This window comes from Physeter macrocephalus, chromosome 4 (assembly GCF_002837175.3).
Source record: "Physeter macrocephalus isolate SW-GA chromosome 4, ASM283717v5, whole genome shotgun sequence".
In the NCBI taxonomy this organism is placed as follows: Eukaryota; Metazoa; Chordata; class Mammalia; order Artiodactyla; family Physeteridae; genus Physeter; species Physeter macrocephalus.
Window position 1 is genome coordinate 110241013 of NC_041217.1, and position 72089 is coordinate 110313101.

A 72089-nucleotide genomic window follows, 5' to 3' on the forward strand; every position below is an offset into this window, starting at 1 on the left:
TAGAGGCTCCTGAGGCCTTGTTCCAGTTCCTTGCCCTAAGGCTACTGGTACTATGGAGAGGCTGGCAAGAAGAAAATTAGCATTTCCCTTGACATTTAGTGATGAGTCTCTCATCCTTTGTAATAGGCAGAAGTATGAAACTAATGGAGCACCTGTAGATGGAGTCTTCATTAGGTGACAGGTTGCCCTTTCTGCAATAATTATGCATATGAGTCGTTATATTGTGCTTGAAACATCTGCTTGACAAATCCCTTTGGAGCCACACTTTGAACATAACTCAAGGCATATCCCCCTTTGATAGTAAAAATAAGCCACTCTACAGCCTAAAGCAACATGACATTTGCTAGCATATATCAATATTTTTCCATCTGAGATTTAGTTGATCCTAAGCAGCCAAAAAATACCAGATGCCTCTAAGATTATTATTCATCATTATTGTTCTTATCTTTATGTATTATTAAGATCCAACAAAGTGATTAAAGATGGCTCATATGAGTGCCCCTTTTTCTCATATTAGTTCAGCGTTTTTCTCAGAAGTCTTCTTGTTCACAAATACCCAAGAAAATAGCTAGGCAAAGGAAAAATCTAGGTGGAAAATTGAAAGAACTTCTCTAGCACATTCCAAAGATAAGAGAGGGAGGCATGTCTCCACGCATAGTTCTTCCATCTATCACTGCACACTGCAACTGAATTGATATTTAAATATGTATGATGGGTCCAAAATAGCTAGCACTTCTGTATTTCCCTCTGTTATGGAGGGTAGAGATATGCTTACAAAAGCTCTTCTAATACTGGAGAGAAAATTCTAGTCATTGTAAAATTAAAATTTATAAAAGTTTTCCCTTATCTTTCCTAATATTTTTTCCACCTCAAATCCATCCACTGGGCCTTATAGAGCTTAACAGACTCCAGGCTAAGAACTCCTAGACCTGTAGTGACAACCTACATCACTTTCAATATGACGTGGAAATAAGAGAACACTCAGTATCTAAGTGAAAATGCATAAGATTCGTTTAAAATCTCTGAGAGTTCTCTCCAACATTACTTGCAGGCAATCAATGATTCTCTATCCCTTTATATTTTAAGACATGTCTAATAAAAGGGAATTTTTCTTGTGTAGAGCCAAATATAGATTTACTCCTACTGACATTTTGTCCAGCGTATTACTCTAGGAAATTGTTTCCTTTTATGACTTTGTTCCCTCAAGCCACACAAGCCTGAGGAAAGACAACCAAAGTATGAAGGCAGAAGTAGGCCATATCATAGCAGCAGTCTTTGATTTTAGCCACCCTAGCTCTGGATTGGTGTACAGTCTGACTATTGCTCTCTAACAGTAACTGGAAGGACCCTTTGATGCAAAATATGACATATAATTATTATTTATCAATGATAATCATAGCTACATTTATTGAACATTTCTTATTTGCCAGGCACTTTTCTAAGTGCTTTATGTTTTTTTGTCCTGTAATCCTCACAGCAATCCTGCTAGATGGGCACTACTCTTATTAATTTTATAAATGAAGAAATTTGCCTCCATTCACAGAGCTAATAGGTGGTGGAACAGAGTCTCACACTTGGCCTGTCTGACTCCATCCTCTCAGCAACCCGCCCACCCTCCAGATGAGAGCAACCTTGGGATTTTACTGTACGGTTATCTTGGACATGGATCCCTGCCCTACACTGTGCGTTATACACAATAGGATTCTGGCACCTACTTCTGGTTTTTCAGACTGCAGAACTGGGGAGGTCTTATTGATGAGAACAGCCTCAGTCTGGCTTGGGCCATTATCTGTTCTGTCAGGTCCTGCTGAGGGACTCTTGGGTGTCCCACAGCGTTCTTGTTCCATCCTGCTCCAGTCTCAGATGGTTATGTCCTCTTTATTCTGGCTCTTTTCTCAGTACACATGATTACTCAGCCTTTGCCAGAGCGTCACAGTCCAGGCGGGAGCTTGCTAAAGAGTGCTGACCTCTCCCGCGTGTGTCATGCATGAACCCCAGGATAGCTGCATGGTGCTAGAATGCTCTGTCTTAGTAGCAATGTGAACACTTTGTGCTGTGTCACTAACTTCGTCTACCTGCAATTCTTCCCTTCCTGGCCCTTTATTCTCCAGCCAGCTCTGCCTGTGATCTCCAGGCTGTGGTGACCAGAGGGCAGAAGTTGCTTTCCTCACTTTCCCAGGAAGAGGAACTTCCTGATTGGGGTCTGAGCTGAAGCAGCTTTTTCTGTATTGCAATCTTTGGGGGATTTTCATGAACTATTCCATGTCACTACACAAGAGGTGCAGGTGGTGGGGCAGCATTCGGTCATTCATGATACATTTATTAAGCACCAATTGTGTTCCAAGCATTCTGCTGAGCACTGGGGTTGCCATGGCGACCAAGATAGAAATTGTTTCTGCTTTCATAGTTTACTGTTTTTGAACAAATCAGACCCATGAAGAGGCTATTGTAATGTGATTTGATAAAGACTCTGATAAGGCAATAACAGAGCATTTTGAGAGCACATAGAAGGGGCACCTACTCCAGACTTGAAGGGCTGGGGCAAATTACCTAGTGGAAGTGACATCTGAGACTTTAAAAAGTTGAGTCAGAAGAAGTTAGGCAAGTAAAGAGATTGGTAGTTGGGTAGCAAGGAAGAGAAAGATTGTTCAAGAAAGAGGTAATAGCAAATTCAAAGGCCTACAGGCAAAGAAGAACACATGCAGGACCTGGGTGACCACAATTAGCTCAGGATAGCTGAAGTGGAGTTTGAAATAGGGTGTGGCAAGATATGAAGCTGAACTGATGAGCAGGGGTAGGGAAATGAAGGGTAGCTATCATTTAATCTTACTCTGTATCTCAGGGGTACCACTTGCTTTCAACAGACTAACCTACTTGGGTATTTAATGGCAGGGGATGGGACTGAGGAGTAACATTTGTTAAGTCCTGCTGTGTGCCGAGGATGATGGAAGGTCTCAGAGACCTTTGGTCCTGGACCTCAGCCCATACCATCCAGGGGCCCCTAGCCAACCAAGTGCCTCCCTGGCCCGGGTAGAATCCCTTGTGGTTCGAGACATGCCAGAGTCTTCCTTCTGCTGTTTCCAGCAGTGCTCCCCACTCTAAAAACTAGTGCCCTTAATCAGGTTCCCCTCTGTTATCTCTTCTGCTGCTACATCCACAGCCAGGCCTGACATGGCTACTCTTACTGGGGTTGACCTCACTGCACCACCAGGTACCAGGGACTGAGCCAGCCCTTTCACATTCACCAGCAACTCTACTTGTAGGGGCAGTTATCTCCATTTGTGCAAGGCTCAGGGACATCAAATTATTTGTCACAAGCCACAAAGCTATAAGTGGTAAGGCAGAATTTGGACTTGGTCTGATTTCAAAGCCACTACAATCACACAACTGTGCCTCTTTCCCTATCAGCATTATAGTTCTTATTAGGATCCTTTAAGTCTGCTCTTTAGGTTTTCTTATTGATACTTTTCTGGAAGATGAGTCCCCCAAAGATTGGGTCAGATGCATCCAAGGGGCCTCTCCAAGAGTTGTCCCTTACATGTTTCCCTCCTACAGAGGAAGCACTGAATTCAGACACCACAGACCGTCAGGGTATGTTCAATAACCAACAGCAGCATGCCCTACCAGGCTCTATCCCCACGATTTAAGACAACCTTCACTACCCCACTTTGATTAAGAATATGACAATAATTTCTGATGTTGGCTAGCATTTTTAAATTCCTCCCAAGGGATTTGGTGATTTTTTTATGTGGGTAGATATTTAGGCAGCTCTTGGCCTATCTGAGCATATCGCCTACGTGGGATTCGCAGACGAGGTTTCTTCTTTGCGACCCTCCCCAGATTCTCACTGCATGTTGTTTATGGTTTACTTTTATTTTTGTCACCTTTTCTCATTACCATTTTAATGTTAATTTTCATGCTAAATAAAATAGGTTTTCCTGTCCCTCTGCTCCTGCCTCTTCTCTCAAACACCAATAAAGCCCAGGGACAAGTCTTATAGAGTCTAGCAGTGGAGATGGACGTATTCACTAGCGAGGGCTCCAGCTTCAGACGGGGATACTAATGAATCAGTCACAGGCTTTTATTAAGTGTTTCTTTGCTAAAAGCATAGCTTTCCTTGCAACCATTTGGCTCTGGCTCTGTACTGCTGAAGGTAGTCTAGACCCTGTCACTATTTACTCTTCTTTCTGGTAGCAAGTAGAAGAAGCAATTTTCAAATTGTTTTTATTGATCACAGGGCAGTTTCTCCAGAATACTACTCTCTATAAAAAAGGGGATATAATTATTTCCAGTTAACATAGTCAAAAGATTTTATAGAGGAAGGCAGTTTATGTAGTAGTTAGAAGTACACAATTTGGAGTCAACAAACCTGAGGGTGAATTCTTGGCTCTATCCTTTGCTAACTGGGGTAAGTCACTTAAATTCTTTGAACCTCAGTTTCTCCCTCTGCAAAATGGGAATAATATTAGTTCATAGGGCTGATATAAGGATTAAGTTAGTAGAGATTAAATAAGAGTAAATAGTTTGGCTCAGGAGGTATGGTTATTATTGTTGTTGCTTATTATTATCAAGAAAGCCATCTACCTGTCTCTCTTCAGGCCAGTCTGATATATTTTCATCTTTTCCTTGTGATTCTCTTTTCTCCAGACAAATTCTCATTCTCCTTCAAAGGTAGGGCATGATCTTTCTTTCAGGAATACTCTGACTCTTACCTTTCATGATTACATGACAAAATTAAGGTTTAAAGAAATTGCAGTTGACTTCTTGTTTTCATTTAGCCTTCTTCATTAAGATGACTGTTTTCATTGCAGAATGATGATGTGGAGCTTGTCCGAACTGGCTATGGGAAGGATATGGTAAAAATTCTCCATATTCAGCGAGATGGAAAATATCACAACATTAAAGAAGTGGCAACTTCAGTGCAACTTACTCTGAGCTGCAAAAAAGATTACCTGCATGGAGACAATTCAGACCTTATCCCTACAGACACCATCAAGAACACAGTTCAGGTCCTGGCAAAGTTCAAAGGCGTATGTGTCATTCTACTTCTTAGCTGCTGCCCATCTGGATGCAGAAATCACTGTACTATATTATGAGGATACTATTTGCTTATTTCAAGTTCCCTGTACTTTTTAACCCTATTTTTACATTTAAACCATTGAGAAAAATTCCTTTTCTATTCTAAAAGTCTCAGCTTTACAGAAAATCTTGCTTTTTTTTTTAAAAAACTCACCTCTTTATTCTCTTTTCTTTCCTCTTTTTTTCCCATTTGTTCTCTTTTCTTGGTTCTCAACTCACTACAACATCTTTTAGGCAGAGAATCCTACTTGACAAATTTACATGTTATCTCTTAATTAGGATCATTGGCAAATCAAGGCCCTGAGAAGATTTCCGAATAGAATTTTACACATTTTTGTCATGCAATTATTTGAGTCCTATTATTTTTTTCTTTTAGAATGGTGTGCATTTACAGAAGAAAGTACAATTTCTCTTCTTGGTGTTACTCTAGAAGAAAATCAAGTATAAGATACATTTCGAGATCTGTCCAACTTTTAATACCTTCCTGATTTTCCCAACTCCGTGACCACTTAGTGTCCACGTTTCGTGGTAGTTGTACTTTTCAGAAGGGTCTTGGAACTGATAGACTCTAATCTCTTAGCGCTTTTACCTCAGGTTTCTCTAAGTGTGAGTGAAACTGTGCTGGATGACCAGCAGATTTCTGGGCAATTCAAGATAATTTTTTTATTTGCTAAGAAGTCTAGAAAGGCAAGAAATATAGACTGGAAAGCTTCTTTTCTCATGCTTTTGCATGAAATTCTCACCCATAATGCACGAAATGAACAAACTAATTTTTTTTTAGAAATGTATTTATTTATGGCTGCATTGCGTCTTCGTTGCTGCATGCAGGCTTTCTCTAGTTGCGAGCGGGGTCTACTCTTCGATTTGGTGCGTGGGCTTCTCATTGTGATGGCTTCTCTTGTTGCGGAGCATGAGCTGTAGGCATGCGGGCTTCAGTAGTTGTGGCTCGCGGGCTCTAGAGCACAGGCTCAGTAGTTGTGGCACACAGGCTTAGTTGTTCCGCAGCATATGGGATCTTCCCAGACCAGGGCTCGAACCCATGTCCCCTAAATTGGCAGGCGGATTCTTAACCACTGTGCCACCAGGGAAGCCCGAACAAACTAATTGAAATATTATTTCTGCAAAGTCTGTCTACACCCTGAACCTTTCTCTTGCTAATCACAATGGCCCAGCAAGTATAGGCAGGGCTATGGAAAAAGACATTGCTTTCTTTAAAAATGAATTGAAAATAAGCTCTGTACTGTGTTAGAGAAGACGGTCTCCATATAACACAAATTCTTATATTTCCTGTATTATGTGAGAAGTACAGAAAAGGGAAAGAATGGACCTGGATGTTAAAAACAATTTAAATTTATTCATTGTAGATAGAGTGACTGTATAATTTCTTATCTAAACCAGGATACTTTTCAGAGTGAAATAGGATGCTTATTAATAATTATTCTGAGGGATTCCCTGGTGGCGCAGTGGTTGAGAGTCCGCCTGCCGATGCAGGGTACACGGGTTCGTGCCCCGGTCTGGGAGGATCCCGCATGCCGCGGAGTGGCTGTGCCCGTGAGCCATGGCCGCTGAGCCTGCGCGTCTGGAGCCTGTGCTCCGCAACGGGAGAGGCCACAACAGTGAGAGGCCCGCGTACTGCAAAAAAATAAATAAATAAAAATAATTATTCTGAGACAACAGGTATAAAACAAAACTGTCCTTGGGAAACCTATACAGTCTACCTTAATTATAGGCAAAGTCATAAATAATCTGTAGACTGTGCTAGGACCATAAAACATTGCCTAGAGATTAACCTGAAGAATTTGGATGGAAGTAGGGAGCTGCTTTATGGGGGTGGAGAGCTGGGGATGGTCAATAGAAGGGCTGTTTGCAAGGCAAGGAAGCTGAAGTGACCCTTCATTAACATTTTTCTTTGGGAAACTGGGAGGTCTGTTTCCCAGCCTCATGAAGAGAGCAGAGTGTTTTGAAGTATCCTGCAGTACTTTAGCTGGCATGGGTGATGACTGAGCTCACCGTGAGGAGAATCTGAACGTTAAGTTCCTTTTTGCTCATCCACTGATGGATAGACACATCCTCTCCTGCACACAGTTTTCTTTTAAAAACAGGGTAGTCTCACCTGGTGATGGTGATCCATTAACTACACTTAGGAGCCCTTGTGAAAAATTGGTATTAGGACCAATTCATCTCTAATTCTTTCTAATTTGTTTCTCTGATTCTAAAAAACACTTTATCAGGAAAGAGAGTCCCATGGATATTTAAAAATGACTTTTAAGTGGGGCAAGTATTTCTGATCATTCACATTTATTTCTTTTTATAGATCAAAAGCATAGAAACTTTTGCTGTGAATATCTGTGAGCATTTCCTTTCTTCTTTTAACCATGTTATTCGAGTTCAAGTCTATGTGGAAGAAGTCCCTTGGAAGCGTTTTGAAAAGGTTACCTCACTTATTCGTGCTCTCAGTTTAATTAAAGAAATTGGCTTTATGACATATGTTGAAATTTTACTGGAAATAATTCTTTTTTCTAATTTTCAGAATGGAGTTAAGCATGTCCATGCATTTATTCATACTCCCACTGGAACGCACTTCTGTGAGGTTGAACAGTTGAGGAGTGGTGAGAAAATGTTTTTCATGTTTTGATTCTGCAATAGCAATTTCAGTTTTTTTTTTCTTCTAAACCACTCTGTTTATTAACACCAAGGAAAACTGTAGAGAATTTTGAAGTCTTTTAAATCTGAGATGGGAATGAACAGTGTGACCTTGGATTACATTAAAGAACCATCTGCTTTTTATCTTAAAAATATAAAAATGAAATAATACCCTTTGCAACAAATCTGTGGGTTGAGTGGAGTAGATCATTTTTATTGCATGATTTTGAAGTGAGGGGAAAAAAGGCACAGGCTGACAAAAGCTCAAATCTCTGAATTTTCTAACCAGTAATTTTTGTACCATACCATGCTATGATTATAATAACCTTTATAGGAAATACCTAGAAAATAACAATCGCATTTCCTTGAAATTTTGTCATAATAATAAAACCACTGATATTATTATAGTTACCATAAAATAAACCTCATTTAAAAATAGCGGTGACAATTATATAATTCTTTCTATTTACCAAGAAATCTAAAAATTAACTGTGGAACATAATTACAATATAGACCTTATTAGTACCGATTATTGAACTTAGCAAAGTGTGTTTTCCACTGATTTGTTGAGGTTGTCAGAGCAGAGTTCAATAATTGACTAAGACTTAGACTAGAAGACCTCTAAGAACCATAGAACCACCATGGTAGAAATGTCTCTATTCTAATAAAAAAGAAACTTTAATGGTCATTATAAATATAGAGTGTGGACTCTGAAATTTTTTCTTTTCTATTTTCCTTTTCTCTTTTTTCTTCTCCTTTCTTTCACTTTCCTGCTTGTTTCTTTCATTTCATTTCTTTTCCTTTCTCTATCTCTTTTTCTTTCTTCTCTAGCTCTCTTCAGTAAGAATTTGAGGTGATGTCTCATAAATGTCAGAAATATTAAAAGGTTAATAAATTATAAGTTCCTCTCAGTCTAAGTTCTATTGGATAATGCCTTCCCTTAGGAAGTCCTAGTGTTTTAGCTATCATTTAATATTTTTCCCTATCTGTATTAAATTCTAGACACAGCCAGGGCCTTCTCAGTGTTTGATTAACAGTTATGAAATTATTATTATATAAAGAAGACTGAATAACTAGTTAAGTTGAAAAGATAATGATTTTTTTAATCCTCCAAATATGTAGTCATGTGATATATTAACTTGTTTACTGAGCTGTTTGTTAGTTAAAATGTAACTTCCTTTCTTTCCTTCCTTCTTTCTTGCTTTATGTATGTGACTTTGGAGGAGAGAGAGAGGTTCCTGATTCCCCAGGCCAGTGTTTTCCTATGCAAATCACAGTGAATACTTCTGTAAAATTATAAACTCTAAACTGGCACTTCCCAGCAGAAATATAATGCAAGCCACATATCTAATTTAAAAATTTCCTAGTAGTCACATTTGAAAAGTAGAAACAAATTAATTTTAATAATACTTTTTATTTAACCTAATATATCCAAAATGCCACTTACATATGTAATAAATATGAAAATTATTAATGAAATATTTAATATTTGAATTTCTGTGTGTATTTTATATTTACAGGGAGTCTCATTTCCCATTTACCATATTCCAAGGGCTTCATAGCCACATGTGGCTAGTGGCTGCCATATTGGTTAGCTCTAAACCATTTTGAGTGATTTTTGCAATACTTAACATGTTTCTCATTCCACTTTTAATTATGTAAAATAATAGCAGGGGCTAGAATTAGATTTCAGGAGAGCTAACTAAAAAGATAAGAGCCTGTATAAAATATATTTATGTCATTGATTGAAATACTATTCATTCAATAATGATTTTGAGGACTTGTTAGGTATACTAGTGGTGGTAGATTCAGATGTGAATAAGACATTTTCTGACCCTAGTGAGTTCACAGTAGATGAATAGTAGGAGATAGACTTATAAATAGATTTATTGCAATATGAGGGGCTAAAGACCACTATGAAGGAATTAAAGGTATGCTATGGGAGTAAAGAGGTGCAGAAAACTAACTCTTCCTAGGGCAGTCTGGAAGGCTTGATGGGGGAAGAGGAAATATTCCAACTGACTTTTGAAAAATGATTCAGAATGTGCTGGACATAGAAAGGGGAAAGGATATTACAGGCAGAAGAAACAGAATGTACATGGGTAGGAGTCATGAAGAGTGGAAGAGGGAAACAAATATTTTGAGCATCTGCCTTATGTAGATCACCATACTAGGCAAATGATGTTAGTGTTGAAAGGGCAAAGAATTTGAGCAACGGTAGCAGGGTTGAAGGGTCCAGTTTTTAGAATGTAAGGAACGGAGATGAGGATGAAGAGCTTGGTTTGGGCCTAATGTACCATACTAGCAAGATTGGCCTAACTAGGAAATTCCTGGCGGTCCAGTGGTTAGGACTCTGCACTTTCACTGTTGAGGGCCCGGGTTTGATCTCTGGTCAGGGGACTAAGATCCTGCAAGCCGTGCAGCATGGCTAAAAAAAAAAAAATTGGTGTAACTAGGAGGCAGTTTTTGCATGGTAGTTAAGTCCATAGGTCTTTTCAGACTAAAATGTTTTCTTTTGTTTGTTTTTTGTTTTACTGCTTTGCTATTTTTTTTTTTTTTTTTTTTTTTTTTTGTGGTACATGGACCTCTCACTGTTGTGGCCTCTCCCATTGCGCTGCATCGGCAGGCAGACTCTCAACCACTGCGCCACCAGGGAAGCCCTGCTATTTTTATTAACAGATTTTTTTAAACCATTTTTAAAATTGAAGTATAGTTAATTTACAATGTTGTGTTAGTTTCAGGTGTACAGTAAAGTGATTCAGTTATACACACACACATACATACATGTATATGTATATATATATATTATTTTTCAGATTCTTTTCCATTAGAGATTATTACAAGATACTGAATATGGTTCCATGTACTATACAGTAGGTCCTTGTTGTTTATCTATTTTATATATAGTAGTGTGTATATGTTAATCCCCAATTCCCAATTTATCTCCCCCCCACTCCTTCTATCCCCTTTGATAACCATAAGTTTGTTTTCTATTTCTGTGGGTCTATTTCTATTTTGTAAATAAGTCCATTTGTAACATTTTTTTTAGATTCCACATGTAAATGATATCATATGATATTTGTCTTTCTCTGTCTGAGTTACTTCACTTAATATGATAATCTCTAGGTCCATCCATATTGCTGCAGATGTCATTATTTCACACTTTTTTTATGGCTGAGTAATATTCTTTATCCATTTATCTGTTGATGGACATTTAGGTTGCTTCCATGTCTTGGCTACTGTAAACAGTGCGGCTGTGAACATTGGGATGCATGTATCTTTTCAAATCAGAATTTTCTCTGGATATATGCCCAGGAGTGGGATTACAGGATCATATGATTAACTCTACTTTTAGTTTTTTAAGGAACCTCCATACTGTTCTCCATAGTGGCTGCACCAAATTACATTCCCACCAACGGTGCAGGAGGGTTCCTTTTTCTCCACACCCTCTCCATCTTTTAGTATTAATAGACATTTTAATAATGGCCATTCTGACCTGTGAGAGTGATACCTCATTGTAGTTTTGATTTGCATTTCTCTAATAATTAGCAATACTGAGCATCTGTTCAAGTGCCTGTTGGCCCTTGACATTTGTATGTCTTCTTTGGAGATATGTCTATTTAGGTCTTCTGACCATTTTTTTTATTGGGTTCTTTGTTTTTTTGATATTAAGCTGTATGAGCTGTTTGTATATTTTGGAAATTAATCCCTTGTCAGTAGCATTGTTTGCAAATATTTTCTCCCAGTCCGTAGGTTGTCTATTCATTTTGTTTATGGTTTCTTTTGCTATGCAAAACTTTTAAGTTTAATTAGGTCCCATTTGTTTATTTCTGTTTTTATTTCTATTACTCTAGGAGATGAATCCAAAAAAGTATTTCTGCGATTTATGTCAAACAGTGTTCTGCCAATGTTTTCCTCTAGGAGTTTTATACTATCCAGTCTTACATTTAGGTCTTTAATCCATTTTGAGTTTATTTTTGTATATGGTATTAGAGAATGTTCTATGTTCATTCTTTTACATGTAGCTGTCCTCTTTTCCCAGCACCACTTATTGAAGAGACTGTCTTTTCTCCGTTGTAAATTCTTGCCTCTTTGTCATAGATTAATTGATCATAAGTGCATGGGTTTATATCTGGGCTTTCTATCCTGTAACATTGATCTATATGTCTGTTTTTGTGCCAGTACCATACAGTTTTGATTACTGTAGCTTTGTAGTATAGTCTGAAGTCAGGGAGCATGATCTCTCCAGCTCTGTTCTTCTTTCTCAAGATTGCTTTTACTATTCAGGGTCTTTTGTGTTTCCATATGAATTAAAAATTTTTTTGTTCTATTTCTGTGAAAAATGCCATTGGTAATTTGATAGGGATTGTAATGAATCTGTAGATTGCCTTGGGTAGTATGGTCATTTTAACAATATTGATTCTTCCAATCCAAGAACATGGTATATGTTTCCATCTGTTTGTGTCATCTTGAAGTTCTTTCATCAGTGTCTTACAGTTTTTGGAGTACAGGTCTTTTGCCTCCTTAGGTAGGTTTATTTCTAGGTATTTTATTACTTTTGATGCGATGGTAAATGGGAGTGTTCCTTAATTTCTCTTTCCGATCTTTCATTGTTAGTGTATAGAAATGCAACAGATTTCTGTGTATTAATTTTGTATCCAGGAACTTTACCGAACTCATTGATGAGCTTAGTAGTTTTCTGGTAGCATCTTTAGGATGTTCTATGTATAGCATCATGTCATCGGCAAACAGTGACAGTTTTACTTCTTTTCCAGTTTGGATTCCTTTTATTTCTTTTGCTTCTCTGATTTATGTGGCTAGAACTTCCAGAACTATGTTGAATAAAAGTGGCTAGAGTGAGCATCCTTGTCTCATTCCTGATCTTAGAGGAAATGCTTTCAGCTTCTCACCATTGAGTATGATGTTAGCTGTGGGTTTGTCATATATGGGCTTTATTATGTTGAGGTATGTTCTCTCTATGCTCACTTTCTGGAGAGTTTTTATCATAAATGGATGTTGAATTTTATCAAAAGCTTTTCTGCATCAATTGAGATGATCATATGGTTTTTATTCTTCAATTTGTTAATGTGGTGTATCACACTGATGGATTTGTGGATTTTGAAAAATCCTTGCATCCCTGGGACAAATCCCACTTGATTATGTTATATGAGCCTTTTAATGTACTGTTGGATTCAGTTTGCTAGTATTTGGTTGAAGATTTTTGCGTTTATGTTCATCAGTGTTATTGACCTATAATTTTCTTTTTTTGTGCTATCTTTGTCTGGTTTTGGTATCAGGGTGATGGTGGCCTTATAGAACGAGTTTGGAAGTGTTCCTTCCTCTGCAATTTTTTGGAATCGTTTCAGAAGGGTAGGTGTTAACTTTTCTCTAAATGTTTCATAGAATTCACCTGTGATGCCATCTGGTCCAGCAATTTTATTCATTGGGAGTTTTTAAATTACTGATTCCATTTCACTACTGTTAATTGTTCTGTGCATAATTTCTATTTCTCCCTGGTTCGGTCTTGGGAGATTGTACCTTTCTAAGAATTTGTCCATTTTTCTAGGTTGTCCAATTTATTGGCATATTGTATTTCTGTGGTGTCAGTTGTAACTTCTCCTTCTTCATTTATGATTTTGATTTGGGCCCTCTATCTTTTTTTCTTCATGAGTCTGGCTAAAGGTTTATCAATTTTGTTTATCTTTTCAAGGAACCAGTTTTAGTTTCATTGATCTTTTCTATTGTTTTTTTTAGTCTCTATTTCATTTATTTCTGCTCTGATCTTTTTTCTCTAAATGTTTCATAGAATTCACCTGTGATGCCATCTGGTCCAGCAATTTTATTCATTGGGAGTTTTTAAATTACTGATTCCATTTCACTACTGTTAATTGTTCTGTGCATAATTTCTATTTCTCCCTGGTTCGGTCTTGGGAGATTGTACCTTTCTAAGAATTTGTCCATTTTTCTAGGTTGTCCAATTTATTGGCATATTGTATTTCTGTGGTGTCAGTTGTAACTTCTCCTTCTTCATTTATGATTTTGATTTGGGCCCTCTATCTTTTTTTCTTCATGAGTCTGGCTAAAGGTTTATCAATTTTGTTTATCTTTTCAAGGAACCAGTTTTAGTTTCATTGATCTTTTCTATTGTTTTTTTTAGTCTCTATTTCATTTATTTCTGCTCTGATCTTTATGATTTCTTTCCTTCTACTAACTTTGGGTTTTGTTTATTCTTCTTTCTCTATTTGCTTTATGTGTAGGATTAGGTTGTTTATTTGAGATTTTTCTTGTTTCCTGAGGTAAGCGTGTATTGCTATAAACGTCCCTCTTAGAACGGCTTTTTCTGTGTCCCATAGGTTTTGGATCATTGTGTTTTCATTTTCATTTGTCTCGAGGTATTTTTTGATTTCCTCTTTGACTTCTTCAGTGATCCATTGGTTGTTTAGCAACATATTGTTTAGCCTCCACGTGTTTGTGTTTTTTTGCAGTTTTTTTTCTTGTAGTTGATTTCTAGCCTCATAGTGTTGCGGTTGGAAAAGGTCTTCATATGATTTCAATTTTATTAAATTTACCGAGGCTTGCTTTGTTGCTCAGTGTGTGATCTATCCTGGAGAATGTTCCATGTGCACTTGAAAAGAATGTGTATTCTGCTGCTTTCAGATGGAATGTTCTATAAATATCAAGTAAGACCAGCTGATCTAATGTATCATTTAAGGTCTGTGTTTCCTTATTGATTTTCTGTCTGGATGATCTGTCCATTGATGTAATGGAGAGCTGATGTCCCCCACTATTATTATGTTACTCTCACTTTCTCCTTTTATGTCTGTTAACATTTGCCTTATATATTAAGGTGCTCCTATGTTGGGTGCATATATATTTACAATTGTTATATCTTCTTTTCGGATTGATCCTTTGATTATTATGTAGTGTCCTTTGTCTCTTGTGACAGTCTTTATTTTTAAGTCTATTTTGTCTGATATAAGTATTGCTACTTCATCTTTCTTTTGATTTCCATTTGCATGGAATACCTTTTTCTATCCCCTCACTTTCAGTCTGGTGTGTCTCTAGGTCTGAAGTGAGTCTCTTGTAGGCAGCACATATATGGTTGCTGCTTTTTTATCCATTAACCGGTCTATGTCTTTTGGTCGAACCATTTAGTCCATTTATGTTTAGGATAATTATCAATATGTATGTTTCTATTGTCATTTTGTTAATGTTTTGGATTTGTTTTGGTAGGTCGTCTTTTTTCCCCTTTCTTCTTTTGTTCCCTTCTCTTGTGATTTGATGACTATCTTTAGTATTATGTTTGGATTTCTTTTTCTTTTTTGTGGGTATTTTTGTTTTGTGTTTACCATGAGGTTTTTGTATAGCAATCTCTCTATATATAGATACCTTGCATTTGTACTCTGCTCCCTTCATGATTACTGTTTTTGATATTATATTTTACATCTAATTGTTTTGTATATCCCTTAACTGCTTATCATGGATACAAATGAACTGACTACTTTTGTCTTTTAACCTCCCTACTAGCATTGCATGTAGATGATTTCCTACCTTTATTGTATGAAGACTGAACTGTTTTTGAATTTGAGCTTCTCTACTTAATAACTTTGTGACTGTGAGCACATTAAATATACTACTTCAGTGTTTTTTTTTATTTTTAACATGAGAATAACAGTGTCTAACTCAGCAATTACCCAGAGAATGAAAGGAGATAAATGTTAATTTAACATTTAGCACAGTACCTGGCACATAAGAAGCACTCCTTGAAAGAAAGCTGTTATTATTATTATTTTGAATGATAATAGAGATCCAGGAAAGGTCTTTATGTGTATGTGTGTGCTGTTTAGTAATTCTGACCAAGGTTATGGTAAACTGGCTGGAGAAACAGGCAGTAGTGAGACATTTGGAGACTTGTTGCAGAGATGAAGAAATGATGAAGTCTGAACTAAGGCAGAAGAGGTAGAGATGAAAAGACTACAGAGGTTGGGGAGAGACATTATGTCAGGCATTTCTGACATGTGCTTATAAGTCTGAGTATTTGCGTAAGGATGGAAGGTTAGAGAGAAGGAGAGGTTAAAGTTATCCTAAAGTCAGGGGCCTGTGGGTGTTGACTAAGAATAATACATATAATGAGAAAGTTTCCAGAGGAAGCTGGTAAGTTTGGGAATAAGGGATGGATTTGGAGACTATCTATTTCCAAATTGGTTGATGAAGCCATGGGGAAGAAGGAACAATCCAGAAAAACATATAAAGTGAGAAGAGGAAAGATGAGAAGGCCTGGGGGAAAATTCCCCAGTTTAAGGGTTGGACAGTTTAAAAAGTGAGAGAGAAGAATGGTCAGAGGGACAGGAGGAGGCTTGGAGACAGTGGTGTCATGGAAGCAAAGGGAAAATACGTTTCAAGAAATGAGGGATAGTTACTGGGATAATAGAATGCATAGTAAGTAGACTTATATGTAGTGGCTTCGCACATGAAGTTTACAGCTTTTTGTAAAAGTCAAGTTCAGTGTGTGTGTGTGCGCGCACGCGGGTGTGTGTGTGTGTGTGTGTGTGTGTGTGTGTGTGTGTGTGTGTGTGTTGGGAGGATGCTCCACTCCAGGAAGTTATTCAGGAATCCAGGTTGATGCAGCCAGACAGTTTTGATCCTCACTTTCTGGGATCACCTTGAGAGTAGATTCCCCATACCAGACAACGAGGAGAAGAAAAGAGCTTGAAGAAAAAAAGGAGGAGGAGAAACTGCTCAAGGCCTGAAGTAGCACAGAATACATCAAATGAAGAGAACCCAATCACACAGCCACACCTAACTGCAAGGAAGGCCAGGAAATGTGGTCTAGCCGGGGACGCAGGAGGAAGAGGACCTGCCAGTGGTCTCCGCCACAGGAAGGTTAAGAAGTTTGGTTTAAAAGAAGACTGAAGGGAGTGTGCAGTTTGGCAAGTAGGCATCATTGGTGACCTCCTTCTGCAAGAATATTTAGCAGACCCCTGGAGGTGGAAGTGGAGGGGCCAAGTATAGGGCTCAGCTGATCATAGGAAGAAAACAGGCTGCTCTTCACACCCTTGTTCTTTCCAGGAATTACCAGGAGCTATCATCAGCCTGAATTCTAGTCACCTGGCTGCTACAGGGTGGAAACTAATCAACAGAATCAGGCCAAAGCTTTTTCTTTCTGCAGAAAACTTCAGGGTGTTGCAATCACTGTGGCAGTGTTCCCAGAGCTCCAGCTTGACTTGTCTGGAGTCCAGCACCTTCCCCCTCCCATAGCATGCGGGGGCTGGCAGGGGTCAGCAGGGAAGGAGGCATCTGCTGCCTTGGGTGTGTGCAGTATGTGTGCACACGTTCCTGAGTGTGTGTATCTTCCTGTGTTGTCTATTTGAAGATGACATTTGTACTCTGTCCCTCTTTGGAGAGTAGGGGTCTATGCCGTTTTTTTTTGGTAACAAAGTTTAATTCTTAATTTGCTTATTTTCCAGGAGCTAAAACTGCAGATATCATGAGGTGATTCAGTGTACAATCACTGTCATAAGAAATGCCCTTGCATAGGCTTAACTAAAGAAAATAATCATTTTACACAACACACACACACCCCAATTCACATGCTGAAGGCTGTGAATTACAAACCTCTAAGTAGGGCTTTTTGTGGGGGGCTGGCTAGGATAGTGAGAATTCTGCCCCCTCAAACACATGTACTTAATCACCCATTCAGCCTGCAAATTTTCCCAGCAGGATATGTAACTGGGTTTCTCCTGGTGGACTGGATTCATTCTTATTAATTGAACAAACATTTATAGAAAGCCTACTGAATCTGAAGCACCCACTTTAGGCCCTGAGAATTGCTATAAAACTCCCATTACACTATTTTTTCCTAGGGTATCTTTTTAAGCTACATCATTAAGTGTTCTTTTAGCTGTTTCAAAGTCTGCTAGTTCCATGGGAGAATCTGGAAGAGAGAGAGAAATTTTTTCACCAAAGGGATGAGGGCTGGTGTTATTTTTGTGACTTCCCCAGCTCCAAGAGGATAGCTAGGCTCTGCATGTGTGGTACAGGCTGTTGATGTAGGTGTTATATGGAACCTCGATCTTCCAAACTGTTTCTCTGTGAGTGTCTGTGAACTACAAGCTTAGCCAAGCCTTGAAGTCGCTGGGATGGTTGAGTCACTAATTTAAACTAGTTGAACTAAGCAGAGCATCTCCCCAACACCCCCCCCCACACAATTTGAATTATAATTCATAATTCTTTAAGCATCAAATTTCTCCCAATCTGATACTAATTATAAAAATTCAACTAAAGCATAACCAAATAGAGGAATGGAAGATAGGGAAGAGGTTTCAAATAAGAGATACTGTCTTGTAGGGGTGAAAAAAAAAATCTATTGACATGGACACTAGTAGGGGTAGGAGGAAGATTTTAGGAATGGGGTTGAGAAAACTAAAGTCCTGGAGGAGAAGAGATTTAAGAGGTGTCAAGCAGGGCAGATGGAAGAAATGAGATGGGGAAAGTGGGAGACTCAGGACAGAGATGGCCACTGCCAAGAAGGCTGCTTGTGTCATTTTGATATCAAGACTAAGACACTCTTCAGTTATTCCAGAAGAAAAGTTCTTGGCAAGCACAAGATCTTTTAAAAATCATCTTGATCGGGCTTCCCGATGGTGGCGCAGTGGTTGAGAATCCGCCTGCCGATGCAGGGGACACGGGTTCGTGCCCCGGTCCGGGAGGATCCCACATAATGTGAAGCAACTAAGCCCGTGCACCGCAACTACAGAGCCTGCATTCTAGGGCCCATGGCCACTGAGCCTGCGCGTCCGGAGCCTGTGCTCCGCAACGGGAGAGGCCACAACTGTGAGAGGCCTGCGTACCGCAAAAAAAAAAAAAAAATCATCTTGATCATCACCTGATCGTACAAAAACCCAGTTAACTTCCTTCCATCTGGGTGACGTCATCTCTCCCCATCCAGAATTGCACACAGGGAGCTTTCATCCTACCTCCATGAGCTAAATGGACTCTCAAAGGCAAATGATATTTAATTGATCTTCACTTTTTCTAGCACTTTACAAATTTGAGGTTTTCTACTAGAATGATTTAATATAGTTTTAAAATATCCTCCTTTTAGCTATTTGTGTCCTTTTTGGAGGTGTTAAATGTGGAAGCAATTATCCCCTTCATGACAGGATTTTTTTTTCTTGGCTCAGTAAAGCTTTGTGCTTTGTGACACCTGATGCGTAGGTAAGGAATCAGGCTTAGTTTCTATTAATTTGCAGTTTCTTTCCCTTAGAGACCTGAAGGGGTAGGATGTATGCTTCTCTGAGAGATAAACCACAATCTGTTAAGTGTGTAGGAGGACACTGAAAGTTAGAAAAGATTATGTTCTAGCAAAGTAAAATGTGAAAATCTTCCTTTTGCGTTACTCCATAACCATGGCAGAAAGGCAAAAAAGAGCTGATTAAGTGGTTTCAGAGGAAGTAACCTAGAAAAGGACAGTCTTTTGGGTTGAATTACTTCTTGTTAGTCTAAACTGGAATCTTTTTAAGAGTGTGTGAAGCATCATATTTTTAGTTGATGGGCCCATGAATTTGAAAGGCTCAGGTTCCTACCAGTGTTCAGAAAGCTGGGGCACCGCCAACAGAAAAGATAAAATAAGCTCCCAGATTTCATCCAGGGTGTCTGATGCATGCCAAGAAAATGTATTTTTTCAAATTCAAAGAGAATAGGTTTTTGTCGTTGTTCATAGAATGATGAGCACACCAGAGTAGATGTTTTGCGTTCTGCCTAAACTGTGGCAGTAGTGAACTGTCTTTGAGAACGTGAGATGTTTTATTCCATGTGAAACTGAGGTCAAAACACATTAGAAAATGCAACTGCTTTCTCCATTTTCAGATTCTAGCAAGAAAGTAGATCATTTCAAAGTTGCCTAGCAGACTGACACTCCCCAAAGATCAATAAATCTCATCACAGGGCTGGAGGTGGATAGGGATGGCATGTCAGAAGGAGTTTTCAGAACCCAATGAGCCTTTGTGAAACATGGGAAGTATTTACAGGGGGTTGACGTCAATAAGAAAAGGTCAATTAGGGCAAAATCATCATAATAATTTTATAGAGCATTTCCTCCTGGGCAGCCATTTTACTAAGTCCTTTATGTGTATCATCTTAGACATCTATCATCTCTAGGAAATAGTTATGGTTATCATCTCCTGCAGATGAGAAAATTAAGGTAGAGAGAGGTTAAGTAATTCTATCAAGGAAATACTGCCCATAAATAGGGGAGGAAAGGCATGGAGAGTACTGAGGCTGAATTCAAGGAAACTGAGTCCCAAGACTGTGGACTCAAACATATGTAACCGTGCATCTGGAAATCCTTTTATGATTGAGACAACTGAGGATTCAAAGTCTGGTTGGCTCACATAGATGCTGGCGATCAAGGCCAGCTGTATAGGAAAAGTAGAAATAGATAAAGTTTGCCTTTGTTTTCCCTTAACTTCTCTTTATCCCCCTTCAAGGATTCCCACTACTTGTTCTAACCCCACTTCTGATTGCAAATTCAAGTTTCATTTCTATAGGATTTTTTTTTCTAGAAGGGATTACTTTTGGAAGTAAATTATGATATTAGTTTATAAAGTCTTAAGGAGTCACTCCTCTAAGGGGTCTTGGTATTTCAACAGGAAATTTTTTAATGATAAAATGTTTGCAAGACACATGGGGTCATTTCTAAAAGTGATGCTTCAATCTTCATTTCAAACCAACGGGGATGGTATTTTTCAACTGGGGGCTCTGTCTGAGCCCTGAATGCACATTGTGGAATGACGGTGGCAACTTTCTTATCTCTTGGAAAGTCCTCTTTTATTACAGAAATGGGAAGAGAGAGTTAAGGGAAGGAAGAAACATTTTGAGGATGAGGAGTGATCCAAAAAGGGGGAAGAAAAGCATGAAATCTCGCAATGGGGTGCTGAGTTCAAACTCCACCTCTGCCAGTGTCTAGCCATACTACTAGAACGCGTGCTGGCAGTCAGGACCTTCTCAATCAGTGTTGATGCCCTCCCCTTCTCCCCCTTTCACACTGTCTGTGTGTGAGGGTTGAGGGGAGGGGGCAGATCAGGAAGGGAAATGGTAAAGATTGATGGAGGAGAACTGTCTAGAAGAAAAAGACACTAAGTTGAAAGGCTAAGTTGTTAAGGTGAGTCACTTTTACTGCACTCATTCATTCATTTAACGGATGCTTATTGATTGCTTCTGCAATTCTCTTGGGTCTGAGACTTAAGACTCACTTGGGTCAGCTGTACACTGTTAGAAATGCTGATTTTGCAGAATCGTGTCTTGATAACACTTAGAATCTGATAAACCCAGCCAACCTAAGGCAAGAAATCATTGCTGGTATCTTTCTCTTGATCCTGATTCAGATATAGCTTCCAATGAGAACTTCAGTATTTTCCAATTGAGAAAACACCATTTTCTCTCTTACCACATTATCCTAGAACACTGTGACCAGGACACCTTATTTAATCAGCACATATTTAATCAGCAAATCTACCACTAACTATGACCACTGCTCTCTCTGGTAGGCACACACATGTGGTTGGGAAAATATCAAAATATGGTCATTATTTACCTACTTCTGAAAGTCCACAGCTCCTGAGTTAACCACAGCAATAGAAATCACACAGGATGATGTAAACCATTGGATTATTAAGAGCTGCCCTGGATTTTAATTGAGGATTGTGGGTTACATTCTTATTCTTCAACTAAGACCATGTACAACATAGTGATGCCCGATACCTCCAGCTCTTGGCTTAAGACTCAACAGGTCAAAAAGCATAGATATTAGTCTGGACTAATTTCAAGACTGAAAAGAGGTGATCTAAGTCATTCTGCCTTGACTATGCTTTTGGGAGTTTGTACCCAAGTGACCCCTGAGTGTCCTGGCCTCACCAGCCTGCACATACAAATAAGGCCATGGTGAAGTTAATTCCTGAATTTCCCTGACCTTGTTGCTCTCTCATTACAAAACTGCTGTACCTCTCCAGCCAAACGTTCCTACCTTCTCCCAGCCTGGAGGGCTGTCTCACACATGCTCAGGGAGAAGTTTGCATCCACTGAGTACGACTGCTGCCTCACTGGCTCTGCCCAGCATTTGCTGTGCCAGTTGCCACTCCTCCTTGGGAAGAAGGCTGCCTTCCACAGACACTGTACCCTGGGGCTTCCCAGCGTGTCACCTGGTGCCATGTGTTCTTCAGGCTTCACCAAACTGCTGGAACTACAGTGTGTTCCACATAGAAAAAGAAAGAGAGAATCTTCCCCTCACTAACTCGGTACCCTACCTGTCATCTGGGCCCTGACCTAGAACTGCCAGGCATAAGTAAACAGCTTTTTCAGATTATGCCTCTCTCCCCTCCACCTCCCTGATGCAACTCATGAGGTAATGTAGGGACTGCCGGAGAGCCATGTCATCTCCTCCATTGTTTTCAACTCTGCCCACCCCGCCCAGGTCCCCACAGGCCAACTTTGCGCCTTCTCAGTTCAGCCAAAAAACAAAGGCCTTTATGAGCATCCACATAGGCAATCTATACCTCATGGGTCACTGACCTCATCTTCCCAGTCTCTGTTTAGGCTCATCCAGGCCCATGATGCTACCTAGTCATGAAATTTTCTGGTGTTGCTGAGTTCATAAACGCAAGGGAACTGAGGGGTCTGGTGGTGATTGGAGCCATCAGCAGTGTAGACAATCCACATGAGGACCATCCCCAGTAAAGGGCGTCACAATAGCAGACAGAGGAGCTGCTTTTGAGGAGTTTATTAACTCATTCCAGCATGACTGCCTGCTGAATGAGATGGAGCTCAAAATGTGGAAGGTAATTGGCCTAGAAGATACCTCTGCACATAGCTGAGAAAAAGGTATTTGTTCCTGTGGGCTTCAACACAGCATGGACGTTTAGTCTCTGACCTTCAGTTCTCCTAGGGCATGAGAAGGCAGGGAGTTGTGGAATTCAGAGAGAGGGAAAGGCACACCGTCTTCATCATGTGGACTTCAGAGGAGACAGGGAGAGAGAAAACACAGGCAGTGATGTAGCTCTTTGTACAAATGTAGTGTGCCATGTTTTAATGACCAGGATCCTCAAGGCTAGGCAGTAAGAAAGAAGGCACTGTTTTCTTTATAACCGCATCCCCTCTTACCTTTTGACGTAAAACAGGACCTCCAGTCTTTAATTCTGGAATCAAAGACCTCAAAGTCTTGAAAACAACCCAGTCCGGATTTGAAGGATTCATCAGGGACCGGTTCACCACCCTCCCTGAGGTGAAGGACCGGTGCTTTGCCACCCAAGTGTACTGCAAGTGGCGCTACCACCAGGGCAGAGACGTGGACTTTGAAGCCACCTGGTATGAACGAGTGCTAGGGCCTGGCGCTGGTGGAGGTAGTGTCCTCCCTCTTTTCCAGGGGCCCAGAGTTCATGGAGTCTTCCATCTGAAACGGAAACTTGGAAGCCATTCAATTCCGCCTCCCCATTGTAAGACATCCCTTCTGATGGATAACAGGAAGAATACTGGTCTTACTTTGAGTTAGTGAATCTGCACTAATAGCTAAGATGCTATTAGCTATAATGACCTTGAGCGGACCACCTGATTTCCCTGATCCTGTGTTTTTTTAATTGACTAAATCAGTAGTACTCAAACATGATTGTGTATCAGAATCACCTGGAGGGCTTATTAAACTGCAGATCACTGAGCCCAACCTCAAAGGGTCTGATGGGGCCTGAGAACGTGCATTTCTAACAAACTCCCAGGTGATGCTCATGCTGCTGGACCAAAGGCCACACTTTAAGAAACACGGGATCAAATGAGGATACTGGCCTTGTTACTTCATGGCAGATGCAGAGAGGGCTAAACCAGGTTGACCAACTTGTCCCAGTTTGTCAAGGACTTTCCTGATTTTAACACTGAAAGTCCTGTGTCCTAGGAAACCCCTTGGTCCCAGGCAAACTGGGACAAGTGGCCACCCTAGGCTCAACTCAAAATGAGATGACAGTTATAGAAGCATTTTATAAATGATAAATGCTTTAGTATTGTAAAGTACGACTCTTATTTTAACATCCTCAACAAGCAGTGATTAGGTCTCTGAATCCCAGTTTGCTTTTTGAGCAGGTATCTCATTCCTTTGCTGAAGCTCTAATTGTTAGAAACTTCTACCCTGTGATAAGCCGGAATCTGCCCGCTGGTAGCTTCCTCCCACTGGCAGAGTGTTACTCTGCTCCTTTTATTATGTGATAGGTTGGAAATGCTTGAAGAGAACCTCACCTCAATCTTTTTTTCTCCTTTTTTCAGGTGTTCCCCATGGGCAGCAGTCTGATGTATTTATGTTGAAAAGAGCACGAAATTGAGCCAGTCGGGGTACAAGCTGGGCCTCCCACTAAGGAGGGGGACTGAGCAGATCATTTAACTTTTAGCTCAGATTCCTCATCTCTATAAATTGGAGATAATAATAGTACCTGCCTCAGGTATATTGAGAGAATTTAATGAAGTAATTACAAAAAATACTTAGCACACAGCCTGACATGGTAAGACCCCTGAAAATGCAGCAATTCAAGCAACGGGCCAAGCCAAGCAGATTAGAATACTAGGAAGTCCTCTTCAAAAATTCTTCAAGCATGGAGGGAAACTTACCCTGGAAGGCCCACTGGGCCCTGGTGCCAGATTATGAAGATAACCTAGTTATGCTCAATATGTTTATTGACTTGTGTGCATGTGTGTGTGTGTGTGTGTGTGTAGGGAAATGAGAAGTTAGGTTTTTTTTTTTCTTTTTGGCATTACAGGATATTAATCCTCTCTAAAACCAGCAATAAAATTGTTTTCGGGGAGATAGAGAGGGTACCGCTTCTTAGCTTCATAATACGTTCCCCAAAGACCACCCTGTGAGAGCCCTCAGTTCTCTTTTCTGTGTTTTAGGGACACTCTTAGGGACGTTGTCCTGAAGAAATTTGCTGGGCCCTATGACAAAGGCGAGTACTCGCCCTCTATCCAGAAGACCCTCTATGACACCCAGGTGCTCTCCCTGAGCCAGGTTCCTGAGGTAGGTTTTGTCACTTGCCATTCCGAGGACTGAGAGAACTTGTGTCTCCTGTCAGCTCTGAGAAAGAGAGTTAAAATAAGAAAGTGGAAGACACATGAAAAATGACATCTGTTGTTGCTCAAAAGCTTGTTATAGCAAGTGAGAAGAGAATAAAAAAATGTAAAAATCTGTCTGACCTGAAAACACAGGCCACTGCTTTAGTTCTGTAGTTTTGTTGAAAATTCTGAGTCTCTTCAACCTGCTACAATTTAGGACATTCAGATGCCCTGAAGGAGGGGTAATTATCCTAAGGGTCTATGTTTCAGGAGAGCCAGAGAATGAAGGATAAATGCAGAGAGATTTCATCCATCCATCCATTCGATATTATTGAATGGTTATTATGTCTCTGTCAGCACATGAGGAAATCAGAGATAAATTAGACATCGTCCCTACCCTCAAAAGAGTTCATCATTAAGTGAAAGAAGAAAATTAGTAAACTAACAGTTCACTAGAGAATAGAATATTATGGAAATTCAGAGGAAATCACCTAACTCCTGTGTAGGGGATAGTGCAAGCCAGGCTTTCTGGAGGAAGAGGTATTTGAGCTGAGTCTTAAGGGACAGGTAGGGGTTATCTGAGTTCATACTCAAGGGTGAGGGAGGGGGTAGGGGTGGAGACAGGAGGCAGCATGGAACAGTCATTTACTGCTGAGGCTCTGCCACAAGTGAAGCTCCAGGAGCGAAAGTCTTTCCATGTGCCTAGAGATTAGTTGGGAAGCAGATTGGGAAGCCCTTTGTGGGCTTCTCTGTAGAGTGTATTTTATCCTGAAAACTCTTAGGAGCCACTGAGGGGTCTAAGCAAGGTGTGGCGCTACCAGATTTGCACTCTGGAAAGACCACTCTGAAAGACATGTGATAGATTAAAGGGACGATGGGCCATAGACAAGGAGACCTGTTGGGAGGCTGTTGCAGAAAACTGGCAACGAGGATGTGAACTAAGGCCATGATGGGATGGAGAGGAACAGTGCCATCCTTAGACCTGGGCACAAGGGACTCCTGCCATGGCCCACACACCCCCTCCAAGCCCTCCTCTAGCTATGCCTTTCTCCGCTGGGTGAGGAGTCGGTGGGACCAAGGCAACAAACACTTCAGGAGCCTGTGCTTCCCCTTCTAGACCATTCTCTGGATGTTTACATCCCAGAATGTCCTGCCCAAATAACCCCGAGACTACTTCCAGAACCTGTGCAAGCCTGTTCCCCAGATCTATCCCCTAGAGTGCAGGTCATGCCATCAGTGTACCCTTAAGCCCGAGAGTGAGAAAAGGGGCAGATGTTTGCTAGAGGTATGAATGGGACTTGACATGCAAGCTGGGGTAACCACCCACATGAGTCCAAGAGAGAAGATGGGATGGCCAGGGCTGAGGGCTGGCTCTTCCCAGGATGCCAGGTCCTGGCACGATACTGCAAGGAATCAGAGAATTTTAAATTCGATCCTGCCTTTCCAGATTGTGATGAAGGAATATTTGTCAAGTTAGAGGGATAGAATATATTTCACTTGAAAGTATTTTACCTTGATTCATAACTTTTAAATCTTTAAACATCTGGTATGGGGATGTCCAATTATACTCTTACTCCAGGGCCTGCAAATGTTAGGGACAAGCCTGGAGAGGAGGGAATGGATGGAGGGGGACCTTAAGAGGTTGAGGAGCCAGCACCAGGAGGCCAGTTGGATGCTGCAGATGTCCCAGGTTTCTGACCCAAGGAGATTTTACTTTTCTGAGAAATGGATTTCATACACAGAGAGAAGGGTGGGTCCATCATTTAATAATAGTACTAGCAGGAGAGAACAGTGTCAAGCAGTAGGGGAACATCTCAGAGACAGGTAGAATCTGAGTAATGAGCTAGTGGGTAGTTGGGGGTTGGGGGGAAGGAGTAACAGAGACAGATTCACAGTTTCCCCACGTAATGCATATTGTTGTGGATTTCAGATAGAAGCTATGGAAATCAGCCTGACAAACATTCACTACTTTAACATAGACATGTCCCAAATGGGACTGATCAACAGGGAAGAGGTAAGAGAACTTCAAACGTATTTAAAGCACATTTCCCCCCACCCACTCTTTACCCCTCTTTATAAACTTGGGATGATACTATCCCCTGTCACAACTCCTAACAGCTGTTGCTTTTGGAATATTTATGGTTGCCACTGTTTAGAGCCCTCTTAGATTCTGACCTTTCACTATCTGAGGCTGGAGCATGCTAGAAGTGGATGAATACTTATAAAGGAAGGTTGGAAGCTGCAGAGAGTAAAAGACAGAGAAAGAACAGAGTGTGCCCAAGGAAATAGCTTTGAGATCTACTTCTCCGAAAATTGCCACAGAAGGTCACAGCTCCATTATTCTATCATGAAGCGATGAGGAGGAAAAGAAAGATTCTATTTTCATTTTCTTCTATCATCTCTAACTTTTAAGTAGTCAATTTAAGTGGAATACAATATACACACACACACAAAAATGAAGATATTTGTGTTTCTAGTTGCAATTACAGCAGGCAAGATGAGGAAGTTCATTTTTTGAAAGGAAACCTTGCCTTGAAAAAAGCACTTACCCTGACTTGTTTTTAGCCATGCAAAATGTTAAGCCAAGTCAGTGTGTCTGACTAGCCATCCTGAAGTCCCAACAGGGAGCCTGCTGTGGTCAGTCATGGGAGATCAGAACTGTCCCTTCCCCACTTGGACCACTCTCAGAATGGCAGGTTTTCTCTATTTGATCCATCTTCCCATGGGCTTCTAGAATGCTAAAAAACATGCTTCTATTGGCTGCTTTTAGTGTGGAGGGGGAGTGAGATAGGAAGGGACTATCTGTTACCATGGCCCTGCTGCTCATATGCTTTGGTGGATAGAGGCCAATGAAGGGAGTCCAAAAGGTCCTACATTCTGGGCCTGCTGATCCAGGAGCCTTATTAGTCACAGCCCCTCTGGCCAGGTACCTTGTTTCTGTTCTGCAAATTATGTTGATGGCTCCATCGGGCTCTGTAGCACTAGAGCTGTAGCTGGAGGCTGGGGAGCAGTGCTGGGTAACTAAGGCCATGCTCAGGTGCCAGGTGTAGCTGGCGTAGGGCCCTGAGTTAAAGAGGAGTCCAATCTTCATCCCACTCACTGTCCGTTCAGCTGGAAGGAGAGGCAGCACTATTTACTTCAGAGGAAGGAGAGGATGTAGATTCCCAGAATGCCGTTAATTAGAATGTAAAGACTTTTTTGACTGATTGCTTTTTTTTTTTTTTACCACTATACATTTCCAGAACTTTTTTTTTGTTTCCTGCGTTGGGTCTTCATTGCTGCACGCGGGCTTTCCCTAGTTGCGGTGAGCGGGCTTCTCGTTGCAGTGGCTTCTCTTGTTGCTGAGCACGGGCTCTAGGCACGCCGGCTTCAGTAGTTGTGGCACGGGGCCCTAGAGCACGTGGGCTTCAGTAGTTGTGGTGCACGGGCTCAGTAGTTGTGACTCGCGGGCTCTAGAGAGCAGGCTCAGTAGTTGTGGCGCACGGGCTTCGTCGCTCCGTAGCATGTGGGATCTTCCCGGACCAGGGCTCGAACCCGTGTCCCCTGCTTTGGCAGGTGGATTCTTAACCACTGCGCCACCAGGGAAGTCCCGACTGATTACTTTCTAAAGGGCAGGAAAGGGACCTGGCCATGTTCAACAAAGGTGAAACCAATGGGCCCCAAACAGAGAAGGGGTCAGGCATCTTGACTAGAGCAGTGCTTAGCTCAGGAGTCCCGATGGAGAGAAGAGGGTCTCCCAGGGCCCCCTGATGCCTCGGGCCTGCAGTGATCCTAGCTCGATGGTGTGCCAGCAGACTGAGGCCACAGTGTCTTTTGCTCAAGAAGTAAGACACGAAGCTTCCTCTGGAGACCTGGAGGCAGGAAGGCCCGAGTCCCTTTGGGCCAGGGCTCCGCATAAAGGCACCCGAGTGGCTGAACAAGCTGTCCCCACGTCTGGGTCTGCTCTCTGGGGACGGCCGGAGCCACTCTCGGGCCCTCGCTCAGCAGGTGTGTACATAGTGAGGGCAACATATGAGAAGCCCTCAGTGAGTCAGGACACACTGAGAACAGCAGAGAAGTGACAAATGACAGGGTGGGAAGACAGAAGAACTGTAAATGCACAGCTGTCTGGAGCCATTTAGCATTGGGCTAAGAGCCCTGAGGACCTCAAATGTTCCTGAGGGCATGGCAGTATTTAGCATTGACAATGATTGGCGTTCAGAGCGAGTCATCAAGCAAAGGCCAAATTATGTTCACCACACTCTGTTTAAAAGGCAGGGATATGTAATGCATTTGAGAAACATTTATATCCTGATGATTAAAATTTTTCAAAAAACTCTTTAATTTTCTGGAAAATTGCCTCATGTCTCAACTATTGCCAGAAAAGTAAGGTATTACCTTGCTTGAAGTAACTACTGTAGGGCCTATACATTTTCCTGTTTAGCAAGTTGTTTTTTGTTGTTGATTTCATATTGATTTGTAGAATAAAGGGTAGGTCTGTTTTAATGCCTCTGAATTTACCATGTGGTTTTTCTACACGTCTTGCTACCATTAGACAATCCATATGGCAGAATTACTGGTACAGTCAAGAGGAAGCTGACTTCAAAGCTGTAACATTGTGGCCACCAGTGGGAGTCCATTCTCAGTTGAGGCATTCCTTAAGCCACTTGTGATGCTGGAAATCATGGTGTGTAGCCATGCAAAATTTCAACCTAGTATGTTGATTTATAGTGTTCATTTTGCGCCTACATGAAAGAATTCTTCTACACCTAGCTCAGCAAAGTGTTTCAGAATTAGTATTTATAACATGCTTTGTGGACACAGTTTACTTCACAAATGCTGAGCAGTATTAGAATAATCATAAATCAATATTTCATTTCAGTGGTCTTGTTCCTTCCTATCTTAGAGAAGCTTTAGAATCCATTCATTAAGAAGATAATCATGAATCAATGGAGGTGTGATACCAGTTAATTTTGTGCACAAATTTAAGAAGTCAGCATTGTTTTCATCCTACTGATGCTAAAACTTGCTCCTTGGTAATGCATAAAATGTAATGATAATATCATATTTTGAAAAATATCACCATTGTGACTTCAATTAGACTAAATACTCGAGTTCTTAAGAATGCTCTAGCATATGTATCATTGGGAGTATATTTCCACTTTAAAAGTACTTTTGTAATCTTAATGTATTGGTTTTATGACTTTTACAACCCTTAAAGAATATTTAGTATACACTGAGGCACTGAAAAAAGTGTAAATGGTTTTTCTTTGAATAATGCATCACTTTGGCACAAAGAGCCACATTTAATAAGTGGTAAGTCAATACCCAGGTGGTTGAATATACATCTAGAAAGACTAGAGACTATATTTATGAAAATATCAGCAATGATGATTTCTGGATGGTGGGATTATGCGTGATTTTTATTTTTTTTGTCATGTGATTTTCTGAATCTTCCAGATATGAACATTTATTACTTTTATAATCAGGGAAATAAATATAACTGATGATTTAAAGATGTATGCAGATTTGACTGGTGGTTATCTTTGTATCAGTTAACTAACACTACTGTTGTATATATACCATAAAGCTTCATAAACTATAATTTTAGCAATCCATGACAGAAACTTGTGTACATGAACATTCTAGATAACCTTCCTCCATTTAAAAATCTCTATTTATTTAAACTTTTTGTCTCCATTTTTAATAAATACTTACCTAAGAGTACTTAGTATTATTTGATAATTCTGCATTCACCTTTATGATACTACTACTTAAGGCAGTATGGTGCCGTGTTTGACTGCACAAACTCATTTAAATCCTGGCCCCATCTCTTACTAGCTCTATGACAAGATTCCTCATCTGTAAAATGGATATGAAAATAGAACCTACCTCATAGGTTTTTTTGAGGATTAAATGAATTAATGTTTGTAAAGGGCAATGGTAGTATTTATGCCTGACACAGAAATTTCTGTGTTTGTTAAATGAAAAATCCTGCCTTCTTTTCATTTGTTGTTAGACCTACATGGAAAGTCATCACTGGACTTTATGGGTGAGATGAAAGATGGGAGGTCTGAGAGCAGCAAACCGTAGAAGGTGCCACAGGCCATTCTCGAGCTGCTGCCTACTTGCAAAGAACATGAGATAAGAAGGATGAAGTAATGTGATAAGGAATGTTTTGTGCTATGTTGACTACTCATGTTACAAAATGTGCTTCTACATCATGTAACTTGCATGGCCAAATGGCTAGTACATTTTATTCCTCTGCTGATTTGATAATTCTCTGCAAAGAGGAATTTAGACTCTAACATGATTTTTCCTAAAAGAAAAACAAAAAACCAAAAAACTTAATAAAGCCCTCTTTACTCGATATTTTTTGGTCATATAAATTTTAGAAACACTGTATTTGTTTCAGAGAAGAAAAGCAGAATTCTTAGAAACTGTGGCTCATTTTATACATATATGCATTTTGCTTCTCCTGAGTTCTTAAAACATGTATTGTAATGAGTTGCAAATGAGCTATTGGAAATTATATCCTAGGTGTGTGGCAGGAAAGCCTGTAGTCTGTGAAAATTTCAAGGACCAGGTTACTGTTTTGTGAAGGATGTTGTATGGTTAGGCCGCTCAAGATGGCTGTTCTCTTGTTCTCTGTGCGTCCCCTGCTCTACCAGTCCCTGCTTCACTCACATGACTTTCCAATCCTCTGAATCATAAGGCTTAATCAGTAACTGCCTATGTGCTTGCCCCCTGCCCCAGCTGCTGGTTTCCCTGGTAACTGATGAGCCAACCTGACGTCAATTCCCCCTATAAATGGTAGCCTTCTCCTCCCCCAAGTAGTGAGGATTGTTGCCATGTCCTGTCTGCCATCTGCCAGACACGGTAGGGTGTTGCTCCAGGACCCTTTGTTTTGGACGTGTAAGATCTCCTGTCCAATAAGCCATTGATGTCTCGCTATCTCTGTCACTGGGCTCTTTCTTTGGTCTCAAGCCTGGGCAACTACAAGGCTTGCAGTCCTGCTCGTGCAGCCCAACAATTGGCGAGTCAGCCAAGAGGCCAAGGAGACTCCTGTGAGCACCAAGATGTCAGGAACTAAGGACTGGGAATGGAAAGTTGAGGGGGTACCCCGGAGGTGGCTGTCCACTAGCATGTGGGGTCCTGTGGCAGCTGAGCACCATGTCTTTCTCTCCGATTATATTGATGATATTCCATTAACCTTAGAGTCTTTTTCCAGTTTAAAAGTAGCAGCCCTGTGCCTGTGGCTCATCTGACTGCATGGGGGTGGCTGGTGAATACAGACAAAACACAAGGACCTGGATTATCTGTTAAATACTTGGGTGTTATCTGGTCGGGTAAGACAAACATAGCCCCAGTCCACCACCCCTAAACAATAAGCCATTGACACAGGCTTTAGAGATACTAACTCAGGGACAGGCTTGTGAAATGGACGTGGCCGGTTACCTGGAAGGGTTTGGTTGGGGCTTGTGGCAATGGCAAAATAATAGGTGCCCTTCGACTTCTGGCCCCAACTCTGGAAGGGGGCAGAGCCAGGATACAGTGTGATGGAACAGCAGCCATATGCAGCCTACAGTGCCTTACAACAGGTGGGAGACGTTACAAAAGGCCTACCCTAGTCATCAACAAGAAAAACCACTTTTTGTGGTCTAGAACAGCTATGCATGCTATACAGGATGCCCATGGACATTGAGAGTGACCAAGGAACCCACTTTACTGGCCAGGAAGTTCAGAAATGGGCTGATAAAAACACCATACACTGGCGTTTCCACCTGCCTTAAGACCCCACCACTGCCGGGCTAATCGAAAGGAGGAATGGACGACTTCAACAACAACTGAGGCTCCCAACACATGGACACACCCCAGGAGCGATTGCCCCAGTGCCTACGCCACGTTAACCCAGAGGCAACTAGTCCACATCATCCAAGTTCAACTGTTGACCATGGAAGGCCCACCGCCAGCTATTGGTCAGGACCATAAGTCGCTTCTGCCCTGGCCACAGGATCTACGCCCAGGGGAACCCACTACGGAAAGGCCCTGGGACTGGCAGGTAAGCCCCCGGTGGTTTGAGTTTGCCGCCCTGAGGGAAACAGGATTAGGAAGGGACTTGCGGGTTTCACCTGTCTTCTGCCTGGCCCCAGCCAAGACTACCGAGGTGACTAATCCGGCCCTACCGAGAGAGGCACCGCTGCGTTAACCCTGTGGTCTGTTGTTACGCCGCCACTCCCGGCCTCGGCACCGGCTGTGGGCACTGAGGGCGGACAGGCAGGATGGTGCTGCCGGCCAGGACAAGACCATGGGCGATGGTGCTGCCGGCCAGGACAAGACCACGGGCGGGGGTGGTGTCATCTAGACCGCCGTTACTGCTTGTAGTTCGCTTAACGGCCATGATCTTCCCGGTATCGTGCCTGTTAAACATCTCACATTTCGTCCCTAGTCTGAGCAGGGGCAATCTGTTCCTACTGGGCAGCAGTGGTGGCCTCACTGAAACCGAGTCTGACTTCTGGGTCGACAGTGAGATGCTGTTGTTGTCCTCCTCTGGACTTCATGGACAGCTGACACAAGCGCCGGGCTTCCTGTGGATACTCCTTAGCTGCTGGTGTGTGTGCTGCATTTGCGGCATCCGGTTGCAGTGCACCTCTACACACCTGGCCCCAGGGGTACTGCGGAAGAGGGGCAGACCCAGATGGTTAGGGCCGTGCAGGGTGCTTGGGGATGGAGCATGTGGTCAGCCCCTCCAGATGGCTGTTCTCTCGCTCTCCGTGCGTCCCCTGCTCAGCCAGTCCCTGCTTCACTCCCGTGACCATCCAATCCTCTGAATCATAGGGCTTAAGCAGTAACTGCTTACATGCTTGATCCCTGCCCCAGCTGCTGGTTTCCCAGGTAAGTGATGAGCCAACCTGACGTCAATTCCCCCTATAAATGGTAGCCTCCTTCTCCCCCAAGAAGCGAAGATCGCCGCCATGTCCTGCCTGCCGTCTGCCGGACGCGGTAGACCCTTTGTTTTGGACGTGTAAGACCCCCTATCCAATAAGCCACTGACGCCTCTGTCACTGTCTGCGTGCGGGCTCTTTCCTCAGTCTCAAGGCCGGGCAATTACAAGGCCTGCAGGGTGCAGCCCAATAGATGTCTTCTTGTAGTTAGAATTGTAAATTATATGCAGAAAAGCAGGCTTCCTGTTTCACCTGCTTCTCTCAGCACTGGCAGAGGAGCAGGCTGTCCTGAACTGCAAACACCTGTGAGGTAATTTGTATCAAAACACTTTGTAATTTCGTTATGGAGGGTCACATGGACTCTATTCCAATTTTCTGGGAAGCAGAGCTGCTCTCACAGCACTTTTCCCTCTCATCTCCCCATGTTTAGCCCAACCCCTCAAGTACTTTCATAGAGGAATAAAGCAGGTGATTCTAGCCCATTCACTACCTGGGAGGCAGTCTGCATGGTCTCGGTGGAACAGCTGTCACATGGGGCTTGGGGTTTTGGCAGCCAAGATTCTGGCTAAGACTTATTCCAAATCCTCTAAATCTCATCTCATAGGTTTTCATAGAGACAGGCTCAGCAAATGTCCCTTCCCTTTCTTTTTACAGTTAGACTTAAGTTCATACCATTCTTTACTCTTAGTAACCTGATTTTTCTCCCTTTTGCCCCCCAATATAATAGAAATAACTCTTGAGACAACATTTTACTTTGTCATTGAAATGGAATATACCCTTTTCAATCACCTGCAAGATTCAACTACAGAAATCTGAATTTCTCTAACCTCCTAACCCTCTATTCAGAGAAAGCACTCTCTTTCCTTTGGACTTGGGGCTGTCTGGACTTCTCATTTTGTAGACTCCTTTATAAAACCTTTGTAATTCCTGCTTCCTCACCTGCGTGTATGAGGAAACCAAAGCTTATTTCTAAAGACATCGATTTCCAGTCTTCTAACCAGACGCACTGGGTTATTCCTGCTTCCAAATACTGGAATCTTCATCTTTTATTTTTTATAGTCTTTATTCTTGCTTCTCCCAGAGCTCAGATGCCTCTCATTCTTCCATTTGCCCAACTCTTTCTCAGAAATTCTTAATGTTCTTTGGATCCTATGGAGACCCTATTGTACATATAATGGCTATGGACCTTCTTCTCAGCAAAACATTCATTCACATCCCTACAGATGCTCAACATCTGCTAAGGAAAAAGTTTACACTCTGTCTTTAAAGTATAAAGGATTCCATTAGAAATTTACCACATAAGGAATATATTCAATCAAATGTAGAAGAAAGGCATACTGATTACCTTTATATGAGAAAGGATATAAGTGTGTTTAGAATAAAAGAATGGTTGCAGATGTATTAATTTACTGAGCCTACTGTAACAAAGTAACACAAACTTGGTGGTGTGCATAACAATAGAAATTTATTCCCTTATTGTTCCGGAGGCCTGAAGTCCAAAATCAAGGTGTTGGCAGGGTTGTGCTCTCTAAAGGTGCTAAGAGGAGATGGTCCTTACTCTTTGGGTACCTTTAGGGATTCCTTGGTTGAGGCTGCATCACTCCAAGCTCTGCCTTCATAATCACATCACCTCTTCTGTCAGTCTCCACTGTTTGACCTTTATAAGGGCACTTGTCATTGGATTTAGGGCTCACACAGACAACCCAACGTGTTCTCATCATCTCAAGATCCTTAACTTAATAACCACTACAAATACCTTTTTTCCACATAAGGTCACACTTATAGGTTCTGGCAATTAGGATGTAGACATAGGATTTTGGAGCCACCACTCAGGGAACAGTAAGCTTCCTGAGGGCAGCTCTTCTGGGAAATATTGAATCTTTAGCTACACACAGGCTACTGTTGCTTTCAGATCTGGGGATGTCACATCCCCTTCCCAGTTTGATCACATAGATGTTTTTAAAATGGAAAAGAGCATGGACTTTGGATTTAGATAGTGTTACATTTTAGACTAGGCTCCACCAATTTCTAAGCTGTGTGACCTTGGAGAAGTTACCCTAAACTTTAATTCTGTAATTTTGAAATGGGAGTAATAATACTTACTTCAGAGTAACTGAGGATTAACTGAGATAATGCATGCATGGGTTAGAATGCTTTTGGTTGCCAGCAACTGAATACCTTACAGTGTCTTAAACGGAAAGGACTTCTTATTAAGTTTAGAGATAAGCTATCCAGGATTGATTTGGCAACTCGGGCTCATGCCATCTTTTGCTCTGCTGTCTCCAGTGTGTGGTAATGCTTCCCCCATGGACACAAAGTGGGTGAGAAAGCTCCTATTAAAGATGCTGTGGTATATTACCCACGCAGGTCTCCCTTGGGACCAAAGCACTCAGATGGCAGAAGTGTTGGTCCCTGATGGCCTATAGTTGGTTCCCTCTGCAGGAATTGCCCTTGGCTGAAGGAGGTTGTCTCACCCAAGTTTACAGCCACTCCCCGGGAGCCGCTCATATCCAGTGCTGGTCAATGTGGGAGATACAAAATCTTGATCCTCTTGCTTCAATTGGGACAACCATCAGGGGCATTCCAGCTCCATAGCTCCTGATTGGCTGAGGCTTCAGCAACTGCATCACAGCTCAAATTCTCGCTCTGCCCAGTCCTGCTTCCCTGTCTGCTCACAGGCATTGTTCTGGAGAGCACTCCTCACTAAACGTCCTGCATGAAAATCTCAGGGTCTCACTATGTGTTTCATGGGCAAGACTATCTGTGATACCAGGGTATAGGAAGGGGTCTGTAAAATGGGATTTTAGGAGCTGGGCCACCCATTGGCCAGCTGGCAATGAGCCCCTGGAATGTTGTAGTCATGCCATTGTTACAACTTTTACCAGAGTTGAACTGGGATATGATACTAGAGGCCAGGAATATACTGGCAGGGGCAATATCTCAGATGTTGCTGATACAGCCAGATGGCAGAAAAACTTAGGATTGGGCCCAGGACTTAACTAAGAAAAGCAGAGCTCCAAGAAATATTGAGTTTTCAACCCTGACAGGTCTGCCACCCCAACGTTAGGGTCCTGACTGATGCATCTGAAATCTTGAATCCTTAGATCTCCCTCAACTCTCTGGACCTGCAGAAATGACATAATCCTCGCTGTTAAAAGCTAGCACTGCACTCCTTGCCTGAAGACAATGCAGAGGCTTCTGCCTGGCAAGGAAACACATGCCCCCTTGAGATGTATCCCCACCTCCCCTCCTGGCTACCAGACCTATAAATAGGATCAATTCATATTGTACACTACCCAGAGACATGCTGGGCCTGCTACAGGAGGAAAGGGACTATAGGCCAAAAGAGTGGCAAAGACTCAATCAATATACACAGGAGCTGGAGGATTATACATGGGACTTGATACTGAGGGTGCTGATGGGATAAAACCTATCAGACTTTCAATCAAGGAAGAAAAGAAGTGGTTTCCATTTGCATGGGATGGATCTTTGTATACATTTATGGTTTTGCCCTAGGACTACATTAACTCTCTTGCTATTTGTATATGTGACCTGGACCATCTGGATATTCCTCAGAACATCACATTTGTCCATTGTATCCATAATATCATGTTAATGGGACTGGAAGAGCAAAAGTGACATTTGTTCTCTGGAGAATGGTAGAGAAACCCATCACAGGCCTACCATATTAGTGAAGTTTTTAGGAGTCCAGTGGTCTAGGGCAAATCTGTCCCACCACCTATTTTTGTAAGTTTTAATTGGAACACAGTCATGCCCATTTGCTTATATATTGTCGTGGTGGCTTTTGTGCTACAATGGCAGAGTTGGGTAGTTATAACAGGCTGTTTGGCCCACAAAGCCTGAAATATTTACTCTGGCCCTATATAGAAAATGTTTTTGATCCCTAGTCTTGGGCATTCCAGGACATCCTTTCCAAAATAAAGGACACATTACTGCATTTCAAATTTTCTGCCACGAAGAAGAAAACACTGTGCATAGTAGTCTCTTCAGGTTTCAGAGGCGTCATGTTCCACTGTGATATCCCAGTGAGAATATTCATCCAACCCATTTACTGAGTGACAAAGAGGGCTTCCAGTTTTGTGTGGGCCCAGAGCAGTAAAAGACTCTGCAGCGGGTCCAGGCTGGGTACAAATATTCCTGCTACTTGGGCCATATGAATCAGCAGAGCCTATGCTATTAGAGGTGTCTCTGATTGTGGAAGATATGGGATTTATGGTAAGTCCCAGTAGGAAAATTACAAGATAGACTCCTAGGATTCTAGAGAAAGTCTATACTATCTGTAGCAGAGAATTATTGACCATTTGAAAAATAGCTCCCAGTGTGTTATGGGGTCTTGGTAAAGACAAATGTCTGACTAAGGGAAAGCAAGGGATTCTGTGGTGGAGCTGGTTTCTATCAAACCTATCAAGTATTACAGTCTGGCAGCCTAGCAGCAATCCATTGTAAGATGGAGGTGATAGATCCAGGATTAGGCACAAGTAGGGCTACAGGACACAAGAAGGGCGTATGGCCCCAACCTCCATGTCATACACTACTGCTTCAGCACCTCTCGTGGCTGTAAGAGCCACACTCTTCTTATGACAGTGGTGATGGGAAATCCTTCTAACGAATAAAGCTTCAGGAAATGCCCCAAAGGGGCATCTACTTTGGGGGAAGAAAGTGGTTTTAGATAATATATATAAACTCATGGGCAGTGGCAAATGCCCTGATTGGTTGGTAAGGATTCTGAAAAGAGAAAGATTGGAAGACTGGGGAGAAAAAAAAGAGGCTTGTGAATGGATCTGTGTATATTAATCATGTTTTAAATTATCTGTATTTTATGTTTTGACATCTTGGGGGCCTTAAAGACCCAGGGAGAGATTGCTCCTCCCACAGGTAGCTAGTACCTAAAGAGAGAAAACAACTTACTTGACAGCATGCCTCTCATATGCAAGTCAACCACCTCCTTATTGAACAATCAAACACCAAGCCAATACTTCCCCTGCCCTATGTCAACCCAAGGCCAGGAACCAGAGAGCTAGAGCTAGAGCTAGAACCAGAACCCTATGCCCCAAAAGCCTGCTGGAATTATTCAAACCAGCCAACCTTAAACAATTTACTCTGCCCTGCCTGGTCTTTACAGCGGTTACCCCAACAAAACCTAGGCTTTCCCCTAGCTTCTGCTTCTGCCTCCTAACCAAAACATGTTTCCATTGTGGCCCTGCATGGCATGGCATGCCCCCTTTTCTCAGGAAATGTAGGTAATAAATTCTTTTTTAAGTTAAAACCTGGGCATAAGTCTCTGTGGGAGTGGTCATTAAATGTGAATATTTTTGTATTGCATAATATTTGCCAAAGGGCATCAACCATTGAAGAGGCACTGGCCAATCAAGTAGACAGAATGACTTGGCCAGTTGATGTCAGTCGGCCTCTGTCATTGGCAATCCCAGTGCTGGCACAATGTAGCTCATGAATAGAGTAGTCATGGTGGCAGGGACGGAGGCTATGCACGGACCCAAAAGCATGGAATCCTGCTTTCCATTACTGATCATAACTGTTGCTAACAGATATCCAACTTTCTAGTGGTAGAGACCAATATCAAGTGAGATCTTTATGGCACAAATCCTTGAGAAGACTAATCAGCTACTTGGCAGCAAATTGAATACATAGTTTCTTTTCACTCTGAAAGGAGCAGTGACTCATCTTAACTAGAATTGATATATATTTTGGATATAAGTTTCCCTCTCCTGCCAGTGGGGACTCAAGCCAGCAGCACTGTCCGAGGGCTTACACATTAATCTTGCATAACATTACTCAGACTAAGGGACCAAAATGCCTATTTTAAAGGAGATGTGGCAGTTTGTAAATGACCATATGATCCCCTTGTCCTAGCACATACTGTACCATCCAGAAGCTGCTGGCCTGATAGTGATGGAGTGGTTTTTTAAAGGCATAACTGGGGCTCCAGGTTGGGGATGATACTATGTGATGATGGGGTATCATCTCCCAGGATGTAGTACATTCCCTAAACACTTGATTCTTATTTGGTGCTATGTCTCCCAAAAGTAGAACACGTGGATCTGGTAAACAAAGTGTAAAAATAGAAATGGCCCCACTTACCATCATCCTAGTGACCCGCTTGGGAAGTTTGTGCTTTCCCATCCCCTCAACTCTAGGCTCTGTTTGTGTAGAGGTCCTATTCATAGAGAGGAGATACTTCCACCATGGGTTTAAAGTGAGAGTAGTTTAAAGTGAAAGCTACGGGGTTGTACAATAAGCAAATTTGACGATTCTCAAGAAAGGCAAAAAAAAAAAAAAAAAAAAAAAGATAGGCAGCTGTTTCCAGCCCACTACACAGCCAAGAGAGAATCATAATCAGACCGAAACCATAGGACATTTATGAAGGGGAAATGACATTGTAAAACGTGACAATGCTGTGAGTTTTAATCGAATGGTGGAGAGAAGCAGTGACACATATAAATCAAATAATTGAATTCTTAGAAAATCAAAGACATTGAGTGCTGAAATAAACTTCTAATTGAACCTTTTATTTTAGATGGGAGGCAGTTGAAGCAAGAGAGGTTAAGAGGCTTGTACAAGGTCTTATATAGATAAGTCAGCAGTGGATCCAGGACTAGAACCCAGGTCTCCTGACCCCTAGTCCAGTGTTTCCTTCCTCTTCTGTGGATTCAAAGCTCCAGTTTTCCCTTTTAACTATGTGTGGATTAGGCCAATGGTAACTTACTCTGCATTCTACATGCACACCATACAGAAGGCTGACGAATAGCCTACGGACATTCTGGTGGCTGGGAGAAGTCACGTTAGCATTAAAAATTCATTATAAAATCAGCCCAAATAGACAATTAGACAAACTGATGTCAACCTAATTGGCTCAAATTAATGCAGATCTACTAAGATTTTTAAAATTTTTATTAAAAAATTTTTTTTGCTGTTTATTATTGACCCACACGCCTTCATTAAAATCACAAAGGTATCAGAGGTCTCCCTTTCCTTTGTCTCACAAAACCATTTTGAATGTCATTGAATGTTCATTTTGGATTAGGAAGAGGATGTATTTAGAATGCACCAAATGCCTCAAACTAACTTCTCTACGTCTTTGGGGACCAATAAAAGCTTATATGCATTTTGCTGAGCACATTTCCCTTAACTCAGCATAACAATTTTTCATGGAGCTTAAGTTATGCAAGTTTTTTCCTTTTATGTGCCTTTATGAAGATAAAGCATCTAGAACCACCCAATATCCAAGGACCTAAGAAAGTAATTATTTTATATTTCAGTAATATTAGGGTGCACCAGATGAACAGTATTGGAGTTTAGCATGTGTTTGTTAATTCCGGGACTGGGCTGGGTTTAAAATGAAGTGAGATCATAGTAATAAAACCACACTTTAAAGTACTCGTCATGTAATACTAATGACTGTAAAATGTACTCTCAATCAGTCCTCCATCAACCTTATGAGCTTTGTACTATGGAAGGATTGCTAGCTTCCCCCCACTATGCATCCTTCTGTCCTTGTTTAGCTGAATACTTGGCTGCCTGAAAGAAAGACTAGATTTCCCAGCCTTCCTGGCAGCTAGGTATGGCCAAATGACTAAGTTCTGGTTAAAGAGATGCAAGTGGAAATGCTGTATGCAACTTCTCATAACAGGTATCTTTCTCTCCTCCTCCTCCTCCTTCTTGGCTAGAATACAGTTGTGATACTGAAGCTTAAGCAGCCATCATGGACCACATAGGAAGCTATGTGTTGAGGATGGTAGAGCAAAATTCTAGAAGACTGGGACCTAACGATTATGGAGTAGCCATACCAACTCTTATCTGCTTACCTTGAGACCTCATATATACTGTAGATAAATTCTGTCTTGTCTAAGTCACTGTTATTTGGGTTGTCAACTGAAACTAATCCTAACTGATACACTGGAGCTGTCTGTCCTGAGATGTACTGTAAGTGTAAAATACGCAGTGGATTTTGAAGACCTGAAGAAACTATTGTAAAGTACATCATTAATAATTTTTATATTGATTACATATGGAAAATGGTAATATTTTGGATATACTAGGTTAAATATAGTCTTCTATTTCCTTTCACTTTTTAAAATGTGACTACTAGAAAAATTTAAATTGCATATGTGGCTCATGTTTATATTTTTATTGGACAGTGCCAGGCTAGTGCTGCTTTGCCCTCTGTATCTGCACTAGAGAATAGATGAGGTACCTGAGGCTAAGAGGAGCCGTACAACTTACCCAAGTTCCCATGTCAAGTCAATGATGGGGCTGGATTCACTCTCAGAACTATCTGGAGCAGCCCCAGTGCTTCCACCATTGTACCACAGTGCTTTTCAACTGGTGTCACTGGGTTCTGGCACAGCAGGGAGGATACTGGCCCAAACATTCTTTTTTTTTTATTTTATAAATTTATTTATTTTATTTATTTATTTTTGGCTGTGTTGGGTCTTCATTGCTGCATGCGGGGTTTCTCTAGTTGCCGCGAGCGCGGGCTACTCTTCGTTGCAGTGTGCGGGCTTCTCATTGTGATGGCTTCTCTTGTTGTGGAGCACGGGCTCTAGGCACGCGGGCTCAGTAGTTGTGGCTCGCGGGTCTAGAGCACAGGCTCAGTAGTTGTAGTGCACGGGGCTTGGTTGCTCCGCGGCATGTGGGATCTTCCCAGACCAGGGATCGAACCCGTCCCCTGCATTGGCAGGCGGATTCTCAACCACTGCACCACCAAACATTCTGAAGCCCCAAACACTCATTCTTAAAGGCAGGAACTGCTGGTTGCTTGAAGAGTTTTACTGAGTTTTCCTCAAAATACATTTATATTCTGATAAATTTTATAGTCTTATTTTCAAATTGTCTATTTCCCAGTATATAAAAATAGAGTATAATCCACTTTACTTATTCTTTGGAAGAAGGACATATTTTTTAGTTGGAGATTGCCTGGCATCCCCAGCTTTTGTGATTTCTCCCTAAAGACAACTGTAAACAGGTACACCCGGTCCAACTAAGGTAAAGAGACATCAACCTAGCTACCTATTGTGGGTAGCCAAAAACTGCTCTTGCTTTACTCTCAGGGTCCTCCATTATTTCTCCCCTGTGTTAGACTAGACACTATTTTCTTGAGGTTCACAAAGACACGGCAGCCACAGTCACCAAATGAGCCTGGATGTGATCATTTTAATCTCTTTCTCTCTCTATAGAACTGCCAGTACTGGCCAGAAATGGTACACAAAATACTTAATTGCCTACAGAGCTACAGCATGAAGCTAACAAGCTGCTCATTAATGCACCCATTGCACACTCTCTCCTTCCTGTAGACTCTGTTCCTGGTTTAGAAGCAGAATTAACAAGTTTTTTTCTAAGAGGCATATCAGTCCTATAGCAGTCAGGTATTTGAACATTTAACTTCATCTTGCAAATCATTACAGAAAACACTAATGGCTCTGTGCCCAGACCTGACCCCTGCAGATCCCATTTGTAATGACCGTCAAAGACAGATGGATCACCATCAGCCAGTACTTTTTGCATTCTGCTTCTAAATATGGGAGTGGTTGGGCAACTCTAGGTCATTAGACTTTTTCAAATTAAATTCCTTCAAAGATATATTTCACTAATGCAATAGAAGGACATTGTGTGCCTCTGACAGTGGATGCTAAGCTCAGAGGGACAAATTCCTGCTCACATAGGATATTTGTTGAGGACAAAATGAAGAGACTGCTACCAACCAGTCTCTTTTTCATTGTCATCCTGTCCACTAGGTATCAAAAAATGATGCTTAAGCCTGCTGCACATTCCAATGCAATATGCCAGCATGTTTTCTTTTCAGCTAAATCTACATGCAATTTCTAGTTCCTGAATTAACTTACTCTAAGGAGGCTCTTTGTGTGTGTGTTCTTTGTTTTAGATCAGAGTCCAGTTAGTGTAAAAGGGCGCAGCTGCTGGTTGCAAGATATTAGGGAGTAAAGAGACTGTAATAAATTGGAGCTTTCGGCCTCACCTAGAAGAACACAGATGTAGTTGTGAAAACATACACATACTGCACTGGCCAAAGGAAAACACGTCAGCTTAGATTCTACTGAAAAGCAACCAGTTTGTGACCTTGCCTATAAATCAATTCATTAAATGTCCTTTGTAGAGTCTGGATCTGAGGTTCAAATGTGGGGAGGGGAAGTGGAGTGGCAATTACTTTTAAAAATCCCTCGTGATTCCGATATCCTGTCTGCCCCCTGGTTGAGAATAATCAAATTCATCATTAAACAGTTCTCACATAAAATATATTGGCATCAAGGCAAGCTCATTCCCACTTATACTCATGAATTGCTTCCTTATGTAGCATGCGTTTTTGCTGTTTGTTGCAGACCCAGATCACATTAATAGAAATCCAGTGTGATCTGAAAAGAAATCAGACATCTCTGGTTTTACAGCTGTCTGGAGACAAAGGCTGCCTACCTGCTGAATTTCAAGTACTTCCAGCCTCTCTATATGGCCTATTTTGATCACACTGCTTTTCCCTGGATGGGGTGGGGGGAAGGAGGGAGGGAGGAAAGCACCTTCAGTTATTGCCAAGGCACTCAGGCCTGCCTGTCATAGGCCTTTATTCTGGGTATAAGAAAGGCAGACTATCTTTAATTTGCTAATTTTGCCTGAAAGCTGTCAACAGAGACTGAGGAATGATTTTATTTTTTTTTCAGTTTGCTTTTCAATTAAGATATTTTCCTCTCTTTTTTTTTTTTTTTTTTTTTTTTCTGACAAGCATTTATAGAGTAGTCCAGGTCTAAAGCTTAGTTGAGTTAGGTTGGGGGTAGTGAACAAGGCTTCCAACAGCTGTGAAAGGTGACTCTGATAAAAAATATCCAGAGACTGAAGGGAATGTGAGCCCAAGTTCAAATCCAGAGAAAAATACAATACATAGAGAAGATACATAGAGAAAAATACACACTTTCAGTGTCATTTTCTCCAAGTGTTCAACAGCCGGCTGACAGTGGTAACAGGAAATTGACCCCTAATACCCCTTTTCCTTTGTCTACAGAATAATGGGACTTTTGAATTTTAGTTGGGCCCATCGGCTCTAAGAAACGAGCCTTCCTTGCAGCTTAGGTATGGGAATGTGACTGAATTTTGCATAGAAAAATATAAGAGGAAGTAATACTACTTCTTACTACAATTTCTTGGAAGTGTTCTTAAAGGAAGGAGGTATGTTCCTTTTCTCTTTTCTTCTCCCCACTAGTTGGAATTCAAGTGGTGATGGTGAGAGCTGAAGCAGCCATCTTGAGCTGTGAAATGATTCTGGGAATGAAGAGCTGCATGATGGAGCAAAAAGATAGGAGGAACTTATTTCCCTAACATCATGGAGGGCCTTACCATCCTTAGCCCCTCTACCTGGACATTTACATAAAGAAAAGCAAGCTTCTGTTTTGTTTACATTACCTGGCGGGGTAGTGAGGGAGGCAATTTTTTTTTATCATTCACAGCCAAATCTTTTCCAAACTAATACAGAAGGAATCAGGTAGATGCACAGACGCAGGGCTCGGACATTCCTCATGCTATCCTTTTGAAGTAGAGAGGGCTCAAACATCATCACTATTTCACTTGTGGGAAACTCCTTCAGAGAGGTTAAGTTCTTCCTCCCATCTTCTTTCTGTCTGATCTTCTGTCCCTTCTTTCCAACCCAGGTCTCCAGCAGGTGTAGTCCTCATGTTTTAACCACTATCACACCTCACAGTACTTTACTACATTCTGCCTTTTGGTCTTATGTGTTTTGTAGACTGTGAAAAGTTGGGGATGGAGAATGTCTCTTTTGTAAATCCTTCTCCCACTTATGCAAAACAAAGTATTACTTAAGTTTCAGGGAATTCCCTGGCAGTCCAGGGGTTAGGACGCTGCACTTTCACTTTCACTTTCACCAGGATCAATCCCTCGTTGGGGAAAAATGTGAATTAATTTGGAATACATTTCTGAACCCCACTCACTATACCATTTCCTCTGTTTCTTTTCACTCTCATCTTTTTAGACTTTCTTTTCTTTAGAGAAAATATCTCCACAGGGGACTGAATTGTAACACTCTCTAAAATAAGGACTATTAACTTGAGGAGGGGAAAGAGGGAACTCTGGGGAGTCCATCAACTCTGCAAAGTTTTGTATGTGGGAATATGAGCTTTCATCTGGAGGGAGGGTCCAAAGCTTTCATCAGAATTTCAAAAAAAAACCCCACAACACCCCTTCCCTCACTGGCCTACAGCAAAAAAAAAAAAAAACTTTGGCTAAAATGACACCTAAACTTGGTTGTTGGATGGGGGTAAGGAATAAGGCCTAATAGACAATTCAGTTCATAAAGAAGATAAATCTACATATAGATCTATATGTTTTTGATATCTAAAGTTTATTTTTTAAAGAAGGCTTAACTTTCTCTCCATGGTTTCAAGGAGTTACCTTAATCCTTAAGCCCAACCCAAGAGGCAACCAAACTGAAAAGATCAAAAATAAATACACTGGGAATAAACTGAAGCAATGCTTTATTGTGACCACAAAGCACCAATTCAACAAGGTATTGACACACAGAGATTGAACAAATGTCTCTTTGAACAGAGATGTAGCAAGCCCACTTTTTCAAGTTCTTAAAAACAAGTACTCAAATTGGAAATCAAACAAAGCATCAGAGCAATTAAAAAAATATTACACCATCATGAAGGAATATATGTATAAAAATATTCTGTACTAGTAACAAGGCTTTTCAATCTATAACTCTTGGCAAATTTCTTCAGAAACAAATTATTATAAATACAAGCCATAAAGTGAAAAAAAAAATGCTTTCTTCAGAAACAAAGAACCAATTTTAAAGCAGATCTATGCAGAAAAGACCATTACCCCCATGAAAGCTAGCTGAAGATGGATGGATGTCCCCAAAATACAACAGAGTTTCTCTTTTCAGAGCTACAGTCTGCTCCTGAAGGGGCCATGATGCATGTCCATTTCAAACATCGCAGCATATCCCAGTGAAACCTTAATAAGGTCAAGTGGAGGACCCTCTACAAAAAAGGGTGTCGGCAATTCCATCCAAATAACACAAGCTCTAAGGAGCAGAGGAATTTAAGGGAGGCACAATCCCTTTCTCTTTCTCCCCCTCCCCAAGTTCTTGCTTTTGATCTTCCCACATCTGTAACTGAAAGATGCTCATACCATTTGATTCTTTTTCAGGAATTTGGGAAAGCAAACTATGAAGAAAATCCTCTTTGTGGGGAGGGCTGTCTAATCTCATCAAAGATCATTCTATTTGACAAACTCCACAAGGTAAACCATCCTGTCCACATGTCCTCGCTCCTCCTGGCTGAGTTCAGGCCAGCCGATGGATTGCCTAGTCTATCCAATAGGATAACGTTTCATTTGATTGAAATTCTTTACATATACACATGTATGTATTCTGTTTACAAAGTTTCATCACATGAAACTAAATTATGTCATTATGTATTTTTTGAGGTCCAAGACCCCAATTTGACTATACTATGAAGAGTTGTTCTTTAAATGCTTTGTCTGCAGAGGTTTTACATGATACTCATAGATTTTCAGAGCAGGCCCCAATTTTAACTGAAGTCCTGTCAACACATCATTTCTTGTCATCAGTAGCAGGGATTTTCCATCAATTTCCTATAATGGAAGCAGAGGGTAAAGCTCAAGGATAATGAAGAAATAAAGGAAGGTCAAAGGAAGAAGTCATATTGCTTGTCTCCATGCTAAAAACATTATTTTTTTAATAGTGCCAAAAATGGAATCTTCTATTTTATCTTCCACCTTTTACATTTATTTTGGAGTTAAATATAATCTATAGCTGATCTTGTTTTCAAGATCACATCACAAATGTCACATCTTAAGAAACTGACAGCAAGCTTGGAGTATGTACCCTGAAGGATCAAAGATGCTGCTTCTGAAAGGAATAATGGCACTTTCCACTTGTAAAATCTATTGAAGTTTATGCAGAATTTTTGTCTAATTCCAAAACAAACCCTATAAATTAGGACAGGCAGGGATTGCCATCTTAATTTTATAGGCAAACCAAGGATCAAGGCAAGAAGTTAGCCTGCCCAAGAAGTTAGAAAAGGGTGGCACAGAATTTGAACTCCCATCTGCCTATGGCCAAAGCCGATGTTCTTTTCATAACTCACTTCTGTTTCTCTTGACACTTAGAAGTAAATATGTGTTGTCTAGATGGACCAATGGGGACCAGAGCCTTGGGTTTTCTGAAACCTTTTCAATCGTATGGGCACTGGAAAAATGACTTACTCTCTGTGAACTTTCCTGTCCTTTAAAAGAACCATCCTGCCTCAACCTGAATATCAACTCTCATGCTACCCCACTTCCTCTCGGTGGAGCCTCAAGATTCCAAAGAAGGTAGCGAGGGGCAGAGCTGTGCCCACCACAGATTCCCTCCCCTATTCTCCTCGCAGTCCACTCCCCACTCCTCTCAAGTACCCAACCAGGCAGACTTCACTCCAGGTACCCTGGAGACTACAAACCTTTGGAATGAAATAAAAATGGACTTCTCGTGAAAGAGATAAGGACCCCAAATATAGAAAGTCTACAGTTTGAAAACCTTTGGAAAGGATGCACTGAGAATAGTGCCAAAAACCACCTTCTTTTTGCTATTGTTTGTTGTGGGGAGAATCTGAGCTGGTTCTTAGGAAACCTGGGTTCAAGAGATGGACCAGCTGTGCATGCTCAGTAAGCCTCGACACAGCCGTTCATGATTTTACCCACCTCCCCCACGGATGGACAGACAAGGAGGCACTGTGTGCAACTGCAGCTACATAAAACGGTGACTCCCTCCTAAACTGTCCCCAAGAGGGCCATTCCTCCAAAGTCTCTCGTGTATTTTGCCAGGCTGTGAGGAAGATGTGCTCTGAATGTCTGAGTATGTGGGAGATACAGCGCCAGGCTAGGGGCTGAAGAAACACCCACTTTGTGACCTTAGGCAAGTCCCTTCCTCCTCTGTCTCCTCGGTTGATAGTATAGGATATTGGGTTTTGACAGGATTTCATGAGAGACCACCCTTGCAAGTGCTCCCTGAGCTTTGTGTTACACAATCACACGTCAGTATTCCTGGACAGACTGCAGCCCTCATTTTACAGTTATTTAAGGACAAAGGAATTGACTTTTCAATCCTAAAGTATCTTTTTCTATTTAGGCAGCTAGTAATCCCAAAGACTGTCCATTAGTAAAACCTGCAAGTATGAGAGTTGGAGAGGAGCCCTGACACCTGGAAACCACCGCAGCAGCTCTGAAGGCATTGTGAGGTCACAGGAATCTGAATCGCAGGTTGCATCAAAGCTCATGCTGTATCTTACACACTGAGATGAATAGTGATTCACTCGGGCTGCTTCAGAAAACAGCAAAGCCCTTCCTGCTTTCCATCTTTCCTTTGCTGTTGTTTGCTCATATTTAACTTACCACATATTTTAAACGGGAACCAGGAGGAGATGCCACTGCTTTCATTTCTATACAAGAAAACTTCCTTGACTAACTGCAAATGAATTTTTTTTACATCTTTGTTGGCAAAGAGTCCTTCTACAACTCAGCATTTCTGTCAAAAGCCAAGTACGTCTGTGAAAAATGCTGAAATTTGGATTTTATTTAAGACAAAATGGAAAATCATGTTTCATGCTCCAATTTGATTTTCCTTTGTTTGGTAGCTACACTGCCGTTCACCTCAGATGAGGGTTGGTAAAAGAAAGCTCCATCTGGAATTCCTCATTTAAAAATTTTTGAAATGAATATAATTCATATATACAACAAAACTTTCCTCTTAAACCATGACTATGGCAGCTCAGATGAATGGGAGTGGAGATGGCATCATAGAAATGGGAGCTTCCAGGTCAAACAAACTGCAGTCTGAACCCTGTCTCCACAACTTATTGTGTGGCTCTGGGTAAGGGACTTAACTTCCCTGAGCCTCAGTTTCCAAACTTGTAAAATGGAAATAACCCCCTGAAGAATTTTGGAGGTTAAAAATGATTAATTCATATCAGGCACCTAGCACCATGTCTGACATATAGGACATTCTCAATGACTACTAAGTGGAAATGTGTAGGCTTTGAAAGAACTGGGATGTGTTCCAATTCCAAATCCATCTTCTGTTTCTTTTCTGGAAGTATGTCCCCTGCCTGAAAGCTACCCTTTGCCAGAGGGATGCAGGAATATTCTTGTTCAAGTTCAGAAAATTCACTGAGATTAAAAAAGTTCAGACTATATAAAAATGTGTCTCATAAAAATCGCAAACATAGGAAAGTTTCTCGATTAAGAAAGCTAATCATTTGTTATGTAATTTCTAGAAAAGCTTGCAAGGCAAATGAAATCCAACTTTTGCCAGTCAGCATGGTATACTAGGATGCGCGTGAGACTGGAAATCGGGAGACGGAGGTTCTAATGCAGACTCCATCAGTAACTTTCCACAAGGAACCACTCCTCTGGAGCCTAGTCTGTGTATAAATGAAGGAGTTGGAGTGTGACCACATCCAGTTAAATAAACAAACGAAAAAAATCCCATGATTTTGCATTGACAATCCAAATTTCAAAACAAAAATAAAATTCACATCTTGGGATTTTGTTTACATTTCTGTGTTAAGGGATAATTGTTTGTTAGTTTCAGTGAAACTTTTTACATTGCTTCTGTCTTCTGTCTTCATGTTAGAATAACCAAGTGCCTGCTGGGCAATAATACTCAAAATGCTTGCCTACTTAAGTTCCCGGCGAGTACTCATGCATGGAAGTAAGGTTTAGAGATGACAGGTGTAAATTTCCAATGAGGCCAAGACCCTAGATCTAAAAATAAATGAGTAGAATCCGTAGATGTTATAGCTCAGTAGATAAGCATGTGTTTCAGAGTAAGACACTATCTTATTGCTTATTAGGCGGGGCCTGGGGCAAATTACTTAATCTCTCTAAACCTCATTTCCTTATCTATATGGGGGTTGGGGCGGAAGTAGCTACTGTATCTCACTGCTGAAAAGATCATTGAGATAACACATGAAGTAGAATTCCTTACTTCTACTGAGCAGTCGATAAATCCTAGCTATTTTTAAAAGTATATTTAAAAAATCTTAACCCATTTACTTTTCACTCTTTCTCTGACAACTTTATACATAGGTGACTCTTTCAATTAAGCTTAATTATGATATGGTCCATTGGGAATGGGGAGAAAGAAGAGGTAGGGAGAGAAGAAGCAAAGAGAAAGAGGCTAGGAAGAGAAAAAGAGGGCCATCAAGAAAGATGCAATGGATAATAACAAGGTAGGGCAGGAAAAAGAAGTCAGGAAGAGGAATCGGTGGGATTTATAATGGTAGGGCCCTGCAAATGTCTCAGAAGGCCATTATCTGTGGTGGTCTCTACTGTCCCAAATAGAGTACAGGAGAAAAGAAGGCTCAATTTAGAATCAGAAGACTTGGGCTGGAAGCCAAACTCTGCTGCTTCCTAGTTCCTATGGAGCATCCGGCCCATTATTCCCTCCCTCTGTGAAATGAGAAATTTGTACTAAGCTGACCCCTGTCCATTCCAGTTCAACACACTCTCAGATTCCAATTCTGTCTTTGATAAGCATCAGACTCACCAGCCTCACAGCAAAGTCTCCCCGTGGAAGAACACGGCAGCAACTCCTTACCAGTGGTGTGGAGGAATCTGATGAAACAGGCGTTGTTTTCCCACTTCAGTCTTCCCCCTCACATTTTCTAGAGCTTTATAACAACTTCCTTGCCATTCACTATCTGGCTACAAGTGGTGACCAGTTTGAAGTTTCCCATTCCACTGCTTACAAAAGGTACAAATGTCGCAGAGGAAGGGGAATTTGGTCCAGAGCCCAGGGATACAAAAGTGGAAAATCCTGCGTCCGGTATGGGGGTCACATAAAAGAAGGAGGAGTGGAACCTCCTGGCCCTACCCACACGGCCACTGGGAAAACAGTCTCCTGAGAAGGGCTCTTTATCTTCAAAGACATTTTGAAAGCCACAGTGTGGCCTCTCAAACCACAGTTCTTCCTTCAAATAGTCCCTGTCCCTGCCATCTCCTCTGTTTTCCCTTTTGATGCAATTCCTTCTGGACTTGTCATAGCTGTTGTGTTTCTTGGCATCAGACAAGACTGCATAGGCCTCTGCTACTTGATTGAACTTCTCCTTAGCTGCCTCCCGGTTTTCTGGGTTCTTGTCTGGGTGGACCTGAAGAGCTAACTGGTGATAAGCCTTCTTAATATCAGAGGAGGAGGCATTTTGTGGCATCCCCAGTACTTTGTAGTAATTCACCATGTTTCTTTAAAGGACTTTTCCTCACTAAGACACAGAGTTTATTTTCTGAAGAATTTCCAGGTAACTTTGGAAAGGAAGATGGTGGACTACTCAAGTCTACAGAAAGACCTTTTGAATCGTATCACATGATTCTTGGGACAAAGGCTCTTCTGGGGGAGAAATTCCTATTTGGGGCTGGTATCCTCTACAATGCCCCCACCCCTTCCCTGACCTCTGCAGCTCATTGTGTGTGGAGTGATTATGAGCTCAACACTATCAGCCAATGACTATCAGCTGATGCTGTGCTTGCCTTGCCATCCTATTGGTGGAAAATTTGGGGTGGATAATATACATCTTGGAGGGATTTCACCTAGTTTCAAAACCAACACTGAGCAGCTTGTTAACAGAAACTATCTGTGTGGCTCAAAAAGAAGTCTTTACCTCATTTGTTAAAGTAACAATCGGAAGCAACATGGGTCTTGCATTTATATCAGACACAAAATCCATTTAGGCTCATTATGAGGGCTCATGCCTTCAGTAATGTAATGGGTATCTCCTTGTGGATATCTGCTGCGGGCACGAAATGGGTGATAAAGGGGCTCTATCCCCCAAAAAATCACGTACATATTTCTGATGAAGGAAAGAGACTGAAACTCATGTCATCAAACAAGGAAACTAGGTTACAGAGAATTCTGCCTAGATAAGAAAGAAAGAATAGATTGAAGGAACAGAATTAGAAGTGAAGGCTTCCCATGTATGGTCAGATAAGGCTTCTTCACTTCAGTTGATCTCTTAAAGTTAGTCTTTTTGAAATTTATCTCTGGACTTAAAGATAGAACTAAGTAGCAGTGTCGCATCAGCCAGTGCTTTAAAGAATGGCTTTAAAGCTCAAGTGTAGCAAGAGCTGCTCTTTTTCCAGGACACACAACTACACATTTCCCAGACTTCCTTGCAATTCGGTGTGGCCGTGTGACCACATTGTGGCCAATGACATGTGAAGGGATGACGTGCACCTCTCTCCAGCCTGGCCCATAAAACACCACGTGTGCTCCTTCTTGCGCTTTATCCTTACACCAACTGGATGTCAGTGCCCAAGTGATCTTGAAAGCATCCAGCTGAAGATGACAGAGCTCCCATCAGCCTGGGACCTTGAATTACAGTGAAGCAGAACACCTCCACCAACAACCTTGGACTATTTATATTGAGAAACTTCTACTATTGTCAAGCCATTTTGTCTATTTTCATCTACTTGTGACAGCAGTTGATGTCTACTCTAATACACCAACCATTTCTACAACTTCACCTTCCCTATTAGAACCTAATCTTATAATGTCGTCAACCAGAAGAGTCCCACCTCTGCCACACTGAAAGTCCAATATCCTAGTCTATCTCTCACTCCTCCCTCCCATTATACCCACTTTTTCATTTCAACTCCTCTTTCTCCAGGGTAATGAGTCCCCTGCAGACTCCTCTTTTGTATCAAATCTGCACCCACTGGTTGGCCCTTGGAACCATTCTTTTATATGCCCTCTCGGATCACCCTCTTAGGCTATTAGCCCTCTACTGTACCCATGCCATAAACACTCCATCCAGGAGCAGTCTAGCAATCAATCCAGCTTCTCTGATTCCTATACCTGGTGAAGTGGGGGAAAAAAATCAAGAAACCAAGAAGATGAACACTAAACATGTGCAGTGTACCAGTCTCGGCTGGGTCAGGAGAATATATCAACAGTCCTTTTATTTACCGTTGCTCAGCTCTCTCTCCCATTCCCCTAGGTGGCCATTCTTAACCTTCACTGCTCTCCTTTAGTTCCTTATTAAACTTCTACCCATCCTGTCCACTCCAAGCAGAGGAGCTTGCCTCTTGGTTAGCAAAGAAAATAGAAACTGTCAGGAACTCCCTGAATGTCCCTTAGGACAAGGGCCATCTCAGCTGTATCTGCACACATCCTTACCTATGCTCCCAGAGCACAGGAAGGACAGAGGAAGATGTCCCTGTCTTGCTCAGAATTAATCCCCAATATATTTTTTATATTGACCAAATTGAATCTTCATGTATATTACCTGACATTACATTTTATTGCAGTAAAATATATATAACATAAAATAGGCCATTTTAACTATTTGTAAGTGTACAATTCAGTGGCATTAGTGATATTCACAATGCTGGACAATTATTGCCACTGTTTTTTAAACTCTTCCATCACCAAACAGAAACCCCATGAAGCAATAACTCCCTCCTCTCCACTAGCCCTTGATAACCTCTAATCTGCTTTGTGTCTCTATGAATTTGCCTATTTTAGATATCTCATATAAATGGAATCATACAATATTTGACTGGCTTATTTCACTGAGCATAATGTTTTCAAGGTTCATCGACAGAATGAACCTTGTATCAGAACTTCATTCCTTCTTAGGGCTGAATAACATTCCATTGCATGCTAGGTAACACATTTTATTTATCCATTAATCTGTTCGTGGATACTTGGGTTGTTTCCACCTTTTGGTTATTGTGAATAATGCTACAGTGAACATTTGTGTACAAGTATCTGTTTGAGTCCCTCTTTTCAATTCTTTTGTGTGGAATTGCTGGGTCATATGGTAATTTTCTGCTTAACCTTTTGAAGAACTGCCAAACAGTTTTCTATAGCAGCCACACCATTTTATATCCCTACCAGCAATGTACGAGGGTTCAAATTTCTCCATATCCTTGCCCATCCACACTCTTTTGATCTCATCCCTTTCCTTGTCCTCAGGGATTTTGCTTCACTGAACTGTTCTCCATTTCATTCAATTTTAACTTGTCCAATTCTTCTGGCTACTTTCCTGCATGTAAATAAGTTTGAGCATCTCTTCTCTTAGAAAAGAGCTCTCACGTCCTCACTGCCCTCCTGCTGCTGGTGCTTCCTCCACTTGCCTCCCACTCACTCCTCAACTTGGAGGAAAGAGTCCCCCACCTTCCAGTCCTCCCGCCAGCTCCAGTGAAACTCCACTGTCATTGGCAGACCCCATTGGGCTTCACCTTTTTGAGGTATTTGACCTTGTTGATCATTTCACTTTTTTTGAAACTCTTCCCCTTATTGGTTTCTAGACAACCATTCACACTATTTCTCACATGCTTTTGCCAGTTCCCTTTCTTCTCTTAACAATTGAAACCTGGGTGCTCCCTAGGGTGCTGTCCTTGGCCTTTTTCTTTTCCCCTTTTAAATGCCTGTCTCATCCTCACCCCTTCCTATGACTGCTGATGACTCTCATGTCTCTCTTTCTAGGCCTCGCCCTTCCCCTGAGCTGTCTTCTAGACATATCCACTAGATGCCTACATGCTCTCAAACTGAACTTGCCCAAACTGTACTCATTCCATCTGTCTTAAAACTGACCTCTCACTAAAGTCCTGGTTAATGACACTTCTTTGCAACTAACAAATCCAGACATCTAGCAGTCATCACCCAAGCCTCCTCCCTCTCCCACCCTGAGCAGTGAGCTCAGTCCTGGGGCTAAGGCAGAGAACTGAGACAGGACAAATCTTCACCCTCCATTGCCAATGATCCACTAAATTCTCTTGACCATCTTCCCCAGACTTTCTAATCCATCTCTTCCTTTCCATCCCCAATGGAATGATTATATCAGCTTTCCTGCCTTCTGTCTCCTTGTCTTCCAAGCCACTCTCCACATTGTCACCAGACTGATCTTTCAGAAACACAAATCTCATCCTGGCACTCCCCACTCAATATCCTTCAGTGGTTTCCTAGTTCCTCTCACCCAGACTATCTGTTATCTGGACCCCTGTTTATCTTTCAGTCTTATCCTTAGGCATTCCCTGCTCCACACCTCTTACGCCAAGGTACTGGGAGTTCTCAAGATAAATCATGTTTTTTCATGCCCCCATGCCTTTGTATCTAATCCCCCTCCTGCCCAGCATCTTCCGTGCTTCCTTCAAACAATTCTCATACCTACAGTAGTTTCAGGTGGCCTTATTAAAGCAAAATAATACTTGTAATAATGACCATTATTTTACTTTAATAGTTTCATTTATTTATTTTATTTTGGCTGCATTGGGTCTTTGTTGCTGCGCGCGGGCTTTCTCTAGTTGCGGCGAGCGGGAGCTACTCTTCGTTGCGGTGCGTGGGCTTCTCACTGCAGTGGCTTCTCTTATTGCGGAGCACAGCCTCTAGGTGTGCAGGCTCAGTAGTTGTGGAGCACGGGCTTAGTTGCTCCACCGCATGTGGGATCTTCCCGGACCAGGGCTTGAACCCATGTCCCCTGCATTGGCAGGTGGACTCCTAACCACTGTGCCAACAGGGAAGCCCCAACTTTAATAGTTTTATATTTATTTTCATAAGTGTTAGAAAAAGCTGTAACAGCTATGGAAACAACTGAACAAGTGAATAAGCCAAAGAAGCACCACGTACCTGGCTATCTTATAATGTCTTATAACTTCTCATTTCAAATGAATGATTTATACAACAATTTGGGGATTTGGTCTATAGAAATCTATTCTATTTCAATCAAAAAATTCAAAAGGTTCTTTCCTTATCAGTTTTGCTTCCATTCTCTTTGCTGTTTTCTTATTGCTAGCGTTACCCATTTGTTTTTTAACTCTTTTCTAAATTTTTGTGGGCTGAAAGGACACATCAGCAGAGTCTGAGTTGCCACTTCCCTTGTTCATTATGCCACAAAATATTTTAAGCATTTCAGAAGCCTTCGACTGTTAAGAAATATCAGGTGTCAAAGCACCTCGTATATTTCCAGTACTTGGTATTATAATAGGCTGAAAAGGTAATAAAATTTATGGTCAATTTGTGGGATTTTAACTGATCTAATTCAGAGCTGGATTTATTTATTTATTTGTTTGTTTGTTTATTTATTTATTTTTGGCTGCATCGGGTCTTCGTTGCTGTGCGCGGGCTTTCTCTAGTTGCGGCAAGCAGGCTTCTCATTCTCAAGGTGGCTTCTCTTGTTGCGGAGCACGGGCTCTAGGCACGCAGGCGTCAGTAGTGGTGGCTTGCGGGCTCTAGAGCACAGGCTCAGTAGTTGTGGCACATGGGCTTAGTTGCTCCACGGCACGTGGGATCTTCCCAGATCAGGGCTCGGACCTGTGTCCCCTGCATTGGCAGGCAGATTCTTAACCATTGCACCACCAAGGAAGTTCCAGAGCTGGATTTACCATGAAGTTAATGAAGCTTAATTTTTGCCTTAGCAATTTTGTATCATTATTTTGTACTTTTATTCCAAAGGAAGGCTCTTAGAATTGTATGATTTTAATCTCCCTCTCTCCCCCAACCTCTGCAAACCTGGATTTGTCCTGGGTCTAATTAGAACTATCCATCTAGAATCACTACAGTTGAAGTCCATCCAACCACAACTTAGGACACATGCTCGTGGTTGCTCTGACTGGCCTTCCCACTTTACTACTCCATTTGAGGAGGTTAGTGTTACTTGGCAATTTGTAACAATAAAATGTTTTATTTATAGTTAGTAAGTCAGTGGCCTCAGAAACGTATCAAAAGTTAGCAATAAGCCATCTGAAAAGAAATGTCAGTCTTGGAATTTCAGGCAAACAGCTTAAACAACCAGTTGGACATTTCAGAGTAAAATACTGTTCTTATTCATGTGGTTTAGGGGAAGTGAGGCCATATGGAGTAAAATTAATTTGTCACCATAAGTTGCATATTATTTTGTCATGATACTCTGAGAAAAAAATTCTCAGTGATTCATATTGTTCTAGAAACAGATGCACTGATGTCGCTCACTTGTGAGTCTGAGGACCTGAACAATATGAATTATGTGACCTTGATTGAACGGCCCCTCTCCATGTCCATCTTCTTCACATACATCCTGAGTGAATGAGTCAGATAGTGAAGAAATGAAGTGACTACCCTACAACGGGCACACTGTCTTTGCGACCTGCAGTTAGGGTCCAGTTGGAGTGGTGAAGTTGCTATGATGGACTTAACTGGCAACTAAAAGCCTTGTCAATAGAGATGGCTTTTCAGTTAACCTTCAGAGTTTAACAAAATAAACCTTATCCTAAATGTTCTGTGTGAGGAAGGTGGAGATGCTTTCGAACGAGTTAGTCAAAAAGTTCTTTCTTAAAAACTAAACTCTTAGGAAAGTAAAATTCCTGAGGTACCTTTGACTCTTGAAAACCTGGCGACCCACATCATCCCTGGGCAAGTGCCAATTTTTTTATCATCTAGCTGTGAAAATTCAACAGTGTATATACAGCATCTCAAGGGGTTTTGTGCCCTGTGTTGTGCATTGAAAGCTAACCTCATGAGGGCCAGTTGCAAGGTAACACTTGACTCTTAAAGCAGGAACTTGAGCAATATTCTGCTTGTTTAACTCAACATTCATCATAGAAATCTGAGTCCTAGAAAGGCAAACTCTGCAGGGTCATCTAATGACCATGAGTCAATCAGGAGAAATGAAACCAGGAGTCATGATTCTCACTCATGCCCTTCACCGCAGCCTAAGAGGTCTGTCTGCTGGAAGATACTTGGGAAAATAGCCACCATGGTGTCTGCGGGAGAGAGAGATAGTACTGACAATACTGGAATCACTGCCTAGGAAGGGATCCCACTACTTCCTGCTCTTATGGGCCAGTGAGTCCTCTGGGGCACTATGTTAATGAGGCCAGTGGGCCAAGGGACAGCGTCGTCACTGGCCATGACAGAATGGCCAGAGCAGGAATACAACCCCAGACACACACACTGTTGACACTGGATCATTGGTGCAGGGGTGGGGAGGGAGCTGGGCAGGGGCCTAGGCCTTCCCTCTTTTTTAAAAAATAAATTTATTTATTTTATTTATTTAGTTTTGGCTGAGTTGGGTGTTCGTTGCTGTGCGGGCTTTCTCTAGTTGTGGCGAGTGGGGGCTACTCTTCATTGCGGTGCGTGGACTTCTCATTGCAGTGGCTTCTCTTGTTGAGAAGCATGGGCTCTGGGTGCGTGGGCTTCAGTACTTGTGGCACGTGGGCTCAGTAGTTGTGGCACACGGGCTCTAGAGTGCAGGCTCAGTAGCTGTGGCTCACGGGCTTAGTTGTTCTGCAGCATGTTGGGATCTTCCTGGACCAGGGCTCGAACCTGTGTCCCCTGCATTGGCAGGCAGATTCTTAATCATTGCACCACCAGGGAAGCCCCTGGGCCTTCCCTCTTGATAAGTCTTTTGGTTTGTACCTGTGGCTCACACAGAGGCTCAAAAGAGGTTGGCCAGAAGAAAACCTGATGGTGATAATTGCACTAGTGGGAAACTTAATGGAGATAATTGTTAGGTGTCAATGTGCCTGCATAGAGAAAAGGAGGTTATACAAAGATTCCCCAGTTAATTCAGCTGCCCCTCCATACCACAGGAACATGGGATACTCCTGCACTTTGGACAAACCTCGCTCAATGGCCTGACATCTTCCAAGGGAACATGTTGCTAGAAATCCACCTCTGAGTCTGGTTGCTACAAGAAGAGAATATCTAGTAATGTACCGTGAGACCATACCAAGAGGACAGACACTTTCCTGAAAGTTGGCACATGGGATGGTGGACACGTCCGGCGTCAGTGTTAGTGTCTCAGTCAGCTTAGGTTGCTATAACAAGACACCATGGATTAGGTGGCTTAAACAACAGAAATTTATTACTCACAGTCTGGAGGCTGGAAGTCCAAGATCACAGTGCCAACATGTGGCTCTTGGTAGGGTCCTCTTCCTACCATGCAGATGGCTGCCCTTGTGCTATATCCTCACATGGCACAGAGGGAAAGAGAAGCTCTCTGGTCACTTCTTTTCAGGGCACTAATCCCTTCATGAGGGTTCCAGCCTCATGACCTCATCTATCTCCCAATGGCCCCAAACACCACCATCACACTGGGAGTTGGGGCTTTAATTTTAACGTGAATTTTGGGGGGACACAAATATTACATCCATAACAGCCAAGAAATTAAGCTCTCACATCAACTGAGACATGCTACCCTTGGCAACCCTTTCTGAACCTGCCCTTTTCTAAGGTGGTTTAGGGGATGTTCACATCCCTGCCCTGCTTCCATCAGATGGCAAGGCAAAGCCTCCCCTAAGGAGATTTCAGGATGTGACCATTCTTATTGTTTCTCAGCTGCTGTGACCTAGAAGATGTGCCTAAAAGGGACACGTGTTTGGCCTGGGGGTGGCCTGCAGTCTTCCCATCTGGGATGATTGGTGAGTGATAGCTGACTGCTTGAGGTTCATTGCCGGGAAGATCCTTGGAGGTGAAACACTGAAGGCCTCTGAATCATGAAATGGAAGAGGCAGGTTAACATAGTAGAGGATCCTGATCCTCAGTCCTCATGAAAATCATAGCAGCTGCTTGTCGTATCAGCCTGAGCCTGGCCAGTGGTTCCCTCCTTGCCCTCTACCTCCTTTAATGAGAAGAGGAAAGACAATGAGAATTTCAAAGCAGGAGGAAGATTTGAATCACTTCCAGAGAATAATTCAAGGCAGACTCTTTTTCCCACCCAATTACCTTTCCACAAGAATGAAGAACTTGAGCTTGTAGATGACGCTTGCAAAATTCCTGTCCCCTGGGAATTCATTTCTCAGGCTCCAGAGTTGGAGAAGCAAGATGGTGCTCCTTTCCTCCCTTGAAGGACTTCTGAATGAGACACTTTGGGAAACTGTGTTCCCTTTTGCCTCCCACTATCACTGGTGCCAGAGTGATGTCATCCTTGGGAGAAAGGGCCTGCTCCTGGGCCGAGCTCAGAGCTGGCCAGTTCCATTCCAGAATCTGGAAGGCCCAAAGAACATCCCCACCCCCAATCCGGGACATCTGCCCCAGAGGAGTCTGAGCAAAAGCTCATTCTGAAAAATGCTTTTGGACAGCAGGGAATCTGGCCAAGAGACCTTTTAGCTAAGTCCCTTTTTTTGTTAACCTTTCACAATATTCTTTAAATTTAATTTTAGAAGTGAGTTAACTCAACTACAATGACACAAATGGACACTATATCATTAAACCAAAATAAAATATGTTCCAGCTGATCAGCCTTCCACTTTCCAACCTGAGCTACTTCCCCCCACAATTTTATTATAAAAATTTTCAAACATAAAGTCGTAAGTATATTATAGAGAACACCCATACTCCCACCACCTATATTCTACAATGAACATTTTCCATACTTACTTTATCATATGTCTATCCAACTACTCATCCCTCTAGCCAACTATCAATCCATATTTTGATGCATTTCCAAGTAAGTTGCAAAATCAGTATACGTCTCCCCTGAATACTTCAGTTTGCATACCATTAATTGTTTTATTTTTTTACAGTTCTTTTTGAGGAAAAATTTATTGGCTATGTAATACACAAATCTGAATCGTTTGCATATACCTGTGCATATGTGGTGACCAATGCATGTACCCATAACACAAACCCTTATCAAGACACAAAACGCTACCATCACTCAGAATGTTCCCTCATGCTCCTTCCTGGTCATTCCCCTCTCCCATCTATCCAGAGGCAACCACTGTCTGATTTTTTTCTACCATTACTGCATTTTCCTGTTCTCATCCTTTATCTAAGCTGCTATGGTCCATTTGTGTCCCCCCCCCCAAATTCATATGTTGAAACCTAACCCCCAATGGGTCTTAGGGATATTAGTAATGGTATTAAGAGGTGGGCCCTTTGGGACACAATTAGGTCATGAGGGCAGAGGCCTCATGAATATTTGTGCCTTTATAAAAGCAGCCCCAGAGACCTCTCTCATCCCTTCCTCCATGTGAGGACACAGTGAAATGACAGCTGTCTCGGAAGCAGGCCCTCACCAGATACCCAATCTGATAGTGCCTTGATCTTAGACTCCCTACCTGCAAAATCATGAGAAATAAATGTTTGTTGTTTATAAGCCACACAGTTTATGGTATTTTTGTTATAGCAGCCTGCATGGACTAAGACAGAAACCATTCAGAATGAGCTCTTTTATGTAAGGCTTCTTTCACTTAGCATAATGTTTTGAGACTCATCCGTACTGTTGTATATATCAGTACTTCATTTTTCTTTATTCCATTGTATGACTAGACCAGAGTTTGTATATTCACTCTCCTATTGATGGACACTTAGGCTTCCAGTTTTGGACTATTATGAATAAAGCTATTTGAACAATGTTGTACCAATCTTTGGTGGACATATGCTTTCATTTCCCTTGGGTAAATACTCAGGAATGAAGTTGTTGATCATGGGGTAGATGTATGAGTGTTTATTTTACACTCCCACCAACAATGTAGGAGAGTGCGGTTGCTCTACATCCTCACGAACATTTGCAATCAGTCTTTCTAATTTTAGCTATCCTGGTGGGTGTGAAGTGATTTAAGCTGTTATTTTGGCAAATTTTCCAAATTAACAAAAGACACATATGCATAGGGATCAGGTTGAAGGAAATACTGATTGAAGGAAATCTAGAGATTGGAATATATGATATTAGAAAAGTGCACTTATCCAAACCCAGCTTGAGAGAATAAGAAATGGCTAAAGGGATGTGCAAGAAGCAGCCAAACACATTGCTCGCTTTATAATTCTCTCAATTATATTACAACATTAGAGAAGTAAACGTAATGCTTAGAAGACCGCAGACTTCACTGATAGGGAGATGGGAACTCTGTTTTCCTACAGAGCTGGTCTGGTGTGGACCACATGTACCCCGATTTGCTTCCTCATGGTCAAAGCCCTTAGAGCACCATCTCTACAAAGCTGGCCCAGCCTGGAAAATGGAATCGGGACTCACCCAGACAATTGGGAAGGACCCCCTTCTCCTCCTTCCCTCTCTCCAGTACCAACCCTGGACCTGAGCGAGGGAATTAACTTTCGGGGGCATCAACGTTGGGCCAGCACCTATCCTAGGCACTGTGCCTTCGCTGTCCTTTAATCCTCACGGCACCACCCTACCAAGTTAGGCATTGAGAGCCTCCTCTTACAGATGTGAAACCAAGACTCAGAGAGTCATAGTAACTTGTCTGGGGTCACATAGAGTTACAAGAACCAGGATCTGAGTCTAAATCCTGTCCTCTTTCCACCAGACTTTGCTCAGCACCCAGCAAGCAAACTGGAGGAGACTTGATTAACAGCTAATGTGGTACCCAGCCCAGGAGCAGACGAGGCTGCATGTCTCTCAGCCAGATTGGTCCCTCCTTTTTCTCTCTTTTCTGCTTTCTAGTGTGTTCATGTGGAAGGTAGGGCTGTGCTGTCTTTCAGAAGATGCAGATGTTGAGGAGACTTAGCTGCGACTGTGTCTCCTCTCCTCTCGGGGCTTGGGTTTTTCTCTTGCAGGAAGGAATCATTAGCTTGTCACTTCTGTCCTCCCCTCCCCCACCCCCTCAGTTTCTCAGGGGCTGGGATAATCGGGAGCCTCACTCATCCTTCACCACTCTCTACTCCCCTTCCTCCTCACTCCCTTCTGCCCACTGTGGGACAGGGCGGTGATCATGTTCATCATGTGTTTCTCTAGACCCAGTTACCTGTTCCTGAAATGCACTAGCTTGCTCCTCAAACCCTGCGGTTCGGAAATAATTGACGACATCCATCACGGCCCAGTCTGCAGGATCGGGTGGCCTCCCGTTTTCCATGGAACTGCAAAATAACAATCAAGGTGGCTGTCAGGGCAGAACATGCAAGCGTGTGCGGCCAGGCTCTCCACTCAGCCTCCCAGGGGCAGGCCTGGCCCAGCTCACTGCAACCAGAGGCTCAGATCCCAGTGTATCTGCCTCAGGACCAGAATCACTTGTGCGTTTCTTGGGCTCAGAAGATCACTGCTCTCATTGGATCAGTCACTCCTTTCTCTATGAACCTTTAATATAAAGTATTTCCTCATGTATTGTTTTTTAATCCAGAGATATTAAGAGTTGTCCAGTGATTTCTGGTGGCCCACAATATGGTATTCATACCCCTGAGCTAAGAATACCAGGCCTCTTACAATGTGGCCCCAACATGTCATCACTTTTCCCATCCCCAACCCCTTACATCCAGGGCTAAAGCCATTCCCCAACACACCATGTCCTTCACATGCTGTTCCAGCCACTGAATGCCCCCTCATTTACCTCCGACAAAATCCTACCCTTCCTACCAGTTCAAATGCCACCATCTCTGTGAGGCATTTTCTGGCTGCACCTGGATAAGTGTTTCAGTTATAACATCCTCTGAGTTCGAGACCTCCATTCTAACTCCCACTGCAGCACTTTTCCCACTGGATTATACTCTGCTTATTAGTCTCTAGAATTTCTACGGAGATGTGGGCTGAAGAGGTACATTTGGACCTGGACCATTTCTCACTTTATTATCCCTTGTGTCAAGTACGTAGTTAGGAATTCAATCAATGTTCAGACGACTAGATGTTGATCAAGCATTCGTTTGAGAGGGTCTCTGGGTAACCTCCTCAATGGATTTAGAGAGGAGGGGAGGAAAGGTGGAAGACAGAAAGAGTGGCAAGGACCTGCAGTTACTGTGACTCATTTCTGTGTTTCAAGAGTATTTGTCTAGATTTCTCTATGCCTCGTCTCCGGTGATTCTTCCAGAGTGTACATCCCATCACATTGTTCCCCTGCTTCCAATCCTTCAAAGACTTCTTCCTATTGCCCTTTGGATAAATTCCAAATAGTTTCACTTGGCTCAGGAGGTCCTTCAGGACAAAGCCCCCTCCTAGCCCTCCAGCTGGGAATATATTGGTGAGTAAAACAGAAGGGTCATTACTCTTGTGAATACACAGCACTGTTGGGGTAGACACTGATCGGTAATCGTACGACTAAATGTACAGCCACACAATGTAGTTGAAGTATAGGCACTCTGTACTCTGGCAGTTTGAGGGGCTAGGAGAGGCTTTCTTGTGGAAGTTTCTTTTGAGGTAAGGTCTAGAGAGCAGCCAGAAGGTTAACCGTATAAAGAAGTCAGCTGAAGATTATTCCAGGCTCTGTAGCAGGAATATACAGCCCAGGGAGCCATGCTGGTGTTGGAGGCCACATCAAGGATTCTGGGTTTTCGTCTATGAGCAATGGGACTTGTTAAATGGTCCGATGTAATGGGTGTGACCTGATCTGACTCACATTTCTAAAAAGAGGGAACTGGAGAGGAGCCAGAGGAGAGGAAGGGACCAAGCAAGAGATCATGGTGACTGAGACTATGGTGGAAAGGGAGAGAAGCATGTGGATTTCAAAAACATTTAACCAATAGAATCAGCATGACGTAGTGGTGGACTAGACATGAGAACAAAGGAGATCGAAGTGTCCTGGAACTGGATGGATGGTGGTAACTGCACTTAGACTGCATCCCCAGGTTTGGTTGGACACACTGAACGTGGGGTGCCATCTATATCAAAGTTGAGATTTAATGTGGAACATGGGTCTGGAGCTCAAAGCAGACAGGTGGGCTAGAGGTACACAGTGGGGAGCCAGAAGCGTTTAGATGGCATGTGAAACCTTGGGAGGGGATGAGAAGAGAACTGGGCCTAGAATCAAGGCCCAGTTCAACATTTAGTGCAAGTTGAAAAGATTCATGTTACTTTTAATGGAAATGAAATTGCCCAGACTTTGGGGATTCCTGAAAGTCTTCAAACATCCAAAAGTCAAGGGTTGACCTGTACCTCTGCTTTGTTCCCAGGATAATGTTTTGCTCATAGTAGGAACTTAAAATATTTGATTAAAAAAACAAACTTCTCTCCTAGTTAAAGAAAAGGGAGTCACTAATCAATGGCGCATGTGATCAACTACTTATCAACATAGCACTTAATTTAAAAACATTTAGAGCCAATGCTTGCTAGTTATAAGTATTTTCCCTTTTGGGCATAGAGAATGTGAATCTATAAATACTGCCCATGTACATACACACTCATGTACATGCTCACTCACACACGGCATGTGCCCCCCCTGCCACTTTCCTACCATTTAACAGGCAATATACATGGGGAAAAACTACTTTTTACTCTAACATTGTTAAACATTAACATGTACTTTCAAATCAAAGCTAAATGTGTTTTTAAAAAATTATCCACATGCTGGGATTTTCCATCACCTCTTTAACATAAGCAATCATGCGCTGACACAGGAGACTCTCTTTTAGGTACCATTTTCCTTCCCTCTCTTGCTTAAGTTGGGCTTGAAAAATGTTTGGAAAGGATTCATTGTTTTAACAAATCTTTTAAGTTTTCTAGTCAGCTCGCTTCTAGCAGTGAGCACAGCATCCCATCAGATGCACTTTTAAGTGCCCCAGAAAACATCTGAATTCACTCTCCCTGTGGCTGACTTCAATTAGCTGCCTTTCTTCATAAAGAATTGTTATCTAATTATGATAAAAAAAAGTATGCTACATTGTAATTTTAGGATGGGAGGCTTTCCTGATTCTTATTCTGCTGGGATATGACATCATCACTTCCTCAGTTCTGAAATATTCTTGAGTACTAGCATTGCAGCAGAGAACAAAGGCTTTGCAAAACCGCTGGCAGCGTACCTGAAGAGCACCAGTAATGAGGAATGTCTCATACTTAGGGTGAGGGGATACACAGAAGAAGCCAGTGTTAGACCACTCACATCCTGAGAGGAGAAACTATCTGTCTCCATCTCTGCATCTCTACAGCTCCCAGCACAGGTTGGACTGGTGTGTACAGTTGATACATGGCAAAGATCTGTTACATTAATGGAATCACAACCAGAGAGCATTTAGAGTCTACAATATGCTTTTCCCACATAATCTATTATCAGCCTCCCAGCTCCTTGTGAACTGGCTACTATAACCTGTTTTTAGGAAACTAAGGCTCAGAAAGGTTAAGAACTCATCCCAAATCACATAGTGTATAAAGCCAGGATTGGATTCCATATATGCTTGCCTCCAAATCTATGCTTTTTTTCACTCCATACTCATTGATACAGCAGATATTTACTAAAAGCCTACTGTCTTCTCAGTACTGTGCTAGAGGCAGGGTTACCAGGATAGGAATGCATATCCTTCAAGGAGCTGGCACTCTGGTGAGGGGAAGCAGCATACTCTAAGTATTAGAATTGCGGGGGTGAACTGGTGCTATTGGGGATGCACGCACTGGAGGGCCCGGATAATTCTTCCTGACCAGGACACTTGAAGATTTTTAATGCAATTCTGAAAGGCATCAATTGCTTCAAACACACACTAAGTTCCATCCTGAGAGGGGATGGCTTGCAGAAGCAGAAATATGCAGGCACACATTGTCACTTCTAGGTTATGTTAAAGAATGATGGATGATTTTGCTTGACCCATCCAGTGGTTTCAGCAACAGTTTAAACAAGAAACCTGGAGATTATCCAAGGCCACATGATGGTGGATGTTGGGGAGGCCAGAGTGCCAAAGCCAGATAAAACTATGAGGACATTTCAGAGGATGGATTTAAGCGTCACCTTTCCCCACTGGGAAAGCCATTATGTCTCCTCAAGGACTGTTATTTGTGGCCAAACTGAGATGCTTTGTTCCCTTTTAAAGGGACCATTCTCTCCAAATCTTTTCTTATAACTCATACATGTCAAATTCCAGGAGGAATTTAAATGGTGCTGTTTAAAACACCTCCCAGATGGTGGTTCCCACTGTGGCTGCTAATTTGGCACTGATGAAATGAGATGGCAGATATAAATGTTCCATTATCATTTGATACTTATTATTCATTATTGTCATAGCAAAATATTTCCTAGAATAAAATGTATAAAGATGATAAATTCATGAATATTTTTCTAAGCATGGAGGCTTTAAAAATATATATGTATGTTACCTTATTACAAAAAACTTCCAAGAAATGAAGGGCTGAATTTGTCTCCAATCCCATCACTTAATCAAATCAATGTTTCCATTTAACATAGTCACCTTTCAGTCCCTGTGCATATGGTTGGGTACATCATGCATGGATAAAAATTACATAATGTGTGAATAATTCACACTAGGAACTGAGTATCCCTTAATTAAACAATCACCTCACTTTTAAAGAGAGCTAAAGAGACACAATTATGAGGACAGAAATGCAATAAATAACAAATTTGGCAGATACATGCAGATCGAGACCTTATGATGAACGTTTTCATGTTGGCACATGATAATTTTAAGCGCTGGTGGCAAAAGTCTCCATTTCCCCTTTATATATTAGTGGAGGCAGATGAAAAATAGTTGAAACCCTTTCTCAGAATTTAGCGTGTGTATATTTTATGGTATTTATGATATTATAGATTCTGAGGGTTGATCAGACCAAAAGAAAACTCTGGATAAATACAGCCCATATGTGATTTCAAAACCCCATTATACTTATTAATTGCATTTCTGCTTTAAAGTTCATAGCAAAAGTTACCTCCTACTAGTTAATTATGGTGATATATTTATTTATCATGCTACTCTTATAAAGCTAATTCTCAGTGTTATTTGTGTTTCCACTCAGAAATGCACTCTAACTTTGTACTGCCTTGATCTTTATAACTTATTTTCAAAATTAAATTAACCTGCTCTTTGCCCATATCTTAAATCAGCCTTTAGCTAAAAACAATGTAATTCTGATTGTAATAAATTAACATTGATCTCTCGGCCTATGACATAGCTAAGAATGAAGCGACCAAATGAGCTTCAGTTTTATCTCCATTTTTTTCTCCCTCTCCCGTCATCCTAACAAGCAGGGATCTGGCTGAAAGACAGCCTGAAAAAGAGAAAGGATGATTCAAGGTTTCTTGACAGGACGTTTTTCATTTTTTAATACCCAGCTAAATAAGAGTTGACTGCATTTAGCTGCAGCATACCCAAGCAATGAAAGTATTGAAAAAGCAAATAACTCTTCTGTATATTTCAAATTGTTTAGCTTGGCATTCAGGGATTTAATTCAAACAGAACTTTCCAGGCTTCTTTCCAATTCCAAGTTTGTACTGAGATCCAACCAGTCAACATCCTGGACTTGCCCATATCCACAGCTTTGGTTATGCTACTCAAAGCCCTGTCTGTTCAACTGCCAAGGATTAGAACCCTACTCATTTTTAAAAGATACTGGTTAAATGTCTCCTTCCTAATAACCCCAATCAATCTTCCATTCCAATCACTAATTAATTTTAACCTGCCCACAATGAGCCGGGTACTTGATAAGCCTTGGGAACTAATCTAGTGAAAAGGAAAATCTCAAGTCAACTGCATGATGAAGATGGTCATATGTGTTCCCTGTCTTCATCCAAAAAGCAAGTAAAGAACAGGAGGACTAGCTAGATGGAGGAAGGAGGGCAGTTTGAGTCAGGCTGTGCTAGGTGTGTGGAGCCCTGAAACAGCAGCAACACCATGATCAGGTCCCAAGAACAGATGAACCATCTTCCTGCATCATTTCTTTCCTCTGTAACAGGCATCTTGCCTCAGGCTCACGGCTTTCCTCTGAAATCACATGGCACTCTGTCCTTGACATATCTCTGCTGGGAATGTCTTCTGAACACCCCACCCCATCTTTCTGAAAACAAATCTGCCTCTTTCCTCACCTGCTCTCAGTTTACTAGTATAAAGACCTCTGAACTAGTGTAAATAAGGACACTCCTCTCAAGAGGACTCATGAATTTGTTTTTCATTTACATTCAGATGCAATTCATGCCCACATTCATACTAAACAAAAACATATGCACATTTCATATCCCGATCATTAATATTAAAGATAACTGCATACAGATTGCCAGAAGAACTTTCCTTCCCTGCTCTGAGCCATGGCACAATGGTCACTATTCCAAAGAACTTAGTGTGGCTTTAATGCTGAGACAAACTCGGGTTTCCTTCAGTAGGGATATCAGTAGCACACCAGAATCTATGTAGAAAACAGCAACCCTTCAGAACTTCTAATGTATAGAAGATACGTAATGCATGTTTGTGGATTCTGCTGGCATCGATTGGAACTCCTGTTGTTTTCACACTTAAAATATGATGATATGCTTAGCTGACTATAGTTTTACTCATTTTACTCTTTTGAAATGTACACTTCCTAAGGCAGTTATTTACAATGGACAAAATTGTACAAGTCAAAAAAGTGAACAGACTCAATTCTTAACCCAAGTCGTCATTTAATTTAAGGGAATAACCAAACATAACCAAACTTTTAGCATAAGACCATATGATAAGACTGAATTGTGTCCCCTCCACCCCCAAAATTCATATGTTGAAGCCCTAACCCTCAGTGTGATTCTATTTGGGACTAGGGCTTTTAGGACATAGGGCAATTAAGGTTAAATGAGGTCATAAGGGTGGGGTCTTAATCCAATAGGATTAGTAGCCTTATAAGATCTGCATGCACGCAGTGAGGCAAGTCCATGTGAAGACATAGTGAGAAGGCAACCATCTACAAGCCAGGAAGAGAGCTCTCTCCAGGTAATGAATCAGCCAGCATCTTGATCTTGGGCTTCCCAGCCTCCAGAACTGTGAGAAATACGTTTATGATGTTTAAGCCACCCAGTCTATGGCATTTTGCGAGGGCAGTCGAGTAGACTAATACACCATATATCAGAATGAGCAGACAGCCATAAAATACTAAGGAATTAATTTTGGCTTCACTAAGAAAAATTAAAATGCACCAGTTAAAAGAATCACTATTCACTACCATATATTCTCGTATTCAAGAATCCATACATATGGCACTCTGACTTATTCCACCAAACATATCTGCAAAAGGGTTATGACATCAGATCCTGATTAGAAAGGTCATTTTTCAGGTTTGAATTAGTGGCTCAGTTTACTCCCCTCCTTTCCTCTCCTTTTCTCTCCCTCTCTCTCTTTTCTTCCTCCTCACTTTCTTTTTTCCTTCCTTCCTTCCTCCCTTCCTTCCTTCCTTCTTCCTTCCTTCTTCCTTCCTTCTTTCCTCCTTCCCTTCCTCCCTCCCTCCCTCCCTTCTTTTCTTCCTAACAAACTATCTGTTAAGAAGTTTTTGGTATTTAGCCACTTATACTGTCTTGGGACTTCTATTTTTCCATGCTTTTACTATAGTAGTATCTTACATCATGATCACTCCCTGTTCCAGATTGCTGTTCCCTGGAAAGAACAACATCCCAGGAACCACCACTCCCTGTGTTCAGGTAGAATTGGGCAGTGTGGTTGTGGGGTTTGGGATAGGTGGATGAAACAGAACACTCAGGAACTACCTAGCAAGCTGGTTACAATCTCCTTGTTGCTTTCAAAGAACATACATCTAAGGACTGCTGATCATTTACTTGACAACGCAAAAGGACAGGAATATGAGTAAATGAACAAAAGCTAAAGCCAGTGACCAGACACACAATTACTTCTAACAGTTTCCTCTTCCTCCTTCCCTAAGGAGCCTGGCAAGACTTCCAGGAAAATAAATAAATATCCTGTGAAGTTATTTATTTAACCCTAGATGTGACCACTTCCCTTAGAGTTAGACCCCTGGGTGATGTGTGGGTTGCTGTATGTGTAAACACTGTTGGATTCTTTTTTATGAGGTAGTAATAGTAGCCATTGTTATTTTTGTTATATAAGAATTCTCTTTGATAATTCTACAATGAAGTCAGAGTTTTGAAATTCTAGCAACACAAATAATAATTTCTAACTCTACCTTAATATTTTACTTCTATCATTCACCTCCTAATCCTCTAATCCACATGGGCAAAAATGACAACTTCTTTAAATAACTACCTTAATATTTAATAGTTAACAGCCTTCAGAGAGGGCTATTCCAAAAGTTAGTGTTACTGCATATATGGCCAATTAATTTATGACAAATGAGCCAAGAATATACAATGGGGAAAGGACAGTCTCTTCAATAAATGGTGCTGGAAAAACAAGAGAGCCATGTGCAAGAGAATGAAACTGGACCACTATCTTATACCATACACAAAAATTAACTCAAAGTGGATCAAAGATTTGAATGTAAGACCGTAAGACCTGAAACCATAAAAATTGTAGAAGAAAACATAAGTGGTAAGCTCTTTGACATCAGCTTGGCAATGATTGTTTTTTGGACCTGACTCCAAAAGCAAAGGCAAAAAAAGCAAAAATAAACAATTGGGACTGCATCAGACTAAAAATCTTCAGCACAGCAAAGGAAATCATCAACAAAATGAAAAGGCAAAATACTGAATAGGAGAAAATATTTGCAAATCCAAAATATATAAAGAATACAT

The 72089-nt window shown here is 41.6% G+C and overlaps 2 protein-coding genes across 2 annotated transcripts in view; one reads left to right on the forward strand and one right to left on the reverse strand.

The window, feature by feature from the left end:
* Positions 1-1904: 1904 nt before the first annotated feature.
* Positions 1905-29397, forward strand: LOC102983042 (uricase). The gene is made up of 8 exons (XM_024119943.1): positions 1905-1976; positions 4812-5030; positions 7394-7510; positions 7610-7688; positions 22896-23082; positions 24646-24769; positions 26735-26818; positions 29323-29397. The coding sequence occupies exons 1-8, from the start codon at positions 1905-1907 to the stop codon at positions 29395-29397; spliced, it is 957 nt and encodes a 318-aa protein (XP_023975711.1).
* Positions 29398-47240: 17843 nt separating this feature from the next.
* The window catches only part of SAMD13 (sterile alpha motif domain containing 13), a 46437-nt gene continuing 21588 nt past the window's right edge, over positions 47241-72089 (reverse strand). Inside the window, exons 3-4 of the mRNA XM_007106169.1 lie at positions 63468-63579; positions 47241-47384 (exon numbers count right to left, since the gene is read on the reverse strand). Coding sequence (XP_007106231.1) covers positions 47241-47384; positions 63468-63579 — 256 coding nt within the window. The remainder of the gene's footprint in view (positions 47385-63467; positions 63580-72089) is intronic.

Bases quoted from the DNA above. Each gene is read 5' to 3' on its own strand.
- LOC102983042 (XM_024119943.1), top strand. From the start codon at position 1,905: ATGATTACTCAGCCTTTGCCAGAGCGTCACAGTCCAGGCGGGAGCTTG. The intron at 7,689-22,895 runs GTGAGAAAATGT...GACGTAAAACAG, and splicing joins GGTTGAACAGTTGAGGAGTG to GACCTCCAGTCTTTAATTCT. The intron at 24,770-26,734 runs GTAGGTTTTGTC...TGTGGATTTCAG, and splicing joins CCCTGAGCCAGGTTCCTGAG to ATAGAAGCTATGGAAATCAG.